Below are 72,089 nucleotides of genomic sequence, written 5' to 3'. Positions count from 1 at the left end.
AGGACCACAGGAAGCCACAGAGGGCTTTTAAGAGGGGCAGAATTGTGGTATGATCAAGTGTATTTTGGAGCGATAACTGTGACTAAAGTATGAAGGGTTGATTGGATGAGGGAAACTTTGGAAGCAAACAGACTAGTTGGGAGACTCAACTGGTAGCACAGGTAAAGAGTGTAATTGAATTCTTTGTCACTCAAAGGGTTAAATGCTTGAGGGAATGGATAACTTATTCTTCACGATATGCTTATTTCACATTGCATGCCTGTATCAGAACATCTCATGTACCCTATAAATATATACACCTATTATGTACCCACAAAAATTTAAGAAATTTTTTTTAAAAAAAGAGGGGTAGTGGCCTCAACTACACCATTTTTTGGCAGAGACAAGGAGAAACAGACAGGTGAGGTGTTGTGACTTGCTAAATTACTGTAGTGAGCTAGAGATGGGAACTTTCAGTAGACCCAGATTTCTATGCTAGTGCACCAATACCAAGATCCAAAACTATGACTAAGCTTAGTGAAGGTCAGGGAAGGTGAATTTGTTTCAGAAAGCAATGAGGAGAGTAGATCAATTCATAGACTCCATCACTTCATCTCATTATAATGAAAGTAGTCTCATTATTTGAGCAGTGCCAGTCCTTTCTTGAAGCTATGTCATAATTAGGTGTCCCATAACCAGGTAAAAACGGTATCCAGTATTTGAGAAACAGGCCAGGTTGTGACAAAAGTTTTATGAATAAGTTGATGTGGACCAATGAGGATAAGAAAGCTTTGAGTATGGGAAAATTCAGGCAACTAGACATGGAAGGCAAGATGAATTAATAACACAATGAGAAAAATGTTCAGAGATGAAAATGACTAATATGTGTTTAGGGGATAATAGCTGGAGCAGAATATTCATGCTGGGATAAATGGAGAATGTGTTATCTCCAATATTTTCGGCAATTACTAAAGTAAAAGAATATTAAGTACTCTGCTTTCAGAAAATTTGCAGATTTCTCCATTTCTGAATGATCTGACTATAAAATTTTTTAAAACATTATTTTTGCTTTATTTTTCCCATTTAACATTACCTCATGAAAATCATATTAAAACAACACCCTTTATATCACCAGAAATTTATTTGACCTGTTCTCTCAAATTTTGATTAAGACTCTATGTATGTGTGAAAATTATTAGATTATTTTCTTGTGAGAATATGGCATATTGAAACATTATTGCCTGAATATTACCTAACAAAATCCAAGTCCTGCCAAACAAAGTACAAACTGGAAATTATGGGAAATCTCTTTAGTATAAATTAATGAAATCAGGAGAGTTAACATTTTGATAGAAACGCATATTCCAAACAAGGTAGGATAAAGTCAGCCTATTGAAACTTTACCATGTGCTTAGATTTCATTAAACAGCACCATCTCTAAAAATAAATTATATATTAGGAAATTACTTCATTGTTATTGCTATGATGTTCTATACAAAATCCAAGGAGACACCTGATTTTTGTGTTGGTACAGAAATGTATAGATGCTCTAATTATTGGTAATAACTCCAAAATTTGAAAGCTATTTACTAGACTATCTGAATCTCTTAAATTCCAGAGGCTTCAGACAGAACATATAAACTATGAGGAAAAGAAAAGATGAAATTTCATCAAGCATCTAGAGGTGCTTAATGAAGTTCCAGGGTAACCAAGATATGACCAGACTACTCAAAGCTATTGAATCCAGAGAATTTGGTAGAACAAGAATCTCTGAATCTTCTCTCAGATTTTTCATCTATGTTTCCCATTTTTGAAGCACTCTCTTTGGTTGCTCCTTTTTCTTTTCTTTTTTTTCTTCTTTTCTGCCTTACCAGGGCATGGTGACATTCCTTTAGTCACTATAGTTTGAAGTTCTGTTCAGCTAATATTGATTAAAGGCAAAAGAAAGATTTATTTTGTTTACATGGGGCCTAAGATTAATGTTTTCAGTCTTTATTGTGCTATATTTTAAATTTGATTTTCGGATACTTAATGTACTTCTACATTTTAGTGATCAGCTTTAAAAATTGGTTTGGAATTCAGATAGTGCTCTTAATTAACAAAATTAGAGCTATTTAGCTACTTTGAGAGTAGGCTATAGAGTCTGCTTACACATATTTACTTAGCATAAATTCTCTTCTTCATTAAATGAGAATAATGATATATAATATCTTGTGTACACTTTCTTGAGTGCTAAAAGTGCATTTAAAAAACCAGAAAGACATTTTTCCTAGCTAAAAGATGCAATTAGAAATAAGATGCATTAGTATCTTACTCAAATAAAACCAGGTTTTATGGAGGTTGGGCTAAGCATGGCAGTGCATCCAAAGAAAGCAAATCCAATTCCAAAACCCCAAAATGCCATAAACAATTAAATACAAGCATGTTGATCAAGAACAGGTCCGTGTCATAGAAAAAGTAACATTGGAGCAGAATCTTGAAGGATGAGTAGGTTTTCATAAGGCAAAATTGTATAATGGGTGGAATCACAAGGGAATTTCAGGCAGATGAAATAGCATGAGCAAATGCCAAGGGATATCTAAGTATACTACAGATTCAGAGAACAGCAATTAGTGTAGTAGAGCTGAAACAGAGTTTGCAATGATAAGGAAACAATGATAAGGGGCAAATTAAATGCCAGGAATCAAGGGCGGGCCAGGGTCAAGTGATCAGTCTTCAATGCCAGGCAAAGGAAGAAAGAGTTTATATTGTAGACAATAAAGAGGCCCTAAAAATGTTTAATCAAATGAATTATGTGCTAAGACATGTTTCAGAATGATTACTTTGGCATAAATGTAAGGAATGGATTTGTTATAGAAAACAGTGGAGATGTAGAGACCAATTAGAAGGCTGGTAGGAAAGGCTAGGAATCTGAACTAGGGAAGAAGGAGTAGAGATGGAAAATAAGCAACACGAAAGAATCTGAAGAAATAAAAACAAAACCCAGAGAATGACTTCATATTGAGTGAGGAAAGGAATCAAGCAACTATAACTCCTTGGTTACTAACCTGATTTACTTAATAGATAGCTGCATCTTTCATTGGCAAAACGAATGTAAATTTAAAAAGTATGAAGTCAGGTCTGCAGCAGTAATGAATTGAGTTTGGGATAATTTGTGCAACACCCTGCTGGATATGCAGGTCTGAAGCTATGCCTAAAGATAGAGCATTTAGGCTTCAAAGCAGAAGGGGCGTGAAACCACCCACAGAAAAAGTACAGAGAGAGGAGGAGGGGAAGGGAGGGGAGCGGATGGGAGGGGAGGGGAGAGGGGAGGGGAGGGGAGAGGGGAGGGGAGGGGAGGGGAGAGGGGAGGGGAGAGGGGAGGGGAGAGGGGAGGGGAGAGGGGAGGGGAGAGGGGAGGGGAGAGGGGAGGGGAGAGGGGAGGGGAGAGGGAAGGGGAGGGGAGGGGAGAGGGAAGGGGAGGGGAGGGGAGAGGGAAGGAGAGGGAAGGGGAGGGGAGGGGAGAGGGAAGGGGAGGGGAGGGGAGAGGGAAGGGGAGGGGAGGGGAGAGGGAAGGGGAGAGGGAAGGGGAGGGGAGGGGAGAGGGAAGGGGAGAGGGAAGGGGAGGGGAGGGGAGGGGAGAGGGGAGAGGAGAGGGAAGGGGAGGGGAGGGGAGGGGAGGGGAGGGGAGGGGAGAAGGGGAGGGGAGGGGAGGGGAGAAGGGGAGGGGAGGGGAGGGGAGAAGGGGAGGGGAGAGGAGCGAGAAGCAGGGCAGGGGGTAGGTAGGGGCGAGGGGAGAGGAGAGGAGAGGACTGAAAAACCCTAGAGGACATAAATATTTAGTGAGGGATTAGAAGATGAAGAATCAGAGGGAGAGAATGAAATGGAACTGTGAGAGTGCAGGACATTCTGAAAAGGTAAGTAGATCCCTAGCCAAGACAGGAGAGAAAATTCAACAAGAAAGGGATAGTAGATTCCCTTCATCATGCTTTGAGATGAAACAGATGTCTGATCATATCCCACATCCCTGAATTCTCAACTAGCTGTCTATTGCCACAGTATATTCACAAGCTACAAAGTACCAAGAAACCAAGAAAATCCATACTTTTTATTAACTAAGACCTTATCCAGTACCACATAATGATCCACCTATCCACTGAGCTGGGCTGAACCAGTAGAAGCTAAACAAACTCCTTTTGACCTTTGGCTCAGGAATGAGGTAGAAGCAAGTCAAGTGCCCTGTTCCTTGGCACCATCCCCCTAAAACCATACCCTTGTCATTTGACTACCAATAATAAGAGGAGGCATGAGAAAGTGAACCCACATGGAGCTTTCTCTCGGTGTCCACAGCTTACTGCCCGCTTTCCAGCAGGACTCACTCTGGCCAGGATTTTAGTGTAACAAAGCTTAACCCAAAGCTATCCACAAACTAAGCCAAATAGGTATCTCCATTATATTTGCTATATTCAGCTATATCCAGGTAGACTGCCCAACCTAGTTCACCAGAGAGGGATTATAAAACATCCACCAGATAAAAAGCAAGAAACACTTCAAGAAAACATAAAATGTATCACATTTGCTATCTCCTTACAGCATGCGTCAGTTTAAAGTCCCTTTTGTTTTCAAAGGCAATCTCTTGTTCCCAGAGAGAAAAAGTTCTAAAAATTACATTTATTATCTCTTATTCACACTAGAAACAAAAAAAATGTACTATTTTATGCACAGTGCATTTTCTTTCTCTTATTTTATTTTTATGTTTCTTTTTATCATGAAATATTGCAAACATACAGAAGGGTAGAGATAATAATAGAATGTTTAATCACTACCCAGCTTAAATAAATTTTAACTCTTTCATGTCTTTTGTACCTTTAAAAAACACAGAATTGCAGCCTCTTGGGTGTATCTCTCAAATCCCATTATTTTCCATTCCCCCATTTCAATACTAAGGATGATAAATACAATTCTAATTTGTTTTCATATATTGGCTACATATGTATTCATCTCTAAAATATGTACTAATGTTTTATATTTTTAATTTACATAAATGGTACTTTCCTATGCATATCATGCTGGAATTTTTATTTTTATTGTTATCTACTATTAAATATGTATGATTTCCTCTCTGATTTCTTATTCCTAAAGTTATTTAATAATTCATATTTTTAATCTCCAAGCACGTGGTTCTTAATCATATATATATATATATATACACACATATATATTCTATCTTTTAACTGAAATTCATTCAGAGAAAGCTGCCTGCATGATATTGGCTCTTTAAAAATTTGTTTAGATTTTTTGCAGGATCTGAAACATAATATATTTTTGTAAATTTTATATGCAAGCTTGAAAATCAAGCTCAGAAATTATATTATGCATTTCTTCTCTGAAGAAATGTATATATGTGTTAGATTAAGCTTGCTAATTGCCTTTTTTTTAGATTTCTAAATACTTACTAATTTTTTGCCTGCTCGATTTACTGGTTTCAGATAGATATGTGTGAAAATCTTTCACTGTAATACAATTTTACCAATTTCTACTTTAAATTTGTTAATACCATGTATATGTTCGAAGCTGTGTTTTTTCAGTGCATAAAAGTTTATACCAGTTATATCTTATTGGTGGCTTTTTCCTGTTATTATGTGATATCGCTTATTTCAGTTAATGCTTTGTGCTTTAAATTCTATCAAAAGAAGCCTTACCCATCCCTCCTCTCTCCTCATGTAAGTAGCCTCAGTCCTGAATTTTGTGTTTTAACTTGTTTAGTTATATTTGAATCCTAAAATATTATTTAATCCTTTATATTTTTAACGTTAGATAAGTGAACTTATATTGTATATATTCTTGTGTAACTTTCTTCTGTGACTCACTCAACATTAGTACTAGGAGATTCATTCATGTTGGTGTGCAACTCAGTTCATTCATTTTCATTGCTGAATATAGCCACTTGCATGAATATGCAACAATCTGTCTGTTCCACTATGGATAAACATTTGTATTGTTTCCAGATTAGGGGGATTAACAAATAGTGCTTGTAGGAATATTTTTATAAATCTCTCTCTCTCTTTCTCTCTCTCTCTCTACACACACGAGTTTCTCTCAGGGGTTGGCAAACTTTTCCTTTAAAGGGCCTAACAATAAACAATTTAGGTTTTTTAGAGCACATATGATCTCAGTCACATATTCTCTCTTTTTCTACAACCCTTTAAAAATTTAAAAATCATTCTTAGTGTGCAGGACCACAACCCTTTAAAAATTTAAAAATCATTCTTAGTGTGCAGGACCTTACCAAAACAGGCCATAGGACATACTTGCCCATGACCCAAGTACCAACCCCTGCAGAGAAAACAGCCAGGGATGAAACAGCTTTCAAACTTTTATATTTTTGCCAAATGAGGAATGTGAAATGGTATCTCATTGTGATTTTAATTTAATGAGGCTGAACATCATTTTGTATGTTTATTGGCCACTTGGGTTTCCTCTTCTGTGCAATGACTATTGAAGACATTTGCTCATTTTTCAAGTGGATTGCTTTTTCTTATGACCTGTGTATTAGTCCCTTCTGAGTGATATGTGTTGCACATAACTTCCAGTTTTTGTCTTGTTTGCTGAACAGAAACTTTTAATCTCGATGTAGTCCATCTACTTTTTCTCTATTATATCTACTTCTTTTCCCTTAGATTGTCACCTGAAAGTTTTTGTAATATTAGCCTGAAGTCTTTCATACACCCAGTATCTATTTTTATATACAAAGTGATATGGGAGTATAATGTCATATTTTTCTATTGCAAAGTTCATCCTTTCCCCCATTGAACTGGAATGCTGATTCTGTCACACATGAAGTTCTCACTAAGTTATGCTGCAATAACAAACAATCCCCAAATCATGGTGGCTTATGCAGCTTATTTCTTGCTCACACTACATACTGACAGCATGTCAGCACTGAGTTCCATCTACAGTTCTTTTTTCTTTATTTCAAGATTAAAACGGAAAGAGCAGTCCTTATTTGGCATATGACATTTTTTTTGGCAGAAGGAAAAGAATTGTCAAACCTCGCAATGAGATTTCTGTCATTATAGTTATATACTCACCATGATTAAAGTTTCTGTCAGGTGTGATGTCACCTCTGCTAGCATTTTATTGGCCAAAGCAAGGTAGGCGAAGCCCAACATCAATGGCAGGGTATGGGGGGAGTAGGGAGGAGTTCACTCCTCTTCCAGGGAGGCACAGCAAGTTATATGGCCACGAGTGGAAATATATAATCTTATAGCAACAGAAGGAATTTGAGGGAGGAATAATACTGTTTACTACAACATATGCATGACTTTTTTTCTGGGCACTCTATCTGGTTCCTATAGTCAGGTTATCTATCCCTGTGCAGATATCACAAATACCACAGTCTTAATTAGTATAGTTTCATAATAATTATTGACATCTGGTAAGGCAAGGCATTCCAACATGACCTCTTTCTTTAGCAATGTCTTGACTCTCCTTGGCCTTTGCCCTTACATATAATTTAGAAACTTTTGTAATCTTAAAATACTTTATCCTACTAATCATAGTATCTTTTTATATATTGTGGAGAATATAAATGTACTTTATGGATTTTTATATCCAACAAACTTGCCAAACTGTCTTATTAATTCTATTAATTCTGTAGATTAATTAATTCTGTAGTTTTTTTCAGTTTTTTAATGTAGGTAATCATATCAAGTGTAAGTAATGACAGTTTTATGTACCTCTTCTAATATCTCCATTTCCCAAAGTTAAACTGTGTTTTGGGTCTGTCTTTTATGCAGAATATAACTGAATTTTGCAACCCCAATCTGATACTCTTAGTTACCTCTCTTTTTTTGTTTCATTGTTTCTAGTTGACACATAATGATTGCACATATTTATGGGATACAGAGCAATATTTTGATAAGTGTATACAATGTATAATGATCAAATCAGAGTAACTAGCATATCCATTGCCTCAAACATTTATCATTTCTTTGTGTTGTAAACATTCAAAATCCTCGAATTTTTGAAAGTATACAATAAATTGTTGACTGTACTCAGTCTACAGTGCTGCAGAGAACCAGAAATCATCCCTCCTATCTAGCTATAATTTCGTATCTGTTATACCTTTCACCCACTTTTAAAAAATGTTTTCTTTTTACTATCCTTTATATTTCATCTGCCCCCTTTACTGACTTTTATTCTTAAAGTTTTCTATAAGCTTTTTTCTTACCTCAACTATCATGAAATATGTGGATTACATTTCTATTTTATGAATAGACTTTATTTTTGCATATATCTTTACCTAAAACTGTTTTCAGTAGTGTCTCACATTATTTGGTACACCTTTCCTCTTCCATAAACACACACACACACACACACACACAAACATACTAATCTTGGCTTCCTTTAAGTAATCACTAAACATATTGAAGAGCATGCACTCAATCCCCCATTGTTGCTATTGTTGTCTGCCATTTTAATCTTTCATTTAATTGCAAAATGCTATTTTCTTTTTTTTTTATTATTATTATACATTAAGTTTTAGGGTACATGTGCACAATGTGCAGGTTTGTTACATATGTCTACCTGTGCCATGCTGGTATGCTGCACCCATTAACTCGTCATTTAGCATTAGGTATATCTCCTAATGCTCTCCCTCCCCCCTCCCCCCACCCCACAACAGTCCCCAGAGTGTGATGTTCCCCTTCCTGCAAAATGCTATTTTCTATTCGGTCATGAATTAAATTTACTAAAATATCATCATTCATGGCTTGCAATTGTTTTTTGCATTCCACATCTTTACTTTCACCTTTTTTCTTGTTGGAAGACATCCTTTAGAGTGTCTTTCTACAAGAGTCTTTTTATGGTTATACATCTTATTCTTTCTGTTGTTAAAAATGTCTTTATCTTTGCATTTGGATGGTAGTTGGGCTGAATATATTATACCATGTACTTCTGGTATCTCTTCATACTGATGAGAAATCCAGCTGTTAAATTATTGTTCTTTTGTAGATCATTGACTTCTATGTATGTTAGTTTTAAATGATTTCCCTCTATCCTTAATATTCGGCAGTGGTCATCAGCAGTTTCATTAACTTGTATATATTTACAAATTTAGTTTTAATTATTTTGCTATTTACAGTTAACTTTTGAGTGAGGACCCATGCCTTTCTTCAATTCTGGAAGTCGTCTTCAAAACCTCCTTGAATGTTGTTTCTCTGCTATTCTCTCTCTTTCCTTATTTTGTAAATCCGATTAGACTCATAGTGGAATCTGTTAAACTATCTTCTATTTTTATTAACTTATCTTTCATCATTTTTATATTTTTATGTGCTGCATTCTAAGTAGATTTCTTGGCCACATATTTGATTGCATGCATTCCCTCTTTGTGTCCAGTTTAGAGTTTGTCTACTGAATTGTTCGATAATAATATTTTTTCATTTCTAAAATTTCTAATAGGGTCCCTTTTATCTCATTCTGTTTATATTTTATTCTCCCTATTTTTCATATATATTTTACAATTCTGTTTATGACTATTCATTTATGTCTTTGTGGATCCTAACTATACACTTAATTTAAATCTTTTCCCAATTTTTTAAAATTTTTATTTTAAATAAAACAAATGTATCCTCTAACTGTGGATATTTGGGCTACTATTCCTAGCTTTATTTATGCTATGTGTGACTTATAGATTCATTGTACTTAGGGTACTCATCTATTTCTATCTCTTTTCCCCTTTACCCTCCCCCCTTGCTTAATAATTTTGTACTTTTTTTTCACTTAGGAGCTTCTGTAGAAATGCCTGGTCTTATATAGGTGGCTTGAACCCCTATTCACATTATATAGGTGATATCAGAGAGCTAGTCTGTGCTAGTGTTGGGTTCCTTCACATCATAAATGGGATATAGATCCTTTAGTATATTCACAGTTACTTCAACTCCAAGTTGTTTCCTGGATTCCTAATATCCAAAGTCACACAGGTAAATACCAAGATAAATAAGAATATTCCATCAGCTGTACTGGAGTTTTGTTATGCAAGAATGACCAGAAAAGCTGTGATATCTCCCTAGAATGTAATAAAAGGAGCAGGAAAGAACTACTCAACAAATTGGAGTTGGAGGGACAGTGCTGCATTTTAAAGAGGAATGCTTCTGTTCCCCTCTAATGTTTTCTTCTATGTAGCAGGAGATCAATTTAAAGAAACATCCCTGAGCTCTCTCCATCCTCCTCATTCAGTCTACTCTTGGGGATAAGAGTTGTGACTTATGTGATTGATTGGTGAATTTGGAATAACGAACCAGACATGTATCACTCAGCCTCTGCCTCTCCTTTTTCACTTGGGATCCTGCACCCACTATGAAGTACATATTCTGGTCAACTCCTTTATGCGATAAGCTTTAAGCACGGCCAGATCCCCCATAAGGGGTAGTCTAAGGTTTTCCAATGCTTCCTGTGGCTGGGAGGATAAATTTTTCTAATGTTGGAGTATTATAAAAGAAAGGCTTCTTGCCCACACATACAAGCCACAATATCTAATATCAGCTTTACTAATTATAGAGATGATGTATTTATTTTTTTCTTATTTGTATCTATAAATATTTTAATAAATTCAAAATTCAGATGGGGAAAATTCAGGTCACCTCATAACTTCAACAGGGAGAAATAATAAAATTGTTTAAGGTTTATAATTTATACAGTTTGGCTTTTTCAATAGATAAGTTATATTTCAAAAAATACTCTACACCAAAGTTCTATGCCCAATCTTTCTTCCCTCTCTCCTCACATAATTTACTCTAATCACCTTTCTCTCCCTTCACTCTTCCTTTCTCTATCCCTGACCTCATCTTTCACCTTCTGGATCATTTAACTTTTTCCTTGTATTTCTTTGAGTTTTCCATAAGCCAATTTATCCTTTGTTTGGCTTCTTCAATTCTCCTCTCCATCCGTTTCTTAGATCCATACAGTAAAGGCCCAGTGGCTATAAAAGCACAGATTCCCATTTCGAAAACAGGTAAAGACCTAGGGAAAATATCTGCAGGTATATACATAACAAGAGGTTAATATCCAGAATATATATAACAAACACCTACACATCAACAAAAATAATTCAATTCAAAATTGGGCAGGCATTTCTCCAATGAAAATGAAGACATTGAACAGATATTTCTCCAAAGAAGATATACAAATAGACAAGGAGCATATGACAAAATGCCCAGCACCATTAGTCATTACAGAAATGCAAATCAAAACCATAATGAGATACTACTTCACATCCACGAGAACGGCTTTATTTAAAAAATCTAAAATAACAAGTGTTGGCGAGGATGTGGAGAAATTGTAACCCTTATCCATTGCTGGTTGGAATGCAAAATGGCACAGCCACTGTGGAAAACACTATGATGATTCCTCAAAAAGTTAAATATAGAATTACCATGTGATCCAGCAATGCCACTCCTAGGAACATATCCAAAATAATGAAAGCATGAACTCAAACAGATACTTGTACATCAACGTCCACAGCAGCACTACTCACAATAGCTAAAAGGCAGAAACAACCCATCTATCAACAAATGAATGGATAAACAACATGTGGTATATAAAAATAATAAAATATTACTCAGCCATAAAAAAGAATGATTCTAATACATGCTACAACATGGATAAAGTTTTAAAACATTATGCTAGGTGAAATAAGTCAGAAGACGCGGAAGAATAAATTCATTAATATGAAATTGCATAAATTCATTAATATAAAATATCTAAATTAGGCAAACTCATAAAGACAGAAAGTAGATTAGAGGTTACCTGAGACAGGGAGAAGAGAGAATGGGAGTTATTGCTTAATGGGTATAGAGTTTTTGTTTGGGATGATGAAAAAGTTCTGAAAATGGATAGTGGTGATGGTTTTACAACATTGTTAATGCGTTTGATGGCACTGAGTTGAATAGTTAATAATTGTTAAGATTAGAATTTTATATTATGTATATTATACCACAATAAAAAACTAAAAAATAAGTGAGGCAGACAGACTGTATATAATAATACTTTAATACTTTTATACATTTCAAACATATCACTATCACATAGTAGATGTACAAGCATAGGAAAACTACTTATTTCTTTGAAACTCATCTTTATCATCTGTCAAATTGGGATCACATTGCGCTGCCAGCCCCATACAGTTTGAAGCTCAGTTGCAGCCTAATGTTTCTAAGATGCCTAACAGTATATACATAGTAAGTGCTTGGAGTACTTAGCCCTTTATGTTTACAACAAGCATGTGATGTAAGTGTAGTTTTTCTATTACTAATAAAACTGCCATTTGCCAAAGATGGCTGTGAGAAACACATCTTCTGGGGAAGGGATTTTTGTTACAGAACTGCAACTATGGCCTAACTTGAATAATTGCTTTAGTAATCAAGTCTCGTCCAGAAAGGAGGAATTTCAAGTGGGTTGGATGTCTCACAGGCATCTTAAACTTAACATGTCCTAAGCAAATTCTTTAACATTTCTCCTGAACACAGTCCTTATGCAAATATTCCACATCACAGTAAATAATACCACCATCTGCCCAGTTGCTCAAGACAGAGACACGTCCCTCTTTCTCCTCCTCCCACCCCACACTCATTCCACTACCAAATGCAGTTTATTCCACTTCCAAAATATATCTTCAACTTGCTTCTTCATTCCCACTGACACTGTCACCACTTGGAATGCAGCAAAAGCCTCCAAATTGGTCTCCCTACTTCCTCTCTGGACTATCTCTTCTATTATACGTAGAGTAACCAGAGTGATCCTGAATATAAAATTACATTATGTAACTCTTTGTAAAACTCTACTTGCTTCTAATTCATTTTGAATAAAATCCAGACTTCTTTTTCATGTGGATTTGCAAGTCTCTGAGTGATCTAGCCTTTGTCTGCAGTCCAGCCTCATCCCAGGCTTCTATTCCATCACTTATTTGGCATCAGCCACACTTGTCTTCGTTCCTTGGATAGGCCAAGCCCTTTGCCCCTTTAAGGCCTCTGCACACACTGTGTCTCTGCCTGAAACACTGTCCACCCATTCTTCATCTGGTTTTAGCACACTTCTGCAGGATGACCTGCCATGACCCTGTATCTAAAGTAGGTGTTTCTATTACTCTTATAGCACCTGCACACTGATCTATATATGCACTTTCCTGCTGCTTTCTTACACCTTGTTTCTTGCTACTTTCTTACACCACAATGTAATCTCTACGAGAATAGGAATTATAACTGTTTTATTCACCACGATATCTGTAGCACTACCATAGTGCCTGGCACATGGTAGGCATTCAATAAATATTGGTTAAATGATTCAGTAAGTAAAGTAAGCAGCAACAACTTGATACATATTAATATCTATAGGTTTCTTGAATACGTACCACTGTGTGTATTGATTTCCCACACATAAAATATTGTACGAGTATGACAATATATTTTCATTGCAACAGTTAGAAGGCATTATTTGAATATTTTAATTTCCATACAGACCATGACCATTTTACATTCACATAAGGACAACTTATGAGGGCTTTGTGGGTGAGCCGTCAACCTAAATGTTCTTGCCTTTCTAGCATGTACAGCTTCTAAATAATCCAATAAGGATCAGAAGGAATCATCCTCAACGAGACCCTTAAAAACTTGAATGTCTGGTTATATCATATCATCTACTAAGTTGATTTTGAGTAAGACACAGCCAGTAATTTTTCTAAGCTAATCCTCCGTTTATGTCCAAATGCATGCACGCACACACACACACACACACACACACACACACACACACACACAGGTTTACATTTGTATCCACAGACTTACTTTTTAAAACATAGATTTTTTTTTTTACTCTTTATAATTGTATCTCTAGCATTAAAATTAAAGAAAGCACATTGCGGGCAGAGGTCATGCTCAGCAGTGGCATTCAGAGAGCTGGGAAGTAGGAGGCTGACATAGATGAGTTTTAGAGGGGATTTCTGAGGCACCAATTTTATGATATTTCTTAATGCTCCTCTGGCTAAGTGTCTGCTGCTGTCCAAATCAACATTTTCATTATCTGATGCTCTGTAAGTTATTTGCCCTAGTAAAATTGACAGCAGAAAGCTACCTAGACAAGTTAATTAGGTTTTTCATTAACGTTTTAGCTCTGGTATCGCTTTGCCTTCAATATGATGAAGAGTGTTTTGAAGTAACAAATTTAAGTACGGATCATACAAACTTAATTTGGGAGGCTACAGATATCCTTTAGCTAACTTTCATTGCATTGGACTAAAATCTGTCATGGAGAAGGAGCAGTTAAAGCAGAATATGTTCTTCAATTGAAAGTAGTTTAAAATGCACTATTGGGGCAATTCCGTTTTTGATTTGGTTTATATAATTTAATTAAAAGGCAACAAACCTTTAGTACTAATCCTTTGGTATTACCACTCTTGTGCTTGAAAGCTGCTCACATCAAATCACATCATCTTAATATAATTACCAGCTCACCATGAAAGAAAAATGTGACCTAAAGTAAGTTAAGGCAATAGAATGTTAGTCCAAGAAGAGCCTTGAGCCATCACTTACTCTAAGGATTTTCAGACTTTAACAGAGAAATTCTTTCCACAAATATTGTTTAAAAAGGAAGCCCTAAATGTAGATGATAATTGCAATGACAGTGACAACCACCACTTGAATAGTATTAACTATCTGCCAGACATTGTTCTAAGTCCTGAACACATATTAACTCATTTAATCATCACAAAACTCTACTATCAGCACCCTTATTTTGTAGATAAGGAAAACACACAAGAGCATTAATAGAATGCTTCTAATTGGTAAATCCAGGATTTGAAGGCCGGCAGGCTGGCAGGAACAGTCTGCTCCAGAGTCCATTAATTACCATTACCTTTCTAGGGTAAAGGAGAGCTATTCAACTTAGGAGGAAAACAAGGGAGCTCTTGTTTTATAGACCCTAAAGAGACTACCCCAAAGCACCGCCTCCCCTGTGATTCCTCACACAGGAAGTTACTGGATGGCTGTGATAAGGATATGACCACCACCAAACATTAAAGGTAGAAATATTAATACATAACTCACCTTCTAAGACTTCCAGAAGACTAGGAGCTTCACCAGCCAGAGGTTGGTAATGAAAGAGTAATCAGAGAAGTGGCAGTATTATGGAAGGAAAGTATTTATGTGCTAATTAGAGAGACTATACATTTCTAATGAGTCATCAGTCAATTGATTGGATTTGAATCCTAACTAGCACTCAAAAATGCCACCAAAGAGGGAATTTCTATTACAACATTTATTGATTGGATTTGAACCCTAACTAGCACTTAAAAGTGCCACCAAAGAGGGAATTTTTATTATAAAATGTATCAGGCCATGTCATAAGTACCACTTATCAACCTAACACCTGTGAGGTATCTGGGGTGCTACCTAAAGGGCAAGGGTAATACAGAAGTAGGAGGACCTTGGTTGAGAATCCCTGAGAGAAAGCAGATTAACATCAAGCAGACAACATGAACTAGTGGGTCCTTCTCACTATAGCCTCCTCATCCAAACTCTTTTTAACCTCCAAAGAAATAATAGGTTCCTTTACATATGATGATATCTTGGAGTCCAGAGAGGTAAAGCTGTTCAAGGTTTACATTTATGTTAAGCTTAAACCCAGGCACATTACTGCCAAATGTGGCTTTATTTTGTTGTTATGACTGCTGTTAACTTGAAAATACCTTCTGAAAGAAACTCTTTGAGAGTACATGGAAAAGTTCATACAATTGGTAGATATTATTTTACTTTAATAAGTTTTCTTTTCCATACCAGTGATTTCCATTTGTTTAAATCATGGTTTTGTCTATATCTACTGATGTAAATGACAATATTTACATTAGTCCTGGTACAGTTGAAATAACACTTTACTTACAATAGGGAGACTATTATCGGAAAACTATAGCAATTATCTTTCTTACCACTGATTAACTGATCTCAATTACATTGTTACTGTCTTTTTGGAAAATAAAGCAAAATAAATTTTTTAAGTATGTCAAATTAACAAAAGCACTTTCAGACAAAAATCATTCTAGTCGGACTGAAGGAGATATGTGCTCATTGCAAAAAAAAAAAATTAAAAAAAGAAAAATAGACAGTTCCTGATTTCTTCACTGTCTGAGAAGCAAGAAACTGATATCCCAGCTTTATCATTTCTCCCTTTAGAATACCAGGGTGAGACCAAAGTCTCAGTGTAATTTTGTTGGTTAGAAATATTGTATCTATGGTATCCATCTCAAAAATGCCAGTAAATTTCTTATAAGCATTTTTGTTTTAATGTACATTTCCATGCTTATTCATGAGCTTGAGCATGTTTTATTATGTTTTTGTAGCATTTGTATATCCCGATTTTGTGAAGCTACATATATTTTTAAATTTTTATTCTGAAATAATTTTTGATTTACAAATGTTTTGCAAAAATAGTACAGAGAGCTTCCATGCACCCCTCATATCTTTGCTCAGCATCAAAAATGCACACTCATCCCATTAGCTGTTGTCAACACAGGGTACGGAGACTCTAGTCACCATGGGACATCAGATTTATTCTGGCTGCAACAAGGTAGGACTATACTTGTTAGACAGACATGATCCTATGGAAATGGTTCTCCCTGTTGGTTTGCAGATAATTTGGCAACCTGTACGGTCATAGTAAAAGACATTCAACTGGAATTATAGTAGGAACTCAGGTAGAAGATGGTTGTAGGCCAGCTATAAGTAGCTTCTGATCTCAGCATTAGTCCCAAGTTTGGGAATCGCTTCTTGAAATTCGAATTATATTGCCTGGTCTTAAGTCAACTCTTTCCAAAATTATTACTCTTATGCTCTACCATAAGGTCTAAAATATCCCCAATTATTCTTTTTAAAACAGAAGGACATCTTATATTTTATAATGAGCCATTAATCTATGCCAGGCGATTCTTTCCATACATTATCTCGTTTAATCCCTAGTTAAGAATTGGATAGCCAGAATTTCATCCCAGGCCGTCCATCTCCACAGCCCATGCTAAACATTACTACATGACAGTGCCTCTTAGTAACTTCTCTCAAAATTAATTCATCTCTTCACAGATATTCTGATACAAAGTTCAGGACTCTTACCCCCAAACTGCATTGCTTCATCTAAAATATATATGTTTTCTTAGGTAGAATTTTTTTTTTTAATTTTACTTTAAGTTCTGGGGTACATGTGCAGAACGTACAGGTTTGTTACATAGGTATACATGTGCCATGGTGGTTTGCTGCACCTATCCACCCGTCATCTAGGTTTTAAGCCCCGCATGCATTAGGTATTTGTCCTAAGGCTCTCCCTGTGTCCATGTGTTCTCCTTGTTCAACTCCCACTTATGAGTGAGAACATGCGGTGTTTGGTTTTCTGTTCCTGTGTTAGTTTGCTGAGAATGATGGTTTCCAGCTTCATCCATGTCCCTGCAAAGGACATGAACTTATTCCTTTTTTATGGTTGCATAGTATTCCATGGTGTATATGTGCCACATTTTCATTATCCAGTCTATCATTGACGGACATTTGGGTTGGTTCCAAGTCTTTGCTATTGTAAATAGTGCTGCAATAAATATAGGTGTGCATGTGTCTTTACAGTAGAATGGTTTATAATCCTTTATATATATACCCACTAATGGGATTGCTGGGTCAAACGGTATTTCCTGCTCTAGATCCTTGAGGAATCGCCACACTGTCTTCCACCATGGTTGAACTAATTTACACTCCCACCAACAGTGTAAAAGCGTTCCTTAGGTAGAAATTTCATGGTGCAATTAATGTTTTGATATTTTTATAGTTTGAATGGGTGATTCTTTCATGTGGTTCAAAATAAATTGGAGAAGTTTGTCTCCAACCCCTACCCTAGTTCACTCGTTTCCTGTTGCTGCCCCTATCCATTGATGATTTATCACTGCGGTATTTCTTTACACAAATATAAGAAAAGAGGAATATATAGTTTCATTTCACCACTTTCTTACAAAAAAATAGATGGAATATTATAAACACTGTACTGACTCTTGCCTTTTTCACATAACAAGGTATGTTAGAGATCTTTCAGTATCAGTATATAGAATATATATATATTCCTCATTCTGTATATTATATAGAGTATATATATTCCTCATTCTTTTCTTCAGCTGCTGTGTACATGTGCCATAATTTATGTAACAATCCCTTTATGACAAGGATATGGATTGGTTTCATCTTTTTCTATTATTACAAATAAAGCTGCAATGGTTAATCTTGTACATACATTTATGAGAGAAATTTAGGCTATTTTTTGATGACCCTTCTATGTTTTGCAGTATAAATCAACCCTAGGAGGCATTTGAAAATAGGCAAAATATGCAAGCTCTGAAGATACCTTACCACCCCACACCTGCCACTACAACAGCAGTCGTTCCCTCTGATCCTTGTTCTCTGAAAAGATAGTCATCCAATAGTTTCACACACTCCAAAAAGCTGACAAAGTACTTGCTTAATGTTTGGAAATGGCAATACTTTTTTCCAAAGGAATGATTACTGAAAATGTAATCTCAGGCAACTTGATAAAAGGTGGGAAAAGTGATTTGGAGTAAGATGTGAGGCTTTCATGTTACTTTCCTAATTGTCCAGACAAGAGAACACTCCAACTAATTAGAGGCTATTTTTCCAATCCGTGATAATCCAAGATTTGTTTATGTTATAGGAACATAATAATTATTTTAGTGTTTGAAATCACTTCAACATAAATGTGTTCTGGGTTTTGTCCTTAAGAGACCACAAGCATTTACAACCCAAGCCCCAAGTGTTTACTCTATTGCAATTTCGTCAATAAGACTCTATTTCCTGAAACTGGTAGATTTGTGTGTATATGTGTGTGTGTGTACAAGTTTTCAGTTTGGGATAAGATCTGGGGACATGGGAGAGAACAAAAGAAGGGGAAACAATATAGTTTAAAGAGTTTCTTAACAAAATCTAGTCAACATCCTTCTCCTTCTTCAGGCTCTTTGGGTCCTATCAGGCATTTTCCTGAGCAGCTAGATATCACAAGCTGAGGTTAGTGATCCAAGAGGAAGAACACAGTAATGAAGACCACAGCTTTGGGAACCCATTGCCTGGATTTGAATTCCAGCTCCATCACTGACTATCTGACCTTAAACCAGGCCTTCTTGTGCCTTTATTTCCTGGTATTTAAAAAATAAATTTACTGTCTAATGGGGTTGTTATGTAGGTAAAATGGTACAATATATGGAAAGTACTTAGTGCAAATTATGAGCCCAATAAATGTCAACCATTATACTTATAACATTTTTAGTACACTGTGAAGTCCTTGAAGTTAACTTTACAGAATTTAACTATAAATTTATTTCTGTATTTCCATTTTCTAGCCAAGTAGTGGGCACATAATAAGTGATCAGTTAATGTTGACTAAATATATGAATGAATAAAGAAATGAGTGAACTAAAGAGCATCAAGTTCTCCCTCAGGTAAGTGAAAGTTTCGTTGGTATACCACTTGTCACCTTGATGAGCTAGGAAAAGGGAGATAAATATTAGGTAGAGCCATCTCAGAAAGCACTATTCTTTTTTTCCTATTTGGCCAAAAAGTATGAAACCTGATTCACAGACAATATATGAAATCTTGACTTCATGTAAGCTTATTTTTCAAAACAAGTTGTTGACTTATACATATATAGATATATACATGTATGCATATACATACACATATGCTTTTTTCCACCTTTGCAAAACTTTTTCTATAAATACATTTGCAAATTTATGGAGAAAAAATGCCTTTGTCAAATTGTGTGTCAAGTAACGATTTTCAGTTCCGAAAATACAGTCATTACAGGGATCATACTTAATTGTTACCCTGTCAACTTCTTCCCCACTTTTCCATGGAACCCTGATGATTTAGTTTAACAATTCTATTGTATTTGTGTCTTTTAACATAAGCCATTTCAAATTAATTTTAGTAGCGGGTGGATATACAGCTATATTCAATGATAACTAGATAGAGAGACATAAGATAGTTAGAGATAGATGATGGAATAGATAGTAGATAGATAGAGATAGATACATAGATACATACATACATACATAGATATAAATACATAGATAGATAGATAGATAATGATAGACAGATAGATAGATATGATAGACAAGTAAATAGGCAATTCTTACAGTGCCTAACATAGATGGTTGAATAATAAGTATGAAAGGTTAGCAACTGGTATTTGTACTTCATTTACCTTGTATGGAGCTAAATTTAAAAAGTTAAGTGTGTTCATTGTTCCCCAGAAATAGAGCATCAGAAACAGCCTTAGTCTCTTAAAATAAAATGCCTCCTTGACATTTCGACTTGGATAGTTCACAGACATCAAAAACTTAACATCCTTTATATAAATCTCTTGATTCTTCCCTATTATCCTAGTCTTCTTCATCTAAGTAAATGGCATCATATTCCTCCTCCAAACTAGAAACCTAAGAGTTATCATCAAATCCACCCTGTCTCCCACCTCTACATCCAATCAATTAAGAAGACCTGCTATTCTACCATCAAAATATATCTTGAGCCATCAGTTTCTCTCCATCTGCATTAACACTGCTCTCATGCAAGTCACTATCATTTCTGTGTCACAATGTCCCTACCTGTCTCCCTGTTTCCAGTCTTGTTTTTTCCCCAATCCATTCTACTCACAGAAACAAAAATGATCTTCCTAAAATGTAAATCAATTCATGTCACTCCCTTGATTTAATCTAGCAGTGGCTCCCCATCGCGTTTAGAGTAGAAGTCAAGCTCTTTACTAGGGCTTAGAATTCCTTGCAGTATGTGGCCCCTGCCAACTTTCCAATCTGATTTCCTGTCCTTCTCCCCTTGATCACTCTCTTCCAACCACTTTTGTGACACTTGCTCTAGTATTTAGCCACATATTTAGAAATAAACACGCTTGTACTGCTGTTCATTGATTATTGACTTTTAGGTATTATCTATCAACTTTCTCTTATAAAAGATGAGGGCTCAACTCTCTTCTTGTAAAGCACCAAGCATTTTCCCACCTGAGGTTCTTCATAGGTTTTACTTCCTCTGTCAGAAATGATCTTTCCACTACCACTACACACATCTTCACATAGCCAACTCCTCAATTTTTAGGTCTAAGTTTAAATGTCACTTCTTCAAAAAGACCTTTCCTAAAAACTTGGTCTAAAAGTATTCTTCCCTTATTCTTTTAGCTTAGCTCCTTGTTTGTCTCCTTCACTGCACTGAATACAATTTGCAATTCTTTTATTTATATTGTCATCTTACTTTTTTTTCTTTCTCCTTGACTTGAATGAAGAAGGGATCCTACAGTTCTCATTTTTTTTAATCACATCTCCACCATTTTAGTACTGTGAGTACCACACATTGCAGCCAAATAAATATTTTTCAATAATTAACTAAAAGCGATGCACAAAAATTTGAAAAGTTTGATTTTCACATCTATTGCAAATTAAAAACAAAAAATGCAGTTTAAAAATCTGTATACTTTCTGCGGTTATGAGACGGACACAGGTTATAAATATTTCATAACACTCATCCTATTTGTGATTTAGTCTATATTTCTCTGAGTGTATTTAATAATGTTCATATAAATAACAAAAAATATTTTTCTGAGTTTAAATACAATTGGACACAGTGGCTAAACAAATGTCAGGCATAAATGAGTAATTCAAATATCTTAAAGAAAATTTTTATTTTATATATAAGAGCAATTCTTCAAAACCTTATTAACAGTAAAGTTTTGGAAGTAGAAGCACACACTAAATAATAAATCAATAAATTCCCTAAGAAATAGGTTTGAATTTAGTTATAAACAACTATAATTTTTCCAAACAATGACACAGAAAATAGTTTTCCATGGAAGGAGCAGGCTTCCTTTATGCCAGAAAATAAGTTTATGATGGGTCCTTAATGTCAATAACAAAAATATAATAGCACCATCAACATGATCAAGAGGCATTTGTTAACATGACCAGTTGAACATTAAAATGTTCTATAAATGAAATTTCTGGCTAATGGTCCATTACTTACCACAGCAACTTCAAAAAGTGCTTGTTTTCTGAAGAAACAGCATGCACATTTGACATCTTATTGCTTTCCATTCATGAGTCAGATTGTGAAGGTTGGGCAACACCCGCATGCAGTACATTTAAGTAAGAATTTCCCACTGATTTCAAAGTCACCTTCACACAAAGAAAAGTTCCTTGCAGTATAGGGGAAAAAACATGCAAAGATGCAAAATATAGACCAATATTTATTTTCTATCCCTCTATCAGAGAAACAATAGAAATGTGGCATTCATTTTTTTCTGTATCTTTTTTGCTTTTTTAAAAACGGTGTTTTTAATTAAATTAGTATATTTGCATTGTTTAAAAATCCAATCATTCCGTAAGGCTTATAACAGGAAACAGGTCCCCTGCCCCTCTCCACCACATCCTAGATTTCTCTCCACAGAAAATGTTCATCTATTTGAGCTGTTTCTTTTTGTTTTTACCTCTGTGATTATAAATATTAATAACATGCTTATAGTGTTTTTCCTAAATTTCCCATTTTGTATATTTTCCATCATCTATCTTCCTGCTGTGGAAGATAAAAACTCATCACTTTTACACATTGTCTTATACACAACACACACACACACACACACACACACACACACACACACACACACACACACACACACACGTACACATTCCCCTTGACCCATCTGCACCATAGATTTATATAATCAATTTAGGTTAAATTAGTATTCAGTACTTAAACTGTTAGGACTATATAACTACTATTCACTGCCAAGGGATGCAGGGTGCCATGATTACCTCCTTTTTTCACAATTTTTTGTTTTACCTGGAATTCAACATGATTTTAGTTTTCCATTCCATTCACTTTATCATCAATATAACTCACTGATTTAGTGCTAAGTTCTCTGTAGGAGACATGAAAATCCTCTCGGCCATGTCAAATAGTCACACTGTTCCTTCCTTCCTTCCTTTCTTTATTCTGGTTGTCATTCTTTTGGGAGCTCTCTGCCCTCCTGCTCTGTTCTGAACTATAGCTATCTGGACTTGCTATGAGGTGCTCATCCCAAAGCTCCCCCCACAACATCAAGGGAATTCCCTTCTCTTTTCTGTTCTGTCGAATCCAGTGTTTCCTGGATCCCATATTCTTTTCTAACTTGGTTTCCCAACTAATTTTGATGGAGTACATCATCCAGAGTTTCCTAGAAAGGGATACATGAGAGGTAAATTCTTAAGACATCAAATATCTGAAAATATCCTCATTCTAATGCACATATTTAACAATCTGAGTGTAGACTTTTAGGTTGGAAATTAATGCAAATCAAAATGTTATTAAACTTTATTTTCCAACTACTTTGTAAACGTTTATGCCATGCTTTGGTTAACATCCAAGAGCTAGCTAGCTAGCTTGCTTGCTTGCTTTCTCTTTCCTCTTTTCTCCCTTCCCTTCCCTTCCCTCCCCTCCCCTTCCCTCTTCCTTTCATTCCCTTTCCCTTTCCCTTTCCTTTCTTTTCTTTTCTTTTTCTCACTCTGTAGCCCAGGCTGGAGTGCAGTGGCAACATCTCAGCTCACTGCAAGCTCCGCTTCCCAGTTTCAAGTGATTCTAGTGCCTCAAAGCCTCCTGAGTACCAGGATTACAGGTGAGCACCACCATGCCTGGCTAATTTTTGTCTTTTTAGTAAAGATGGGGTTTCGCCATGTTGGCCAGACCGGTCTTGAACTCCTGGCCTCAAGTGATCCACCCGCCTCGGCCTCCCAAAGTGCTGGGATTACAGGCATGAGCCGCCACACTCAGCCTATCTTTCTTGAACTCTCTTTTTCTATGTTGCTAGAATCCATTTCTTGTTTCTTGAATGCAGTTTAATAATTACTACCTCTCTAACGAAATCACAATCTTCCAAAGAGAGGAATCAGATGGCCTTCATGTTTTGTTACTCCTAACAACTAAGAATAATTATGGAGAAGTTTTTATGTACCAAGAACTCGTGTAAACACTTCTTCATATGCATTAATTTATTACATCCTTACAATAATCCTATGAGGTGCTTTTATTATATTCACTCTACATGTGAAGAAACTGAGAAAGAGGGAGTTTATGTAACATGTCCCTGGTCATGGAACTAGCTAAATGTTAAGAGTTGGGATTCAAATTTAAGGAGTTTAACTCAAAAGCCTATATCCTTACCTTTTTAATCATTATGATATACTGCTATTCAATAGCCCTTTTAAAACATTTTATGAAAATACTAAGGCTTGTTTTTTTTTTTTTTTCCTCTTCCATGTGTCACTCTACTTCTTAGTTACTTTTCTGTTTTGATTTCTGCTTTTCATGTTGGAGCTTTTCCTCAAATGTCATTCCTTGATTATTCATTTTTAATTTAAGATTGAGACAAAAAATGTTTATCAATAGCTTTATGTGTTTGAGCAGGGCCTATCAAATGATGTACTTCACTGTACACTGATTTAATAAGTACATAGCTGTTTTATTGGGATCTCTAAATTGTTACTCTCTGTAGACCTTTATTATCAGCCTGGAAAATTTCTCTAAAGAGGAATCTTTCTAATTTCTGCATGAGAACTTTAAACTGGACTGCTGGTTTTCCCGGAGTTAAATTACAGAAAGGTCTGGGGATCTCATTGTGTAGTATGTTGATTCCCTCTTAATCCTTCTGTTTTCAGTATAGGACCACTACCCTCAGCTTTGTCTGGTTTCTCCAAGTCCAGGTCCTGCTACTTAAACTTCTTTGGAGAATAAATCTCTAGTGTTCTGCCCAGAGGTATGTGTGGGTGTGGATGAACACGGTCTGGGAGATGATTTGGCAGCTGTCCTTCTTAAACAGACCTTCAACATGATCCTGTTAACATTTGCCTTACAGAGCTATAAGGTACCTCAGTTTCTACCTCTTTCCTAAACTCTAAAGTACCTATTAGCTTTTTTTTTCTTTTGACTTCTTAACTTTATGTCCCACCACAATCTTTGTCCTGCCCCCTCAAGCTTAGGTTTCACCTTTCTCCTTTCTGCCCCATGGCTTGCCATTTGTTTACCTGCTTTCCAACTTCCAAAATTGTGTTAGCATGTCGTCTGTTCTGCTGCTCTCTATTTCCCTGTGGATTTATGTCGTTTTATCCTATTAGTGGGTTTTAGAAGGGAGCAGAGATTAATGCATATTCACTCTACCATGTTTAACTAGAAGTTGGCATTGGCTTTCTTGATAGATCAAGGATAGACTGTAGACAAAATTATTTTATGCCTTGCTACCATTCTGAAATGAATTTGTCGATTATTGTGTGAGCTCAGCTGGTGCTAATAATAGCAAAGTTGTGAGTTAAAAATCTTTGTAAGGATCAATTATCTCTGCCGTGTTATTGGATCACAACTGTACCTTAGCCTTCACCCCAAAGCTCAAAAGCATTTTCTAAGGTCTGTAGCAGAACCAGGTAAAGAACTACCTATAGTCTTTTTTTCTTTTCATCCAGTGGGATGAAAAGTGTTAGGAAATAATAGGAAACTAATACTAGGAATAATAAGAAAATTTACTCACAAATACTCTTTATAAGAAATAGTTATCATACTAATTACTAAGCAGGTAGCATGTGCTTAAACAACAGCCTGAGATTCCTCTTGTCTTATCATCATTCTCAAGAGCTCAATTTCCCTGAATATGTGGAGTCCTAGGAACAGTCTGAAAATACATCCAATCCTCCAAGTACTTAACAGTTCCCCGCACCCCCCTTCCACTTTTTTTTTTTTGAGACGGAGTTTCTCTCTTGTTGCCCAGGATGGAGTATAATGGCGCGATCTCAGCTCACTGCAACCTCCGCCTTCCGGGTTCAAGCAATTCTCCTGCCTCAGCCTCCCCAGTAGCTGGAACTACAGGTGCACACCACCACACCTGGCTAATTTTTTGTATTTTTAGTAGAGACGGGGTTTCACCATGTTGACCAGGCTGGTCTTAAACTCCTGACCTCAGGTGATCTGTCTGCCTTGGCCTCCCAAAGTGCTGGAATTACAGGCGTGAGCCACCACACCCAGCCAGTTCCCTTTTTTTGAGTGTTTTTGGACCTGCGGCTAAGTTCTCAGCAGATGGCAGCAATACAGAAATAGAGGCAGTGTTAGTGTGCTTATGGGCAAGACTGCCTACTGCCTTATCGTCCTGCCATCTGAGTAAGAGAGTGATGTAAAAGCAATATAGGACTGAGTTGGAAGAAAACGGGGGCCCATTAAAGCTTTTGACTTAACACTGGAGATACAGTGCATCTGCTATACACACTGTTGTCAGTTGCTCTGCCCAGAAATAGAATCAACAGAGTCCTCTAGCTAGTGCTGATGTTACTGCAAGTGTTGACAGTATGCCCTTCAGCACTTCACACTTTCCTCAGAGCTTTTTGTCTACTTTGATTCACTGCTTCAGTAATTTTGACATAATTAAAAAGCAATAATATTTAACTCTTCTAAACTGAATGTACCTCAACAATACTTCCCTCAAATCACCTATTGTTTAATTAAAACACAATAAATGTCTCATCATATCTAATTAAAATGCTTTTTGAAAGCAGGTAATTTACATTGCAATTATTACTCTGTAACAGTTTGACAAGAATCTGTGTAAGCGTGAAGTCTTTACTAACAGAAGAAGTGGGATATACAAATCAGTTTTCAAATCATTTTTATAGATGTCTTTAGAATTTCACTTTGATTGCCCCTAGCTCTTCTAGAAACTCTTGCAAAAGTCATTTTGGAACTCCAAATCCCCACATTTCATAGTACTGCCTTGGTCCTCCTGTTAACATTGCCCGCCACTTTTATTTTCAAGACTCTGTCTGTCTTTGTCTTCTCGTGATTATCCACTCTTGTTGTTTTATTCCTACCAGTTGGATCACAGCTGCTCAATATGCCCACACTCTTACCACCGGATCGGTTTCTCCACACACCTCTTCCATTTAAATTTTCTTAACCTTGATTTTTCTTCTCTCATAGTTTAAGTTCAAGCCTATGCCATCTCACACTTAGATTATTGCATTAGACTCCTATCTTGCTTTCTGTCGTCAATCCCACCCTACATATCATCACAATTACCTTCTAAAGTATAAACTTTCTCATATCCTGTCTCTCCTCAGGAACCCTTAACAAGATCTTCACCATTTATGATATAAAATTGATATTTCTTATTATTCTATAGAATAATCCCAGTAAACAGCCTCAGTTTTATCTAATACTGATCTCCGCCATCAACCTCAGCCACCCAACACAAGCAGCTGTTACCCAAACATACCACTCACTCTCCTAACTTTGTGGTTTTACTCAGAATCTCTTTTACCCATAATGCCTCACTGTTTCTTTTTGCTCACACATTTCTTTTAAAGATTTTATTCAAGTCATTCTACTACAGAAAGATCTCCTGAAGTCAAAATTTATCTCCATCACCCTTTGTACACTCCCTTCGCATTTTGAAATATGTGAGTTAACAGAGAAAAACATAATAAGCCCTATATTTGATCAGGTGCTTGACTTTCTTTTTTAAAAAAATTTCGTAGGTTATTGGGGAACAGGTCGTGTTTGGTTACATGAGTAAGTTCTTTAGTGGTGATTTGTGAGATTTTGGTGCACTCATCATGTCTGAGCTCAGACTCTTCTTGGGCGGGTCTTGCTGCAGCTACTGTGGGGTATGGGGGTGAGATTACCAGGTCACCGGAGTTGTGTGCCTAGGAGGATTATGGCTACTTCTGCTGAGTCATGCAGGTTGTCAAAGAAGTGGGGGAAATCCGGCAGTCACAGGCCACACCCACACAATCCGAAGGGCTAGTCTCACTCCCATCATGTCCCCTGCAACAGCCCCAAGTCTGTTTCCAGGAGGAGGCTGAGAGGGGCTCGAAAACTTGCCCGAGGCTACCCACCTCCCAACTGCCAAAGAAAAGGGCTTTAGTTCTTCCCCAACCTGTGAAGTCTGCATGCCTGATTCCCGAGAGCATGTGTTAGGGAGAGTAGGGTCTCCCTTTCCCACTTCCGCAGTTGGGGCACTCACAGTATTTGGGGTGTCTCCTGGGTCCTACAGGAGCAGTCCGCTTCCTTCAGAGGGTCTGTGGGTCCTCTTGGGATTGCTGGTTTGTTCTTGCAGTCGATCTGGAGCTCTCATGCTGTCACCGGGTCCCTGCAGCCAGCTTTGCCCCACACTCCCTCCAGGTTGCTTATAAAAGGTTTTATTATTGTCCCTTCTAACAGACGGAGGGAAACTGGGCCTAAAATAATTTGTATAATTGCCCAAAGTCATACAGTGTTTAGAGCCAAGATTTAAATCTGGGTCTACCAGACTTGAGAAAATTCATAATCTTAACACCACTATATACACGAAAATATATGGTAAGTTCCTTCCTTTTTCCATTCACTTATTCATTTTCTTTCCTAGTGGATGAACAGAAGGTTGACCAAATACTTCACATTTTTGTGTATATAGATACACAAAATGTATATTGATGATAGATGACAGATAGATAGATGTTAGACAATAGATAGCTATAAATCATGATAGAGATATCTACTTAACATGTTCTTAGTGATGAGAGCTGTTAGAGGACAAGACTATTCAAGAGAATTATTTCTTATTGCTTAACTTAATATTAACTTCCCCAACAATAGCAGAAGCAAAATCAAGTTAAGCAAACATGGAAGCCAGCTTTCAAATAGACAATATTTGTCAATAAGGCAGACCACCAGGGAGCTAATAAGATAATATGCTTGGGAGCCTGTGGTAAGAAAAAAATACAACAAAGCTGAAAGTGGTATTTTCACCTATCAGGTCTGTTTGAGAGGGAAAATGTGGAATGAATAAATTTTAAAGCCACAGAAATCAAAAGGGCAACTTAGAATACCATTGTCCTTTTACCGATGTGACTAATGCTTAACTTTTCAACCAGCATCTGCTATTATCTTTAAATGTTTGAATGAGATACCTCAAAAGCAATTATTAGACTCAAAATGTATATGATGCATTAGGAGTCACTGTTGCTTTTTTTTTTTTTTTTTTTGAGACGGAGTCTCACTCTTTTGCCCAGGCCAGAGTGCAGTGGCACGATCTCGGCTCACTGCAAGCTCCGCCTCCCGGGTTCATGCCATTCTCCTGCCTCAGCCTCCCGAGTAGCTGGGACTACAGGCGCCTGCCACCGCGCCCGGCTAATTTTTTGTATTTTTAGTAGAGACGGGGTTTCACGGTGTTAACGAGGATGGTCTCGATCTCCTGACCTCATGATCCGCCCTCCTCGGCCTCCCAAAGTGCTGCGATTACAGGCGTGAGCCACCGCGCCCGGCCACTGTTGCTTTTTATTTGCCAAGAAAACATCAAATATATATATATACACACACACACACAATACACAGAAAATCCATGACATCACTCATTGCTGAAATTCTTTCATATAAAGGCCTCAGTTTGATCCTGGGAAGTTTATAACTACCTATTTTCATATGTCCTTTTTGCCTTTTAATTCTACATCAGTAGCTATTCCTTTACTGGTGATACATGATGGTAGTAGCACTGGCTGTTTCAGATTCACAGAGGAGAAAATAAAGAGATTCTATGACCTTGTGGACATAAAAAAGATCTAAAATACCTCTCTCTCATCCTTTACTGGTGACAAAACACTTAAAATCTTGTAAATTATTAATGTCGACTAAAATCAGGTATGTTCATTTTTATCACTTTTTCTAAGTGTGATTTGTGGAGAATCAACTCAAATGCTTTGTGAATAGACCATATCTTATACTTAAGAAATCAGATAGCCTAGAGCTGAGGCCATAGAGTCTGCAATTCACAAATCTCCCCCATATCAATTTTGTGCGCTAAAGTCTGAAAATCACTACATGAGACCCCCCCATGTGATGTAGAAAACTCATAGTTTCTCTCTACCCCCACTTTGGAAAGGAATGTGTTTAATAGTAAAGTTAAAACTTGCTGAGTGCTTCCTATTGCACTAATACTTCTTACGGCACTAATAATTCCTGGTGGCACTATTTTATGAGTTCAATATGTATTACTGTATTTAATTTTCAAAACCACCCTATTAAGTAAGAACTAATATTGCCTTCATTTTACAGAGAGGAATCTGGAGGGCATTTCAAGAGACATCACTACCACCGGAAAATTTTCCAGTGGCCTTTGATCCGAGCATGAGGAAGTGAGATTAGGCCAGAAGATGAGAACAAAGGGCAGATGTTTTTAGACGAAAGATACCAGAACCCTGGGGAAAGAAAAGTTGAACATCTACTACATACCATTCACTACACTGAGGCACTAGCCTCATCTTCTTTAATCATCACACTGACCTTTTGATGTCTCATTTTTATTTCTGTTTTACAGATGAGAAAACCAAAAGCCAGAAAATTAACCAACTGGCCCAAAGTCATACAGACAGATGGCAACAAAACTGGGATTTAAAGTTGTCTGTCTCATTTCAAATCATATAATTTTTTTATTATGCTATTTCGCTCTCGGGGGAAGTTCAAAGGTGTTGTGCACCAACTGTTGCTAATTCCTAGTCTCATTAGGAGCATTATAAATAAATACTGTAATTTTAGATAGTAACAAATTCTGTGAAGAAAATGAAACAGAATGCTGCCATAAAGAGCTATTGCAGGAGAGAGATGAAAGACATCAAATAAGGGCAACTTCACTGAGGAAGTAACATTTGAGCTAAAACAAGCAAAAGAATTCAGATAAATAAAGATCTAGGGGAACACAAAAGAAAATATTTTGAGGAAGGGCAGGCTCGCTCTGTTTGAGGACCAGCAAAAAGATCACTCTCTGGGGACTAAATGAATATGGAAGGGATTGATAAAGATGAAGACACATCTAACAGTGACCTGTAAACCAGGAGACAGTGATTAGATTTTATACTGTAATGAAAACCATTAGAAGACTTTAAGCAAAGAAATGTAATGATTTAATTCACACTAAAAAGTGAAAACTACTTTACATTTTGTGTGAGGAATAGGCTGTAAGAGGACAACAGTGAAAGCAAGTAAAGCAGTAAGAAGAAAATACAGATGAGAGGTTATTGAGGCCTAGAAGTAGGATAGATAGTTGTGGAATTGGTAAGACGTAGTTGTATTTGAAAAGCATTTTCAAAATAAAGCTGATAAGAGTTGCTCATGGATTAGATATAAGGAATAAGCTAGAAAGAGAAATCAAGATTTTTTAATAGAGTAAGAATATTAAATTGAGTAAATAAATTAACTTGAGAAAATTTAATTCCAATCAGTTTCATGGGGAAGATTGAGAAAGAGATGGCAATTTTGCAGGAGGTGGGAAAGGGAGTGAGGAGATGGAATTATATTTGGACATGTTAAGTTTCAGATGCTTATTCAACATTCTAATGAAGACGCCAAGCAGGCAGTTGCATATAGGAATTTGGAGTTCAGACTTTTTCAACACCCTTAAAAGTATGTTCACCTATTCTTCTCATGTACCTTCAAGCCAATGGACCAGATAAAAGGTTGCAAGAAATTGTTAGCTTAACACCCTTTTCGTTACCCCCGTACCATTAGAGAAATAGGGTGCCTCATATAGCACTATGAAAAGCTTTTACAAAACTGTAGTTCATGTCTCCACCCAGATAATGCCCATAATGTAAAAGCATGGCTTTCGACACCAATAATTTCCTATACCCGTATAGGCCAGTCCAGAGCCAGTAATTTTTTTAAAAAAGCCTAGTATATCTATCTATTGCCAACAGGTAGCCCCTTAATGTAACAGACTTTTAGATGTATATGTAACAGATATAGATGGCTTTCACCCTTTAGTATGCTATTGTGAAGAGAAAGCTAGTTTAGACATCAGAAGTGAATCTGAATCCTGTGTTCCTTCAATATATCTGACATTGGGTAGCTACTTTGGGTCTTATTTGACTAATCTATAAAACAGAGACATTAATCGTACCTATCTTATAGGATTACTATTAGTATTGAATCACATAATCCATGGAAACCCTTAACACGATGCTCAAATAAATGTTTATTCTTTTTTTATTCTTGGCATTATTATTTGGTCAAACCAGATAAAATTACAAATATTTGAATTTTTAAAGTAACGAAACAGCAATTATATGTAGTATAACAACAACAAAAGTATAAGTCTAGTTCATTTAGCAATACCAGAAACAAATTGGTGGTTCTAGTCTACTACTCAAACCACATAAAGATCAGACCTCTCCCCAAACTAGGGTTATGCTTTGGGGGTACTGGTAATAAAATAAGATACTATCCCTTTTACAGTTAAATCTATATTTCAGCCAAGAGGAATGAAACTCATTAATTTCCAAGTCACCAAAAGCCCTTTTCTGGGGAGAGTGGGCTAAAATATTGATTGAGAACAGGAGAGAAAAAGGAAAACAGCATACTGGAAGCCCAGAAATCCAACATTAGATAGGGTCAGTGCCTCCCAGTAATATAAATACCAGGTCAACTATCCAGTCACTTTCTTCTCTCCTTCTGAGAGACCTGACCACTTCCTTTCAAGGATCAGTATATGGTGCCTCCAAACTGAGGCATCTAAACAACAAACAAATAAAACTCTAGAACAGCTTTAGATTTACAGAACAATTGTAAATAGATTATAGATAATTCCTGTGTACCCCACACCTAGTTTCCCTTATTAGCATCTTACATTAGTATGGTACATTTGTTACAATTAAGGAAACAATGCTGACAAATTATTATTAACTAAAGTCCATATTTTATTTGGATTTTCTTGGTTTCTATCCCATGTCCTTTTTCTGTTTCAGAATCCCATCCATGCTAAGGTATTACATTTAGTCATCATAACTCTGTGGGCTCCTCTGGTTGTAATGGTTTCTCAAATTTTGCTTGTTTCGATGACCTAGACAGTTTTGAGAATTGCCAGTTGGATATTTTATAGAATGCTCCTTAATTGGAAGACATATGATAATTTTTAAATAATTAGTCTGGAATTATGGGAATGGGAAGAAGAACACAGAGGTAAAGTGCCTTTTTTATCACATCATATCAAGGGTACATGATATATACATCACTATCACTGTTGATGTTGACCTGGCCAAGGTAGCAATTGTCAGGTTTCTTTACTGTACAGCTATTCTTTTTCCCTCTTTCCATACTGTACTCTTTGGAAAGAAATGAGTATTTTCATGTCCCACTGAAGGAGCATAGAGTTATGCTCCTCCTCACTGAGGAAGTAGTATCGACATAAATTATTTCTAATTTTTCTGCACAAAAATTTGATTCTTCTTCTTCATTTATTTATCCAGTCATTTCCTTATGATAACATGGACTCACGAATATTTATTTTTTACTTTGGGTTATAATACATTGCTAATTTATTTATTTTATTACTCAAATTATTCCAGCTTTTGCCATTTAGCGCACTTTCAGTTCCTGTGTCCCTTTGACATACCATCCACTATTGTGGGGTTTGTTTCATTTTTTTGAGCACTTCCTTACTTTCTGGTATGACAAGATGCTTGAGGCTCACTTTCCTTTTTCCATGCTTCAGTCCTATGTATTTATCTAACTGATGTGAAAAGTTAGGTCCACACAAAATCTGCCTGCAAATGTTTATAGCACTGTAATTGCTAATTAACAAAAATTGAAAGCAGCCAAGATGTCCTTCAGTAGATCAAAGGATAAACACATTGTGGTATGTTGATAGAATGAACTATTATTCTGCAATAAAAGAAATAAAATATTAAGTCATGAAATGGCATGACTAAATCTTAAATGCATATTACTAAGTGAAAGAAGTCAGTCTGAAAAGGCTATATACTTTATGATCACAATGGCATGACATTCTAAAACAAGAAAAACTATAGTGATGGTAAAAAAAAAAAAAAATGTCAGGGGTTGCCAGTGGTTCAGGAAGAGAAAGAAAGAATGAAATAGATGAAGCACTGGTTTTGTTTTGATGATGATGAAGCTATTCTGTACGGAAATGTAATGGTGAATACATGACAGTATGCATTTATCAAAGCCCATAGACTTATATAAAACAAGGAGTAAAACATAAGGTATCTAAATTTTAAAACATTATCTAGGAGAAAAGAAATTCTGGCATGGAATGAAGAATGTGACAAGTCAATCTAACTGTATTATAAGTGCGTGAAACAATCTCACTAAAGGGAGTAAAGGACAAAGGTGTTGACCTAAAATCTTTGGAAGAAAATAGAGACTATAAGATTAAAAGCAAAAGAAAGTGTTCATAAGCAATAAGCTTTAGTTGATAGAGATTTTTCCCTCATGGAGGCATAGGTTAACTATATCAATACTACTATACACATGTACTAGAATTGAAAAATTAAGTAAATGGATGGCCGGTGGTTGGAATCATGTTTCTCACTGTTAGGGTGGGAGTTTACAATAAACAAGGGTAGGAGGCTTTATAGTAGGAGATATCAACACGAACATGTGTTTAGCTTAATATAGGTACAGATAGTTACAAATAGAAATACTTGTAAATATGTGTATACACAGGGATTAGCATATACACTTGCATTTCTTATTCAGTTGAGATGACCTAGAAGCAATAGCACCCCAGCAACAATAATTACACCTATTGCCCACATATATGTTTCTAATACTTACTTAAAAACAAACAGGAGTCCTTGAAGAAATGGCCGATGTTAGGCATTTTTGAACCTTACATACACAGAATCAGATTAATCACAATCCTTGCTTCATGTCTAATGAATTTTTGGCTCCTTGGTCCACAGATAATCCTCTTTTCACTAATTTTGACTGTGTTCCATAGGAATAGTGTGTCCTTTGGCAAAGAACAACCTCTCCTAATTTCAGTTTTTTAATCAGTAAAAAAGGAACACTAAAAACACTTGTAAGTTTTTGTACAAATTAAATACCATGTTGCATGTACAATATTTGAAAAAAGAACTTGGCATATAGTAAGCATGCAGAAATTTTAAGTCTTTCTTAAGTTTTCCAAGTTGGACATAAAGGGAAATTTGGAAGCATATAGAGATCTGAGTGAAGTTAATCAATTTTTAGAGGGCAAGTGTTTTCAGTGTCTTTGATCCTTCTGAACACTATGACACCCACATTAGCCTGGAGTGAGCGGCAGAACTAGGCTTTGAATGGTTGCAGTAATGAGGTGGACAATAAATTGGGCCTTGGGAAGCCTGACTAAAGAGAATTTAACTTCACTATGTTTTTCTTTTTCTCTTCAGCTATGTTGGAAGCTACTGAGGAAGCACAGAGAGATACGTGTTGTAGGAGATACACAGTAGTGAAAGGGCTATAAGAGACGTGGAGAAAAAAGCTTGATGGTAGGAGGTAATGAGAAGAGTAGAGTAAATAGCAGAGAGGGAACAGCTTAGTTACCTGTTCTAATTTAAAAGATATAGGTAAGTCTGAAATGGCCTAACAGAGGAGCTTTAGTAATCAGAAGAAAACCAGTTGATAATGGTTTGAAATGTTTACTTTTCATGGGATGGCTTTGGCAAAATGAAGAAACACATTTAATCTGAACTAAAGATTGTATAATAACCCTTTCTCAGAGATACTTTTTTGAAAAAAATTCCATGGTGGTCTCAATAGAATACTGTAATCATGATATATAAAGCACTTTTAATTTTGGTGTAGAATTTAAAAGACAAAGCATACAGTGTTTCTCCAATGTTTTCTTCTAGTATGTTCACATCTCAGGTCTTAGATTTTAAGTCTTTGGTTCATTTTGATTTGATTTTTGTATATGGTGAGAGATAGGGATCTAGTTTCATTCTTCTGCATATGGATATCCACTTTTCCCTACATCATTTACTGAAGAGACTGTCTCTTCCACTGTGTATGTTCTTGATGCCTTTGTGAAAAATCAGTTCATCGTAGATATATCAATTTATTTCTGGGTACTCTATACTGTTCCATTGGTCTAGCATCTATTTTTCTGCCAGCATCATGCAATTTTGCTTATAACTTTGTAGTATTATTTGAAGTCAGGTAATGTGATTCCTCCAGATGTGTTCTTTTTGCTCAGGATAGCTTTGGTTCCATGTAAATTTTAGTAATTTGTTTATATTTCTGTGAAGAATATCACTGATATTTTGATAGGGATTGGACTGGATCTGTATATTGCTTTGGGTAGTATGAACATGTTAACAATATTGATTTTTCCATTGGTCTAACCAAATGTTTCTGGAGTAGGACAACAAAAGCACAGGCAACCAAAGCAAAAATGAGCAAATGGGATCACATCGAGATAAAAACCTGCACAGCAAAGGAAACAATCAACGAAATGAAGAGACAACTCATAGGATGGGAGAAAATGTTGGTGAACTACTTATCTGACAAAAAATTAATAACTAGAATTTATAAGGAGCTCAAACAACTCAATAGCTAAAAAACCACACAAAATCCAGTTAAGAAATGAAGACCTAAATAGACATTTCTCAAAAGAAGAAATACCAATGATAAACAGATATATAAAAGAAAATGCTCAACATCACTAATCATCAAGAACTGCAAGTAAAAACCACTATGAGACATCATCTCATCCCAGTTTGCGTGGCTATTATCAGAAAGACAAAAATAACAAAAACAAATGCTGGAAAGGGTGTAGAGAAAAGAAAACACTCGTACAATGTTAGTGGGAATGCATATTAGTACAACCTCTGTGGAAAACAGTATGGAGATTTATCAGAGTACTAAAAATAGAACTGCCATATGATCCAGCGATCTTACTGCTGCTTGGTTTTAACATCTACTACTGTACCCAAAAGAAAGGAAATCAGTATAACGAAGAGACATCTGTGCTCCCTGTTTATTGCAGCACTATATACAATAACCAAGATTTCGAATCCATCTAAGTGTCCATCAACAGATTCATGGGTAAAAAAAAATGTGGTACATGTACACATGGAATATTATTCACAATGGAATATAATTCAGAAAGTATTCATATTAAAAATAATGAGATCTTGTCATTTGCAACAATGTGAATCAAACTGGACAACATTATGTAAAGTGAAATAAGCCAGGGTCAGAAAGACAAATACCACACGTTCTCACTTACATGAAGGATCTAAAAAAATTGAATTCATAAAAATAGGAGCATAGAATGATGGTTATCAGAGGCTGGAAAAGGTAGTGGATGGGGGAATAAAGTAGGGATGGTTAATGGGTACAAAAATACAGTTTGATAGAATAAATAGGATCTAATATTTGGTAGTACAATAAGGTAACCATAATTACCAATAATTTATTGTATATTTTAAAATAACTAAAAAAGTGAAATTGGAATGCTCCTAACATTAAGAAATATAAAATGCTTGAGATGATGGATACTTCAGTTACCCTGATTTGATCATTATACATTGTATACCTTTATCAAAACAACACACGTACACTAGAAATATGTATAACTTTTATGTAGCCATAATCATTAAAATAAAAATAATTTTAAAGACAAAACATGAAAAATAATTATAACTATAAAACTATGTTAATGGAAATGCAATATATAAAGATGTAATTTGTGACATCAATAACATAAAGTGGGAATGGAGAGATATTTAAAAAGTAGAGTTTTGTATGTTATTAAAGTTATCAGCTTTGAATAGATTGTTGTAACTATGAGATCTATATGTAAGCCCCATGGTAACCACACACAAAAAAATATACACAGAAGAAAATGAGAAAAGAATCAAAGCATGTCAAAACAAAAATATCACCAAAACACAAAGGAAGGCAGCAAGAGAAAAAAAAAAAGAGTGACAAAATTGTTACAAGACAGAGACAAAACAGTTAACCAAGTGGCAATAGTAACTCCTGCTCTATCGGTGATTACTGTAAATATAAATGAATAAGTTATCAATCAAAAGAAGTAGAGTGGCGAATTAAAGAAAAATACCAACAAGATGTAACTATATGCTGTCCACAACAGAATCACCTTAGATGTAAAGACAGACATAAGGTGAAAGTGAAAGGATGGGAAAATATATTCCATAAAAATGATAACCAAAAGAAATCAAGGGTGACCACATTTATATCAGACAAAATAGACTTTAAGTCAAAAATTATCACAAGAGATAAAGGACATTATATAATGATAAAGTGCCTACTCACCAGGAAAATATAACAAATATATATACATATACATATATATATATATATGCACCTAAAACAAGACCACCCAAGTATTTGAAGAAAACATTGGCAGAATTGAAGGAAGAAATGAACAGTGAAACAGTAATAGGAGACTTTAATACATCACTTTCAAAAATGGATAGAAAAGTGGATAGAAGATCAATAAGGAAACATAGGACTCGAACAACTCTATAGACCAATGGTACCTAGCAGACATATACAGAACTCTCTTTCCAGCAGGAGCAGAATATACATTCTTCTCAAGTGCACACAGAACATTCTCTAGGGAAGATCACACGTTAGTTACAAATGAAGTCTTAACAAATTTTAAAAGATTGAAATCCTACCAAGTATCTTTTCTGACCACAAGAGAATTAAACTAGAAATCAACAGCCATTGAAAAACTGGAAACTCACAAATATGTGGAAATTAAACAACATACTGTTGTATAACCAATGGGTCAAAGAAGAAATTACAAGAGAAATTAGAAAATATCTTGAGACACACAAAGCCAAAAACATAACATACTAAAACTTATGGGATATGGGGAAGAGGCAGAAAAACATGTTTTAATAGAAACCACCAGTGATCTTCCTCCCCATAGGAACACCAAATTGAACAACTATCTGCACAAGAAAGTGCCTTTAAAAGAACCAAAAATCAAGTGAGTAATTACAATACTTGGTTTTAACATCACATCAAGGAAAGAGACACTAAACAAGGGAGGAAAGACAGTTTGAATTGCCTGTACCACCCCTTCCCCATCCCCCAGCAGCTGCCAGGTGGTGCAGAGAGAAAATCTGTGTGCTTGAGGGAAGAAAAGCACAGTGATTGTGGAACTCTGCATTGGAACTCTGTATTGTCCTGTCATAGCAGAAAGCAACACGGGGCAGAATTCAACCGGCACCTACGGGGGAACATTTAAACTTGCCCTAGCCAGAGGGGAATTGTCCATTACAGCAGGCAGAACCTGAGGTCTGGCTAGTCCCACCACCACAGGCTAAAGTGCTTTGGGGTCCAAAAATAACTCAAAAGGTAGTCTAGGACGCAAAGAGTGCAGTTCCTAGGGAGGTCCTGGTGCTGTGCTGGGCTTGGAGCCAGCAGACTTGGTGTGTATGTGACATAGTGAGGTACCAGTGGGAGTGGCCAAGGGAGTGCTTGCATCACCTGTCCCCCAAACCCAGGCAGCCCAGCTCACAGCTCCAGGACAGACTCCTTCTTTATGCTTGAGGAGGGGAGAAACAAGAGTAAAGAAGACTTTGTTGGCCGGGCACCGCGGCTGACGCCTGTAATCCCAGCACTTTGGGAGGCTGAGGCGGGTGAATCACTTGAGGTCAAGAGTTCAAGACCAGTCTGGCCAACATGGTGAAAACTTGTCTCTACTAAAAATACAAAAGTTAGCTGGGCATGGTGGTGCACACCTGTAGTCCCAGCTACTCAGGAGGCAGAGGCAGGAGAATCACTTGAACCCGAGAGGTGGAGGTTGCAGTGAGCTGAGATCCAGCCACTGCACTCCAGTCTGGGCGGCAGAGTGAGAATCCGTCTCAACAACAACAAAAACAACAAAGAGGAATTTGTCTTGCAACTTGGATATGAACTCAGCCACAGTAGAACAGAGCACCATGCAGAGTCCTGATGCCCTAGCCCTCAGACAACATTTCTAGACACGGGAATCCACTGCCTTGAAGGAAAGGACCCAGTCCTGGCAGAATTCAACACGTGCTGACTAAAGAATGTTTGGACACTGAGTAAACATCAAGAAAACTGTCAAGATGACTGACTAGAAGCAGCTAGTGTATGCCACTCTCACAGAGAGAAGAAAAATTGGTGAATAAATACTACATCTTCAACTGAAACATCATGCAGGGATTCATCAAGGAAAAAACGTGGCCCATGGAGAACAGAGAGGAGCAACACAGGACAACCACCCACCCGGGAGTCACATGAAGCCAGGAGAGGCTTCCTCACCACAGGGAAACTGAGTGAGCGAGAGACCTTGGGGATCCACACTTTTTCTATGGAACTTTGCAACCTTGGGCTCAGGAGATCCCCTTGTGGGACTTTCAGACTGATGTGGAGAGCTACATGTAGTCTGAGAAGAGCCACCACTCAAGCACACACAGAGCCCCAGGAGCCTCGGATCCCTGGGCATCCCAGCATTAGTGGCTGCAGCTCTGGCAAAGAGAGTGGTTATGCTCCCTCACATGTCCCCAGGAAAGGAACCAAATCCAGGAGGCTGAGCATGGTACAGAACCCCAGCACAGTGCAGCCATCCCACAGAAAAGCTGCCAGACTGTTTTTTAAATCGGTCCCCATTTACATTTTTTCCTCACTGAGTGACGCCTCCTGACTCCAGCACAACTACCCTGCCCCAACCTGAACACTTCAGTCAGAGGCAGCACTGCATTTATCTGAGGAAATCCCAGAGTCAACCCACAACCCCTTCTCCATTGCAACTACAGTGGTACTGCCCTAACTGCCCACAGAACAGGGAAGGAGCAAAGGACCTACCCGCTATGCTGGCACCTCCAGGACATGGCAGCCACTATATGGAAAAGAGTCCAGTCTCTCTTCCCTGGGAGTTCCCAACCCCCACTCTTCACCAGGGAGGGCCCCTAGCTCAGGACTGCAGATCAGCCACCCCACCAATGGCTGAGCATATCCACTGGTAGTGTCTCTGAATTTCCCTGGGGAGGGGCTCCCAGAGGGAACCAACAGCCCTTCTGCCACTGCCACAGCAGTGGTTCTACCCCTGCTGCCCTGGTCTGGGGAAGAAACAAAGATCTTGAGGGCTTCACCTAGGCTTATAGCACACCACAGCCACCATACAGAAGTGAACCAGTCTCTCTTCACTGTGAATCTTTGAACCCCCACTCCCCAACTAGGGGAGTCCCCAGCTCAGGCCACCAGTACAGCTGTCCCGCCCACTGGCTGAACATTCCCAGTAGGAGTGGCTCCATGTTTCTCAAAGGTGGAGCTCCCAGAGGCAACCAAAAGCCCCTCTGCCACTGCCACTGCAATGGTACTACCCTTGCTGATCTCAGACTGGAGAATGAGCAAAAACCAGGAGTGCTCTATCCACACCTCCAACAAGCTGTAGTCATCCTAAGGAGAGCAGGCCAGTCCATCTCCCCAGTGTCCCACTCACCCTGCACCCCATTTGTCACCAGGCAGGGCCCCTCTGTCTTGGGCCCAGAGCACAGCTGCCCCATCCTGGGCTGATCACGCTGATTAATAGTAGCTCTGTATATCTCTAGGGTGGAACCCCAAGAAACAACTGAAAGACTCTCTGCCACAACCACTGCTAAGGTCTCGTCCTCTACTGCCTCCAAACTGGGAAGAAACATAAAGCCTGAGATTGCCCGGGAGTGCCAAGCCAAGATCTGCAACCAGCACTGGAGTGAAAGAGGAGCCAACATTTTCAGAGCACTCAGAGGTAGCATAGCTGCAATTGTGAGGAAATACAGAGGAGCCACATGACTGAGCAAGAGACCACCTACTGGACATTACCCGTAAGTGCCACCTACTGGATCATCAAAACTTCAACACCAAAAATATTTTTGCTAATATGCCCCACTGAAAAACCAAGGACAAGAATTCAACTACATATAAAGACCCTGCACAAAGCCTTGGTCCTGTGAAAACATCCAGAAAATAAGTCTACTGTCTACACTCAATTTACACTGCAGTTAAAGAAACAGAAATCCACAGATAAGAAAGAACCAGTGCAACAATGCTGGCAACTAAAAAGGCCAGAGTATCTTCTTTCACTGAAATGAATGCAGCAGTTGCCCAGCAAGGGTTCTTAACCAGGCTAAAATAAGTGAAATGATAAACATAAAATACAGAATATGAATAGGAATGATGATCATAGAGATTCAGGAGAACATCAAATCCAATCCAAGGAATCTAAGAACCACAATAAAATAATACCAGAGCTGATAGATGAAATCTCCAAAATAAAACAGAACTAAACTGATCTGATAGAGCTGAAAAACACACTATAAGAATTTCATAAAGCAACCACAAGTATTAATAGCAGACTAGACCAAACTGAGAAAAGAATATCAGAGCTCAAAGGCTGGTTCTCTGAAATAAAAGTCAGACAAAAACCAAGAAAAAAGAACAAACAAAACTTAAGTACATAGACCATTGACACTATAAAGCAACCACAGGAACAAGTCTGCATAATAACCAGCTAAGAACATAATGACAAGATCAAATCCACGCATATCAATATTAACGTCGAATGTAAATGGGCTAATTGCCCCAACTACAAGGCACAGAGTGACAAGCTGGATAAAGAAGCGAGACCCAGTGGTATGCCATTTTCATGATACCCACCCATCTCACATGCAATGGCATCTATAGGTTCAAAATAAATGGATGGAGAAAAATCTATCAAGCAAACAGAAAACAGAGAAAAGCAGGGGTTGCAATCCTAATTTCAGACAAAACATATTTTCAACCAACAAAGATCAGAAAAGACAAAGAAGGGCATTATATAGTGGTAAAGGGTTTGATTCAGCAAGAAGATCTAGCTATCCTAAATACATGTGCACCCAAGAAAGGAGTACCAAGGTTCGTTAAAGCAACTCCTTAGAGACCTATGAAGACACTTAGATTTTCACACAATAATAGTGGGAGACTTCAAAACCCCACTGACAATATTAGACGGATCATCAGGGCAGAAAACTAAACAAATATATTCAGGACCTGAACCTGAACTCAATACTTCACCAAATAGACATAATAGACATCTATAGAACTCTCTACACAAAAACACAGAATATGCATTCTTCTCATCTGCATGTGGTACATACTCTAAAATCAACCACATAATTGGACATAAAATAATCCTTAGAAAATGCAAAGAAAAAAAAACTGAAATCATACCAACCACGCTCTTAGACCACAGCATAACAATAATAGAAATTAATAGTAAGAAAATCACTCAGAACCATACAATTACATGGAAATAAAATAATCTGCTTCTGAATGACTTTTGAGTAAATAATGAAATTAAAGCAGAAATCAAGTAATTCTTTGAAAGTAAAGAGAATGAAGATACAACATTCCAGAATTTTATGGACAGAGTTTAGGCAGTGTTAAGAGGGAAATTTACAGTACTAAACCCATATGCAAAAATTCAGAAAGATCTCAAATTAATAACCCAACATCACAACTAGAAGAACTACAGAAGCAAGGACAAACTAACCCCAAATCTAGTAGAAGACAAAAAACAACCAAACTCAGAGCTAAACTGAAGGAGCTTGAGATAAGAAAAACCATGCAAAAGATAAACAAATCCAGGAGATTTCTGTTTGAAAAAAAATTAATAAGATAGACCACTAGCTAGACTAATAAAGAAAAAAAGAAAGATGATCCAAATAAACACACTCAGAAATGACAAAGAGGACATCACCAATGACCCCACAGAAATACGAAACACCATCAGAGACTACTATGAACACTGCTATGCACACAAACTAGAAAATATAGAAGAAATAGATGAATTGCTAAACACACACAACCTCCCATAACTGAAACAGAAAGAAATTGAATCCCTGAATGGAGCAATAATGAGCTGCAAAAATGAATCAATAATAAAATGCATATCAACCCAAAAAAGCCCTGGACCAAATACATTCACAGCTGAATTCTACCAAATGAATGAAGAAGAGCTAGTACATTTCCTACTGAAACTATTCCAAAAAACTGAGAAAGAGGGAATTCTTCCCAACTCATTCTATGAGGCCAGCATTATCCCAATACCAAAACCTGACAGAGACACAACAAAGAAAGAAAATTTCAGGCCAATATTCTTGATGAACATTGACGTAAAAATTCTCAGCAAAACACTAGCAAACCAAATCCAGAAGCAGATCAAAAAGCTACCCTGATCAAGTAGGCTTATCCCTGGGATGCAGGTTTGGTTCAAGATATGCAGATCAATAAATGTGATTCAGCATGTAAGGAGTCCTAAAGACAAAAGCCATATGATTATCTCAATAGATGCAGAAAAGACTTTTGATAAAATTCAACATTGCTTCATGCCAAAAATCCTCAATAAACTAGGCATTGAAGGAACATACCTCAAAATAATAAGAGCTGCCTATGACAAACCCACAGCCAAAATCATATTGAATGAGCAAAAGCTGGAAGTATTCCAATTGAAAAATCGTACAAGATAAGGATACCCTCTTTCATCACTCCTATTCAGCATACTGTGGAATGTCCTGGCCAGAGCAATTAGGAAACAAAAAGAAATAAAAAGCATCCAAACAGGAAGAGAAGAAGTCAAACTATCTCTGTTTGTAGATGACATGATTCTATAACTAGAAAACCCCATCATCTCTGCCCAAAAGCTCCTTGAACTGATAAACAACTTGAGTAAAATTTCAGGGAATAAAATTAATGTATAAAAAGTAGCGTTCCTATGTACCAGCAACATCCAAGATGAAACCAAAATCAGGAATGCAATCCCATTTATAATTGCCACAAAAAGAATAAAATACCTTGGAATACAGCTAACCAGGGAGGTGAGAGATCTCTACAGTGAGAATTACAAAACACTGCTCGAAGAAATCAGAAATGACACAACCAATGGAAGAACATTCTAGGTTCATGAATAGGAAGAATCAATATCGTTAAAATGGCCATAATGGCCAAAGCAACTTACAGAATTAATATTATTCCTGCCAAACCACCAATGACATTCTTCACAGACTTGAAAAAACTATTCTAAAATTCATATGAATAAACAACAACAAAAAAACAGCCCAAATGGCCAAGGCAATCCTAAGCAACAAGAACAGCACTGTAGGCATCACATCATCTGTCTTCAAACTATACTACAGGCTAGAGTAACCAAAACAGCATGGTACTGGTACAAAAATAGAATACATAGAATAATGGAACAGAATGGGGATTTGAGAAATAAAGTCGTACACCTACAACCATCTGATCTTTGACAAAGCTGACAAAAACAAGCAATGGGAAAAGGACGCCCTCTTTAATAAATGGTGCTGGGATACCTGGGATATGCAGAAGACTGAAATGGAACCCCTTCCTTACACCATATACAAAAAACAACTCAAGATGGATTAAGGACTTAAATATAAAACCCAAAACTATAAAAAACCTGGAAAATAACCTAGGCAATACCATTCAGGACATAGGCATGGGCAAAAGTTTTATGAAGAAGACACCAAAAGCAATTGCAACAAAAGCAAAAATTGACAAATGGGATCTAATTAAAGAGCGTCTGCACAAATAAACTATCAACAGAATAAACAAACAACCTACAGGATGGTAGAAAATATTTGCATGCTGCATCCAATAAAGGTCTAATATCCAAAATCTACAAGGAACTTAAATAAATTTACAAGAAATTCAAAAGAACCCCATTAAAATGTGGGTAAAGGACAGATAGTTTTCAAAAGAAGACATACATGTGGCCAAGAAACATATGAAAAAATGTTCAACATCACTAATTATTAGAGAAATGTAAATCAAAACTACAATGAGACACCATCTCACACCAGTCAGAATCAGTGTTATTAAAAGTCAAAAAATAACAGATACTGGCAAGGTTGCAGGGAAAAGGAATGTTTATACACTGTTGGTGAGAGTGTAAAATAGTTCAACCATTGTGGAAGGCAATATGGCGATTCCTCAAAGAGCTAACAGCAGAAATACGATTTGATCCAGCAATCCCATTATTGGGTATATACTCAAAGGAATATAATTCATTCTGTTATAAACACACATGCATGCGTATGTTCACTGCAGCACTATTCACCATAACAAAGACATGGAATTAACCTAAATGCCCATCAATGATAGACTGGATAAAGAAACGTGGTAAACATACACCATGGAATACTATGCAGCCATATAAGAAAATGAGATCACGTCCTTTTAAACATACACCATGGAATACTATGCAGCCATATAAGAAAATGAGATCACGTCCTTTGTAGCAACATTGATGGAGCTAGATGCCATTATTCTTAGCAAACTAACCCAGGAACAGAAAACCAAATACCACATGTTCTCACTTATAAATGGGAACACATGAACACAAAGAGGGGAACTACATACACTGGTGCCTCCTTCAGAGCCTAGTGTAGGAAGAGGGAGAGGAAAAGGAAAAATACCTATTGGGTACTTTGCTTAGTACCTGGGAGACAAAACAATCTGTACACCAAACTCCCATGACATAAATTTCCCTACACAACAAATCTGTACGTGTAGCCCTGAACCTAAAATAAAAGTTAAGAAAACTAGCTGTAGCCAGGCAGTAATCACCATCGACCCTGGGTAAGATCCAGTGCTGTGTTAGCTTCAGGTGTGACGCAGTGCATTCCCAACTGCAGTGGCTACAGGGAGAGACTCCTTCTGCATGCGGAAAGGAGAAGGAAAATGAATGGGACATTGTCTTGCAACTTGGTTATCAGTTCTTCTACAGTGAAATAGAGCACTGAATAGGCTCCTGGGGTCCCAGATTCTAGACCTTGGCTCCTGGATGGCATCTCTGGACCCTCCCTGGGACAGAAGAGAGTCCACTGCCCTGAAGAGAGAGACCCAGGCCTGGAAGCATTCAGCATGAGCTGACTGAAGATGTCTTGGGCCTTGAGTAAACATTGGCAGTAGCCAGGAAGTGATTTCTGTGGGCCTGGGGAAGTAATGGCCATGAGGATAGACTTGTTCTGCTTGAGGAAAGGAGAGGGAAGAGTGGGACAAACTTTGTATTGCAGCTTGGGTGCCAGCTCAGCCACAGTAGGATAGAGCACCAAGCGGGTTCCCATCTGTAGGCCCTGGATTCTGGGTGGCATTTCTGGACCAGCCCTGGGCTGGAATTGAGGAGGAACTCACTACCCTGAAGAAAAGGACACAAGCCTTGCTGGACTCACCACTTGCCAAATGAAGAGCCCTTGGGCCTTGACTGAACATTGGTAGTAGCCAGGCAGGCAGTGGTTGTCGCAGGCCTTAGGCAAGACCGAGTTCTTTGCTGGCTTCAGATCTGACCCAGTGCATCCTCAGTGTTGGTAGCCACGAGAGTGCGTGTGGCACCCCTCTGCACCTCCAGGAAGCTCAGCACGGTGATACTCCATTTGTTTGTGGAAAAGTGTGGAAAGAGAACAAGAGTATCTCCCTGTTAATTCAAGGAAAACTCTTGGGTTTTAGTGAAGACATTAAGGCATTACCTCTACAAGTCTGCAAGGGTTACAGCTTTAGTGACCTTGGGGAGCTCCCCAATACCCACACAGATGCAATACACATACAGATGCAGTGACCAAAGACTTAGATCACAACACTTAATTATTTTTGAATGCCTGAAAAGCCTTCCCAAGAAAGATGAGTACAACTAGCCCAAACTGTGAAGACTACAGTAAATTCCTAATTCTTCAGTGCTCAGACACAGACGAATATCCACAAACTTCAAGATCATCCAGGAATACAAGACCTCATCAAGTGAACTACATCAACCACTAGGGACCAAGGGTGGAGTGACAGTTATATGTAACCTTTCAGACAGATAATTCAAAATAGCTGTTTTGAGGAAACAAAGAAATTCAAGATAACACAGAGAAGGAATTCAAAATCTAATCAGAAAATTTAACAAAGAGATAAAATAACTTTAACAAATCAAACAGAAAGCAAATGAATCTAACAGTTATTGGTCTTAAAGAGGAGGTAGAGAAAGAGATGGGGTAGAAAGATTACTCACGGGATAATAACAGAGAAATTCCCCAACCTAGAGAAAGATATCAATATTTAAGTACAAGAAGGTTATGGAACACCAAGCAGATTTAAGCCAAAGAAGATTACCTCTAGACATTTAATAAGCAAACTCCCAAAGGTCACAGATAAAGAAAGGATTCTAAAAGCAGCAAGAGAAAAGAAACAAATAACATGCAATGGGTCCTTAATATCTCTGGCAGCAGACTTCTCAGTGGAAACCTTAGAGACCATGAGAGAGCAGCAAGACATATTTAAAGTTCTGAAGGAAAAAATGTTTGTTCTAGAACAGTTTGTCCAGTGAAAATACCCTTCAAACATGAAGAAGAATTAAAACCTTTAATGGACAAATAAAAACTGAGAGATTTCATTAACACCAACCCTATCCTATGAAAAATGCTAAAGGAAATTCTTCAATCAGAAAGAAAAGGACATTAGTGATCAATAAGATATCATCTGAAGGTACAAAACTCACTGGTAATAGTAAGTACAGAGAAAAACACAGAATAGTGTAACACTGGAATAGTTTGCACACTGTGGTATGTAAACTAGTGTTATCTTAAGTAGAAAGACTAAATGATGAACCAATCAAAACTAATAACTACAACAACTTTTCAAGACTTAGTACAATAAAACATAAATAGAAACAACAAAAAGTTAAAAAGAGGGTGGATGAAGTTAAGGTACAGTCTTTTTTAAATTTTTGCTTTGCTTGTTTGCTTGTTTGTTTTTGCAAACAGTGGTAAATTGTTATCAGCATAAAATAAAAGGTTATAAGATAGTATTTGCCAACCTCATGGTGACTTCAAACCAAAAAACATACAAAATTGAGTTCAGGCAAGACTGCCACCACAGACTAAATTGCTCTGGGTCATTAAATATACTTGAAAGGCAGTCTAGGCAACAAGGACTGAAAATCTTAGGTGAGCCCTTGTGCTGAACTTGACCCAGAGACAGTGTCCTGGGGGAGGGATTGTCTGCAGTGAATAAGGGAGTACCGGCATCATCCCTCCCCTAATCCCACACTGCAAAGCTCATGGCTCCGAAAGAGACCATTTTCCACTACTTGAGGAGAGGAGAGGAGAGGAGAGGAGAGGAGAGGAGAGGAGAGGAGAGGGAAGAGTTGGGGAAAACGTTTTCTGGCCTTTTGGATACCACCTCAGCCACAGCAGACTAGGGCACATGTCAGAGTCATGAAGCCCCCTTTCCAGGACCTACTTCACCTATGACATTTCTAGACACACCCTGGGCCAAAAGAGAACCTGCTGATTCAGTCCTGTCAGCATTCATTACCTGCTAATTGAAGAGCCCTTGGGCCCTGAAAGAAAAGCAGTGATACCCAGGTACTACATGTACTACATTGAGGGTCTTGGGTGAGACCCTCAGACTTGCCGGGTTCAGGTGAGACTCAGCACATTCCTAGTTGTGGTGTCTGTGGGGCGAGACTCCTTCCACTTGTAAAAAGTGGAGAAAAAAAACAAAGGGGACTTGTCCATCTTAGGTAACAGTTCAGCCACAGGAGGGTAAAATGCCAACCAGCCTCTTGGGGTCCATGATTCTACAACTTGAGCCTTGAATGGCATTTCTGGAGCTGCCCCATGCCAGAGGAGAGCCTACTGCCTTAAAGAGTGAGGCCCTGGCCAGGCAGCATTCACCACAAGCTCCCTTAAAAGCCCTTGGGCCTTAAAGGAACATCAGTGGTAGTCTGGCCCTCCTCATGAGGCTGTGGTGGCTATAGCCATTGGGTGAGGCTCATTTGCCTTTGGTAAGGAAAGAAAAGAGTGGAAAGGAAAACGTCTTGTTATTTGAGTGCCAGATCAGCAACAGTACAAAAGAACACCAGGTACACTTCTACCGTTTTTGACTCTAGACCCTGGCTTCCAGATAGCACCTCTGGACACACCTGGAACTGGGGTAACTTGCCGCCCTGAAGGAAACACACAGGCCTGGATGGATTTGCCACTGACTGACTGTAGAGTCACAGGGCCTTGAACAAACATAGGTCACAGCAAGGGAGAGGTTTCAGCAGGCCTTGGGTGAGACCCAGTACTGTGCAGGCATCAGGTTTGACCCAGCACAGTCCTAGTGCTGATGGCCACAGGGATGCTTGTGTCATACCATACCCAGCTCCACGTGGCTCATAACAGAAGGAAAGACATTTCATTTTTTTGGGAGAAAGTAAGGGAAGATAATGAGAGTCTTTGCCTGGCAAGCTAGAGAATTCTTTCAGATCTTGTCCAAGATCATCAAGGGAATACCTCTATGAGTAGGCAAGAACTACAGTGTTACTGGACTTCGGTGCCCCCTAAAGAAAATACAGCTTAGATCACGACACTCAGGTCTTTTTGACTATCTGGAAAGCCTTTCCAAGAATAATGGGTACAAAAAAGCCTAGACTGAGAAGACCACAATAAATACCTAACTTTTCAATGTCCAGACAATAAAGAACATTGACAAGCATCAACAGCATCCAGGAAAATATGACCTCACCAAAAGAACTAAATAAGGTACCGGGGACTAATTTTGGAGAAACAGAGATAAGTGACCTTTCAAGCACAGAATTCAAAATAGCCTTACTGAGAAAAAAAATTCGACATAACATAGACAAAGAATTCTGAATTCTTTCAGATAAATTTAACAAATAGATTAAAATAATTAGAAAGAATCAAGTGGAAATTCTGGAGCTAAAAAATTCAACTGACACAGTAAAGAAGGGATAGCATTAGGAGAAATACCTAACGTAAATGACGAGTTAATGGGTGCAGCAAACCAACACAGCACATGTATACATATGTAACAAACCTGCATGTTGTGCACATGTACCCTAGAACTTAAAGTATAATAAAAAAGAAAAAAAAAGAATGTATCAGAGTCTTTTAATGGCAGAATTGATCATGCAGAAGAAGAAATTAATGAGCTTGAATACAGGCTATTTTAAAATACAGTCAGAGAAGACAAGATAAAAAACAATTAATAATAATGAGGTACACCTATGGGATCTAGCAAATAGCCTAAAAAGGGCAAGTCTATGAGTTATTGGCCTTAAAGAGGAGGTAGAGAAAGAGATGTGGGTAGAAAGTTTACTCAAAGGGATAATAACAAAGAGCTTTCCAAACCTGGAGAAAGATATTAATATTCAAGTATGAGAAAGTTATTAATATAAAACACCAAGCATATTTAAGCCAGAGTAGACTACCTCAAGACATTTAATAAGAAAACTCCCGAAGGTCAAGAATAAAGAAAGGATTCTAAAAGCAGCAAGAGAAAAGAAACAACGTACAATAGAGCTTCAATATGTCTGGTAGAAGACTTTTCAGTGGAAACCTTATAGATCAGGAGAGAGTAGCATGACATATTTAATGTGCTGAATGAAAAAAACAAAACAAACAAAAACAAAACAAAACAAAAAAAACGTTTACCATAGAATAGTATATCTGGTGAAAATATACGTCAAACATGAAGGAGAAATAAAGCCTTTCCCAGACAAACCAAAGCTAAAGGATTTAATCAACTCCAGACCTGTCCTATAAGAAATGCTAAAGGGAGTAATTCAATGAGAAAGAAAAGGATGTTAATGAGCAATAAGAAATTATGCGATGAAACAAAACACACTGGTAATAGTAAGTACACAGAAAAACACAGAATAGTATAACACTATAACTGTGGTGTGTAAACTACTGTTATCTTAGTAGAAAGACTAAGTGGTGAACTAATCACAAAATAAAATTACAATAAGGTTTCTTTTTTTTTTTTTTTTTTTTTTTTTTTTTTTTTTTTTTAAGAGGAAGTCTCACTCTGTCACCCGGACTGGAGTGCAGTGTTGTGATCTCGGCTCACTGCAACCTCTGCCTCCTGAGTTCAAGTGATTCTCCTGCCTCAGCCTCCCAAGTAGCTGGGATTACAGGCAGGCACCACCATGCCTGGCTAATTTTTGTATTTTTTTGTAGAGATGGGGTTTCACCATGCTGGCCAGGCTGGTCTTGAACTCCTGACCTTAGGTGATCCGCCCACCTCAGCCTCCCAAAGTGCTGGGATTACAGGCATGAACCACCACACCTGGCCAAGTTTTCAATATATAAACATTACAATGAGATATAAATAGAAATAATAAGATCTTAAAAAGTAGGTGTATGAAGTTAAGGAATACAGTCTATTAGTTTTATTCTTGCTTGTTTGTTTACACAACCAATATTAAATTGTTATCATCTTAAACAAATGGGTTATAAGATAGTATTTGCAACTAAACCATATCAACAGAGAAAATTATCTCCATGAAAAGGAAGGCAAGAGAGAAAGAAAAAACAAAGAGAAGACCACAAAGTAAGAACACCTGGAGACTTTAACACCACACTTTCAGCATTGGATACATCTTTCAGATATAAAATCAACAGAGACATCAGACTTAATCTGCACTATAGACCAAACGGACCTAACACATATTTACAGAACACTTAATCCAATGGCTGCAGAATACACATTCTTTTCCTTAGCACATAGATCATTCTCAAAAATAGACCATATGTTAAGTCACAAAACAAGTCTTAAAATGTTCAAAAAACTGAGATAATATCAAGCATCTTCTCTGACAGCAATGGAATAAAACTACAGATCAATAACAAGAGGAATTTGGGAAACAATAGAAACACATGGAAATTAAACAATATGCTTCTGAATAACCAGTGGGTCATAAAAAATGAAGAAAGAAATTGAGAACTTTCTGGAAATAAATGATAATGAAAACAAAACATACCAAGCCCTATGGGATTCAGCAAAAGCAGTAGTAAGAGGGAAGTTTATAGCTGTAAGTGCCTACATCTAAAAAGATGAAACACTTTAAATAAACAATCTAATGATGCATCTTAAAGAACTAGAAAACCAAGAACAAACCAAACCCCAAATTAGGAGAAGAACAGAAATAATCAAGATCAGAACAGAAATAAACAAAATCGAGATGAAGAAAACAATATAAAAGATTAGTGTAACACAAAGTTGGTTTTTTGAAAAGTTAAACAAAATTGACAAATCTTTAACCAGACTAACAAAGAAAAAAATCCAAATGAAAAAAATCAGAGATGAAAAAGTTGACATTACAACTGATAATGCAGAAATTCAAAGGATCATTAGCGGGCTATTATGAGCAACTATATGCCAATAAATTGAAAAATCTTGAAGAAATGGACAAATTCCTAGTCATGTACAATCTACCAAGATTGAACCTGGAAGAAATCTAAAACCTGAACAGACCAATAACAAGTAATGAAAGCAAAGTCATAATAAAAAGTCTTCTAGTAAAAAAAATGCCCAGGATCCAATGGCTTCATTGCTGAATTCTACCAAACACTTAAAGAAGAACTAATACCAATCCTACTCAAATTATTACAAAAAATAGAGGAAAAAACATACTTCCAAACACATTGTATGAGGCCAGTATTACCCTACTGCAAAAACCAGATGAAGACACATCAAAAAAAGAAAACTACAAGTTAATATTGATGCAACAGTCCTCATCAAAATACTATCAAACAGAATTCAACAATACATTAAAAAGATCATTCCTCATGACCAAGTGGGATTTATCCCTGAGATGTAAAGATGCATCAACACACACAGACCAATCAATGTAATAAATCGTATCAACAGAATGAAGGGGAAAAAACCCGTATGATCATTTTATTGATGCTGAAAAAGCATTTGATAAAATTCAACATCATGATATAAACCCTCAAAAAACTGGGTACATAGAAGGAACATACCCCCAACATAATAAAAGTCATATACGACAGCTAGTATCATACTGAATGGGAAAAAAAGTGAAAACCTTTCTTCTAAGAACATGAAAAGGATGCCCACTTTCACCACTGTTTTTCAACATAGTACTGGAAGTCCTAGCTAGAGCAATCAGACAAGAGAACAAAATAAAGGGCACACAATTTGGAAAGGAAAAGATCAAATTATCCTTGTTTGCAGATGATATAATCTTACACTTGGAAAAACCTAAAGACTCCAACAACAACAACAAAAAACACTATTACAATCAATAAACAAATTCAGTAAAGTTGTAGGATACAAAACAAAAATCAGTAGCATTTCTGTATGCCAACAGTGAACAATCTGAAAAAGAAATCAGAAAAATAATCTCATTTTTGAAGGCCACAAATAGTATTGCAAACATAAATTAACTTAACCAAAGAAGTGAGTGATCTCTACAACAAAAACTATAAAACACTGATGAAAGAAATTGATGATGACACCAAAAAGTGGAAAGATATTCCGTGTTCATGGATTGAAATAATCAATATTGTTAAAATGTCTATACTAGCCAAAGCATTTTACAGATTCAGTGCAACCCCTATCAAAATACAAATGATATTCTTCACAGAAATAGAAAAAACAATCCTAAAATTTATATGGAACCACAAGACCCAGAATAGCCAAAGCTATTTTAAGCAAATAGAACAAAACTGGAGGAATCACATTACCTGATTTCCAGTTATACTAAGACCTATAGTAGCCAAAACAACATGGCAATGGCATAAAAACAAACATGTAGACCAATGGAATAGAAAATTCAGAAACAAATTTGCACACCTACAGTGAACTTATTTTCGACAAAGGTGCCAAGAACACTGTGGAAAAGATAACCACTTCAATATATGGTTCTGGGAAAACTGGATATCAATAGGCAGCAGAATGAAAGTTGACCCCTATCTCTCACCGTATACAAAAATCAAATCAAAATGGATTATACACTTAAATGTAAGTCCTCAAATTATGAATCTACTACAAGAAAACATCAGTGAAACTCATCAGGATATTGGTCTTGGCACAAATTTCTTGAGCAATACAAGCACAGGCAACCAAAGGAACAATGGACAAATAGGATCACATGAAGTTGAAAAGCTTCTGCAAAGAAAGGATACAATCAAAAAAGTGAAAAGACAACCCACAGGATGGGAGAAAATATTTGCAAACTACCCATCTGACAAGGGATTATTAACCAGAATATAAAAGGAGCTCAAACAACTCTATAAGATCAAATCTAATAATCAGATCCGAAAATGGGCAAAAGATTTGAAAAGACATTTCTCACAAGAAGACATGTAAATGGCAACATCATTGATCATCAGAGAAATGCAAATCAAAACTACAATGGCATATCATCTCACCCAAGTTGGAATGGCTTACATACAAAAGACAATAACAAATGCTGGTGAGACTGTGGAGAAAAGAAAACCCTCATACACTGTTGGTGGGAATGTATATCAGTACAACTACTATGAAGAATGGTTTGGATGATCCTCAAAAAACTAAAAATTGAACTACCCTACAATACAGCAATCCTACTGCTGGGTATACACCCAAAAGAAAGAAATCAGTATATTGAAGACATATCTGCACTTGCATGTTTGTTGCAGCACCGTTCACAATAACTAAGATTTGGAATCAATCTAAGCGTCCATCAACAGACGAATGAGTAAAAAAAATGTGGTACATATACACAATAAAGTACTAGTCAGCCATAAAAAAGAATGAGATATTGTAATTTGCAACAACATGGATGGGACTGGAGATCATTACGTTAAGGCACAGAAAGACAAACATCACATGTTCTCATTTATTTGTGATAAATCAAATAATCATGTGATAAATCATGTGATAAATCAAAACAATCATGGATATAGAGAGTAGAAGGATTATTACTAGAGGCTGGGATGGATAGCGGGGGACTAGGGGCAGGTCAGGATGGTTAAGAGGAACAAAAAATAGAAAGAATGAATAAGACATACTATTTGATTGCACAACAGGGTGACTGTAGTCAAGTATAACTTAATTGTACACTTAAAAATAACTAAAAGAGTGTAATTGTAATTGAATTGTTTGGAACAGAAATGATAAATGCTTGAGGGCATGGATACACCATATCTTCATGATGTGATTATTTCATTTTGCATGCCTGTATCAAAACGTATCATGTACCCCACAAATACACACTACTATATAACCACAAAAATTAAAAATGAAAATAAATAATATAAATAAGATGAAGAAATAAAAGTATACAAATAAAAATAGCAAACAGGTATATGAGAAGTTGCCCAACATCACTGATCATGAAAGAAATACAAATCAAAACTATAGTGAGATATCATCTCAGCCCAATTAAAATGGTTTTTATTCAAAAGACAGGCAATAACAAATGCTGGTGAGGCAATAAGAAAAGGGAATCCTTGTACACTGTTTGTGGGAATGCAAATTAGCACAGCCACTTGGAAAACATTATTGAGGTTTCACAATAAACTAAATATAGAACTGTCATATAATCTAGCAATCCCACTGCTAGATATGGACTCAAAAGAAAGGAAATCAGGCCAGGCGCGGCGGCTAACGCCTGTAATCCCAGCACTTTGGGAGGCCGAGGCAGGCGGATCATGAGGTCAGGAGATCGAGACCATCCTGGCTAACACAGTGAAACCCCGTCTCTACTAAAAATACAAAAAATTAGCTGGGTGTGGTGGCGGGCGCCTGTAGTCCCAGCTACTCGGGAGGCTGAAGCAAGAGAATGGCATGAACCCGGGAGGCGGAGCTTGCAGTGAGCCGAGATTGTGCCACTGCACTCTGCCCTGGGTGACAGAGCGAGACTCCGTCTCAAAAAAAAAAAAAAAAAAATAGAAAAGAAATCAGTATATTGAGGAGATATCTGCTCTCCCTTCTTTATCGCAGCACTACTCACAATAGCCAAAATTTGAAAGCAATGTAAATGTCCATCGACAGATGAATGAACAAAGAAAATGTGGAACATACACACAATGGAGTACTATTCAGCTAGTAAAAATGAAATGCTTCATAAAAATGAAATTCTGTCATTTACAACATGAATGGAACTGGAGGACATTATGTTAACTGAAATAAGCCAAGCACAGAGAGACAAACTTTGCATGTTCTCACTCATTTGTGGGGGCTTCAAATTAAAACAATTGAACTCATGGAGATACAGAGTAGAATGATCATTACGAGCTGTTGAGAAGGGTAGTGGGATAGGAAGAAGTGGAGATGGTCAATGGGCACAAAAATATTGTTACATACAATGAATAAGATGTAGTATTTGATTGCACAACAGGGTGATTATAGTCATCAATAATTTATTGTACATTTCAATATAACTAAAAGGGTATATTTAGAATGTTTGTAACAAAAAGATAAATGCTTAAGGTGATGGAAACCCCATTTACCCTGATGTAATTATTATGCATTGTATTCCTGTATCAATATATATTATGTACTCCATACATACAGTTATTATGTACCCATACAACTTAAAAATTAAAAAGAAAAAAATATGGGATGCAAGAAAGCAGTAATAAGCGGGAAAATATGCTTTAGATTTAGTGACATTTCATTTGCATACCTCTTCTTGGGAAAATATAGCGTATTTTTAAAGAGTGCCTGGATTAAAGATTCTCTTATTGACAAAAGACAGTGAGCAGTATATTACAGAGTGCAACAATTCCATAATATTCTCACCCTGGTGAATGTAATAAAGAAGAATTTTGTAAAGCTATCGCTATCTATGTTTCATCAGAGCTCCAAAGTGTCCACATAGCTCTAGATTTTATTCTGAAAAGCTCACTACATAGTAACAAGTGCCAAGAAAATTAAGGCCTCTTGTCTTAGGAATACACTTGCAGCATCCCTATGCTAAAAAATTGGTCTGAGCTTTGTTTACCACAATCAGTTACTATGCATTACATAAACTTGAAATTTGGGAAGAATTCTGCAGCAACTAAGCCAAGCATTTCTCCATAAAATTAGTTAATTAATATCTTTATGGAATTTCTAGTAAAAAACAAATTTGGAGGTTTTATAAGGCTTATACTGACAATAGTATTTTAGGAAAGGTAATAAAAAAGATGTTATTTTCTTTTCAGCATTATTAAACTTTTTTTACTCTTAAGTTTACATTACAGTTAAACCATGTTCAACAGATTAGAGTGCCATAATCAAAAAACAATGCACAGAATGGGCATAGGAATGAGGGATAGTGGAATGCCTGCTGTATGTTTGTCATTATGGCCCGTGCCTTACCTCATCCCTGAATTCCTGCAGTAGTTTCCAAGCTAGTGCCATTGCTCCAATTAATTTATCTTTTAAAATACCCTTCATCCAACACTGCATTTACCGTATCGCTTGGATGTTGACTATCACAACATCCAAGATTTCAACCAAATTATTCAACTTATTTTGCAAGGGTACTAGAATTTGGGCCCATCCTATATAACTAATCTTATGTTATCACTCCTTCAACTCACACTTATAACTTTTGCCAATGTTATCATGTTACCAGTCCCTCTAACATACTATGTTCCTATTCCTGCATACATTGGTTTATATTATACCGTCCTATTTGAAATACACCCAACTTCTATACTTATCTGAATAGAAATTTTCTATTTTAATTTGGTTCTTTATACTGCAATAAATGCAGCTAGTCTACGTAATATCAATAAGGTAGTGAGGAAATTTATTGTAAGGAAATATGTGTACTAAAACTAAAATTTTAACTTGGAAGCCACTAGTAACTGAGGAAGCTCTGAAAATTGGCTATCCTCTGTTTATCTCTTATGGGCCATGATGGTCTTTCCAGTTCTGATTTCCTACTTTAAATCTCACTCTGTGCATTTACTCTTTTTTTCTTTCTTCTCTCTACCAAATAGACTTTTCTGCTTGTTCAAATTTTCTGCCCCCTCACATTTCCTACTTCCTTTTAAGACAGGCTTGGAAATGGTTATCATAGCCTCTCTAACTATCCTATATGTCAAGATTTCCTCTGCTAACATTTCAATCTGTCAGTATTCTTAAGTGAAAATTTAGAAACGAGGAATCTGGTTGGCCCTGCTGATTTCTTTGTATCAGCCTACGATATGGGTCACTGAACAGTCCTTGGATTGATTGTTCATGGGTCAGATAGGCAACCACGTAGCTGGTATGGTGAAGGGCATAGGAAACATGTAGAACAAAATATGGTGGCAGGGATTATGGATGAGCTAGGTTCTGTTCAAAATATAAGGGCAAGAAGACAATGAGATAAAAATTTCCAATTCTCTCTCTTTTACTACCTAGCTCAAGTCCCTCTTTCTTCCTGAAGCTATCCAAATTACTAGACAAGAGTGGTTAATCTCCCTTCTGGGAATTTCAATATAATTGATAGTCAATATCATTTATTAAATTTTAGAATACTTACATATTGTTGTTAAGTTTTAATCAAAGTCTAGTCTCAATAAGTTTGAATATACATGAAGTGCAAGAATCATGACATAAGCTTTTGTTTTGTTTTGTAGTTGTAATTATCCACAATACCTAACACAATACTTGGTACTGAGCAAATAGCCAACACATTTATGGATATTAAAAGAGTGGAATTTAAAATGTGATTATATTTTCAGGCTAAGGAAAAGAACAGGCCTTGCATCTCAAAATAAATTATGTAAATCAAGATATTGGGCATATGGGGGTATAATTAAATAACTCTTTCATAGGTAGATTATTTGTTATTCATTTTTTCTCTCCTGGGAAATTATAGGACTCAGTTCAAAGAAACCTTAAAAATTCCATTTGAAGAGATTTCCCCTGGGACTAATTTACATCAGAATATGTGAAATGACTTGTATTTTCATTTAAACATCCTAATTCCAAAGTTAGTCACACAGTTATTTGAGTGGCATTTAAAAAGACCATACAGTTTTTATATTAGGAGGTTTCTGTCTACTATCTAGCTCAGTAAACTCAGTATAGAATTAGTATGTTACCTTATAAAAATAAGCATTATACTCTTAATGTTATCATTCATTCGTAGTGAAAAAATTATTTTAAATTTATTCACACCTGCAGTATGATCCAGATTCCTAAAGTGAAACCATATGGATTGTGTGTGTGTATCTGTGCTTAATTGCAATCTATGGATTAAAAATACCTGGAGTCTCAATGTAGGCAGTTTACTTTAAGCTATATAACTTTGGAAAAGTCAATCCACCTATTTCTTGATTTTTCTGATCAAGAAAATGAAGAGGTCAAAAACTGCTGAAATATTTTCCACTTATAGGAAAATTACTCAAAATTGCATATTTCCAGAACAAACCTCTCCTCTGAGCTTCAAGACCACATATTCAAATGTTCTCTCCTTCACTCCATATTACAGTTTATCATTGAACCAACTTGAACATCTCTCCAATACATCGACTTCTTTCCATCTCTATCACCTCCTTAATCTAAGCTTTCATTTTCTTTTGCTTTAAAAATTAATAACTTATTAATTGGTTTAATTTCCATCCATTTTCCACTCCCTTCCATCTGTTCTCCACAGTCAGAATGAAGTGTTTGACAGAAAATCTGCTGATGTTTACCTCTTGCTTAAAAATCTTTAGTGTTTTCCTTTAATGCTTAGGGTTAAGGCAAGATTCCTTAATATGCTCATCAAGACTTCTGATGGTTCTGTCCGTAAATACATCTACATTATTTGAATCATGTCTTACTTTTTCCTAACTACACTAGCCTTCTCTCAGACACTCATATTCACCATGTTTCCTCCCAGTACAGGTGGTACCACACACTAGTTTCTTCAAAGCTTTTGCCTAGTTAATGTCTCATCAACCATCATATCTCAGCTCAAATGCTGCTTTTGAATCATTCAGACAGAAGTCTCATAAAAAGATTCCAAAGTACTGTATACATCTTAGCATTCATTCCAGTTGTAACTTTACATTTATTTATGTGAACCTTTAGTTGATATCTGGTTACATCAGCTTACCAAACTATAATACCATGAGGGCAGGTGCCATGCTTGTTTATGCTCTCCATATCATCTTCCATGTACAGCATGATGTTGCATTGGCAGGTTTTAGATGGTTGAAAATATTTTGTTGAATGAATTGAAACATTGCTGTTCTAATGTGAGGTTATAGAACATGTCTTAAAGGGAGTTTCATTAATGCTTCTATGCTATATTTTTAATTCTAGCTAATTATATCAAGTAGTTTGATGCCTCTTATTTAAGTAGCAAACTCAGAGATTTAAGTATGAAGAACTTCAGAACTTCAAAACAAAGTAGATGTGATGGTTAATTTTGTATGACAGCTTGGCTGGATCATGGTACCCAGATATTTGGTCAAACATAATTCTAGATGTTTCTGTGAAGGTGTTTTTCATATGGCATTAACATTCAAATCAGTGGACTCTGAGTAAAGCAGATTACCTTCCATAATGTGGGTGGACCTGATCCAATCAATTGAGGGCCTTAATAAAATAGACCAGAGGCACAGCAAGATGGCAGAATAGAAAGCTCCACCAATCATCCTCTTTACAAAGACACCAAGTTAAGAACTGTCTATACAGAAAAAGCACCTTCATAAGAACCAAAAATCAGGTGAGTGCTCATAGTACCTGGTATTAACTTCATATCCTTGAAAGAGGCACTTAAGAGAGAGAAAAAAAACAGTCTTGAATCACTGATGCCAACCCTCCATCCCCAAGCAACCTTTCCACCCTCTCACCCCATGCCAGCCCCAGCAGTGTGGTATGGAGAGCATCTCTGGGCCTTGAGAGAGGAAGAGCACAGTAATCATGAGGCATTAAACTCAGTGCTGTTCTGTTGGAGCAAAAATGAAAACAGGAGCAAACTCAGCTGATGTCTGCTCACAGAGGGAGCATTTAAAACAGCCCCAGCCAGAGAGGAATCACTAATCCCAGCAGTCAGAACTTGAGTTGCCACAAGCCTTGCCACTGAGAGCTAAAGTGTTCTGGGTCTCTATGTAAACTTGAAAAGCAGCCTAGGCCAGAAGGACTGCAAATCTTAGGCGAGTTCTAGTCTTGACCTAGGCCCAAGACAGTGAAGGGGGGGAATCACGTGACCTACTGAGACACCAGCTGGGGCAGCTAAAAAGTGTTGCCATCTCCCCTCTCCTATCCTCAGGTGGCACAGCTCACAGCTCCAAAAGTGATCCCTTCTTTCTGCTTGAGGAGACAAGAGAGAAGAGCGGGGAGGACTTTGTCTTGCATCTTAGGTACCAGCTCAGCCACAGCAGGATAGGGCACTGGTCAGAATCATGAGGCCCGTGTTCCAGGCCCTAGCTCCTGGATAACATTTTTAGACACATCCTGGGCCAGAGGGAACCCGTTGCTTTGAAGGAAAACACCCAGTCCTGGCACCATTCATCACTTGCTAACTGAAGAGACATTGGACCCAAAATATTGAGCAGCGATACTCAGGTACCACATCAAGGACCTTGGGTGAGCCTCTGAGTCTTGTTGGCTTCAGGTGAGACTCAACACATTGCCAGTTGTAGTTTCTATAGGGCAAAACTCGTTCTGCCTGAGAAAAGCGGACAGAAAAGTAAGAGAGACTTTGTCTTGAACATTAGCTACCAGCACAGCCAGAGGGGAGTAGATCACCAATCAGGCTCTTGGGATCCCTTGACTTTTGGATGGCATTTCTGGACCTGTCCTAAGCTGGAGGGAAGCCCACTGCCCTGAAGGATAAGGTCTAGGTCAGGCAGCATTCACCCCAAGATAATTTAAGAGCCCTTGGGCCTTAAAGGAACATTGGCAGTAGTCTGGCAGTACTCCTCATGCTCTGTGATGGCAGTGTCTATGGGATGAGGCTCCTGTGCCTTTGCAAAGGGAAGGAAAGAGTAGGAAAGACTGCTTCTTGTGTTTGGTGTGTGAGCTCAGCCACAGTAAGATAGAACACCAAGTAGACTTCTAAGGTTTTGGACTCTAGATCCTGACTACTGGACAGCACATCTGGGCCCACCTGGGGACCGGGTAAGATGCCACCCTAAAGGGAAGAACACAAGCCTGGCTGACTTTGCCACTTTCTGACTGTAGAGCCTCAGGGCCTTGAGGGAAAATAGACAGTTGCCAGGAAGTGGTTATGGCAGGCCTTGGGTGAGATCCAGCACTGTACTAGCTTCAGGTATGACCCAGCATAGCCATAGTGGTGGTGGCCACAGGAGTGCTTATGTCACACCAGCCCAGCTTTAGGTGGCTCAGAACAGAGAGAGAGACTTTGCTTCTTTGGGAGAAAGTAAGGGAAGAGAACAAGTGTTTCTACCTGGTAATCTACAGAATTATCCCAGAACTTATCCAAGACCATCAAGGCAGTACCTTGATGAGTCTGAAGGACCACAGCATTACTTTGCTTGGTATGCCTCCTAAAGCAGACACAGCTTAGATCACAACACCCAAGTCCTTGGACAGATCTTCCAGACAGAAAATCAACAAAGAAACTTTAGACTGAATCTGCACTATAAACCAAATGGACCCAATAGACATTTACAAAACATTTCATCCAATGGTGGCAGAATACACATTACTGTCATCAACACGTGGATCATTCTCAAGGATAGACCACATATTAGGGCACAAAACAAGTCTTAAAACATTGAAATAATTTGAAGCTTCTTCTCTGACCACAATGGAATAGATACCTAGCTCTTCAATGTCCAGACACTGAAGAATATCTACTAGCATCAACACCATCCAGATAAATATGACCTCACCCAGTGAACTAAATAAGACAGCAGGGACCAATCCAGGAAAAAAAGACATATGTGACCTTTCAGACAGAGAATTCAAAATAGCTGTAGTTGACTCAATGAAATTCAAGAAAACACAGAGAAACAATTTAGAATTTCATCAAATAAATGTAACAAATATGTTGAAATAATTAAGAATCAAGCAGAAATTCTGGAGCTGAAAAATGCAATTGGCATACTGAAAAATGCATCAGAGCCTTTTAATAGCAGAATTGAACATCCAAAAGAAGGAATAAGTGAGCTTGAAGACAGGCTGCTTGAAAACACAAAGTCAGAGGAGATGAAAGAAAACATAATGGAAAACAAGCATGCCTACAGAATCTAGAAAATAGCCTCAAGATGGAAAATCTAAGGGTTGTTACCTTAATATAAAACCCAAAACCATAAAAACCCTTGAAGAAAACCTAGGCAATACCATTCAGGACATGGGCATGGGCAAATACTTCATGACTAAAACACCAAAAGCAATTGCAACAGAAGCAAAAATTGACAAATGGGAGCTAATTAAAGTAAAGAGTTTCTGCACAGCAAAAGAAACTATCATCAGAGTGAACAGGCAACCTATAGAATGGGGGAAAATTTTTGCAATCTACCAATCTGACAAAGGTTTAATATCCAGAATCTGCAAGGAACTTAAAACAAATTTACAAGAAAAAAACAACCCAATCAAAAAGTGGATGAAGGATATGAACAGACACTTCTCAAAAGAAGACAATTTATGCGGCCAACAAACATATGAATAAAAGCTCATCATCACTGGTCATAAGAGAAATGCAAATCAAAACCACAGTGAGACACCATCTTATGCCAGTTAGAATGTTGATCATTAAAAAGTCAGGAAACAACAGATGGTGGCGAGGCTGTGGAGAAATAGGAACCTTTTCACACTGTTGGTGGGAATATAAGTTAGTTCAACCATTGTGGAAGACAGTGTGGCAATTCCTCAAGGATCTAGAACCAGAAATATCCCAGCAATCCCATTACTGGGAATATACCCAAAGGATTATAAATCATTCTACTATAAAGACGCATGCATGCGTATGTTTATTTCAGCAATATTTACAATAGCAAAGACTTGGAACCAACCCAAATACGCATCAATGATAGACTGAATAAAGAAAACGTGGCACATATACACCATGGAATATTATGCAACCATAAAAAAGAATGAGTTCATGTCCTTTTCAGGGACATGGATGAAGCTGGAAACCATCATTCTTAACAAACTAACACAGGAACAGAAAACCAAACACCACATGTTCTCACCCATAAGTGGGAGCTGAACAATGAGAACACATGGACACAAGGAGGGAAACATCACACACTGGGGCCTGTTGGGAGGTGGGGGGCAATGGGAGGGAGAGCATAGCATTAGGACAAATACCTAATGCACGTGGGGCTTAAAATCTAGATGACGGGTTGATAGGTGCAGCAAACCACCATGGCACATGTATACATATGTAACAAATCTGTACATTCTGCACATGTATCCCAGAACTTAAAGTAAAACAAAATGAGTTACTGACTTTAAAGAGAAGGTAGAGGACTAAGAGGGAAGTTTATAGCTATAAGTGCCTACAGAAAAAAGAGGAAAAGCCTCAAATAAACAATCTAATCATGTGTCTTAAAGAACTAGAAAAACAAGAGCAAGCCAAACCCAAAATTAGTAGAAGTATAGAAATAATAAAGCTCAGAGCAGAAATAAGAAAAATTGAAATAAAATAATAGAAAAGATGAATACAACAAACGTTGGTTTTTTTGAAAAGCTAAACAAAACTGACAAATCTTTATCCAGACTAACAAAGAAAAAAACCAAATAAATAACTTTAGAGATAAAAGGAGACATTAAAACTGATACTGCAGAAATTCAAAGGATCATTAGTGGGCAACTATATGCTAATAAATAACTGAAAAATCTAGAAGAAATGGTCAAATTCCTAGATACATAGAATCTACCAAATTTCAAACTGGAAAAATTCAAAACCTGAACAGACTAATAACAAGTAAAGAGATTAAAGCTGTAATAAAAAGTCTCCCAGTAAAGAAAAGCCCAGGATCTGATGGCTTCACTTCTGGGTTTCTACCAAACATTTAAAGAAGAACTAATACCAATCCTACTCAAACTATACAAAAAACAGAAGAGGAAGGAATGCTTCCACACTGTTTCTACAAACAGGTATTACCCAGACACCAAAACCAGACACAGATACATTAAAAAAAAAAACTACAGGCAAATATCTCTGATGAATATTGATGCAAAAATCCTCAACAAAATTCTAGCAAACCAAATTCAACAATACATTAGAAAGATCATTCATCATGACCAAGTGGGATTCATCCCTGGGATGCAAGGATGTTTCTACATACACAAATCAATCAATGTGGTACATAATATCAACAGAGTGGATAAACCATATGGTCATTAAACATAAACCATATGATCATTTCAACTGAGAGTGACACAGCATTTGATAATATTCAACATCCCTCCATGATAAAAAAAATCTTTCAAGAAACTGAGAATAAAAGGAACATACTTCAAGATAATAAAAGCCAAATATGAAAGATCTACAGCTTGTATCATACTGAATGGGAAAAAACTAAAAGCCTTTCTTGTAAGATCTGAAACATGACAAGGATGCCCACTTTCATGACTGTTATTTAGCACAGTACTGGAGGTACTAGCTACAGCAATCTGACAAGAGAAATAAAATGTATCCAAACTGAAATGGAAGAAGTCAAATTATTCTTTCTCACAGATGATTTGATCATATATTTGGGAAAACCTAAAGACTCCACCAAAAAATGGTTAGAACTGATAAACAAAATCAGTAAAGCTGCAGGATGCACAATCAACATACAAAAATCAGTAGCATTTCTATATGCCAACAGTAAACAATCTGAAAAAGAAATGAAAACATAATCCCATTTACAACAGTCACAAAGAATATGAAATACCCAGGAATTAACTTAACCAAAGAAGTGAAAGACCTCTATAATGAAAGCTATAAAACACTGATGAAGGAAATTGAAGAGGACACCAAGATTGGAAAAATATTCCATGTTAATGGAGTAAAAGAATCAATATTGTTTAAATGTCCATATTGCCCACAACAATCTACAGATTAAATACAATCCTTAGCAAAATACCAAGGATATTCTTCACAGAAATAGAAATCACAATCCTAAAATTTATATGAAACCACAAAAGACCCAGAATAGCCAGAGATATACTAAATTTAAAAAAAAAACCGGAAAAATCACAGTACCAGACTTACAATTATACTACAGAGCTATAGTGACCAAAACAGCATTGTAATTGCATAAAAACAGACATATAGACCAATGAAGCAGAATAGAGAACCCAGAAACAAATCAACACACTTACAAACTCATTTTCCACAAAGAGGCCATGAACAAACACTGGGGAAAAGACAGTCTCTTCAACAAATGGCACTGGGAAAACTGTATATCAGTATGCAGAGGAATAAAACTAAACCTCAATATCTCACCATATACAAAAGTCAAATCGAAGTGGATTAAAGACTTAAATCTGAGACCCCAAACTATAAAACTAGCACAAGAAAACATTGGGGAAAATCTCCAGGACATTAGTCTGACCAGACTTTCTCAAGCAATACCCCACAAGTGCATGCATCCAAAGCACAAATGGACAAATGAGATCACAACAAGTTGAAAAGTTTCTGCACAGCAAAGGATACAATCAACAAAGTCAAGAGACAACCCACAGAATGGGAGAAAATATTTGCAAACTACCCATCTGACAAGGAATTAATAAGCAGAATATATAAGGAGCTCAAAGAACTCTATAGGACAAAATCTAATAATCTGAACCACAAATGGGCAAAAAATTTGAGTAGGCATTTTTCAAAGAAAACATACAAATGGGAAACAGGCATATGAAAATGTGCTCAATATTGTTGACTATCAGAGAAATGCAAATCAAAACTACAATGAGATATCATCTCACCCCAGTTAAAATGGCTTACATCCAAAAGACAGGCATTACCAAATGATGGCAAGGATGTTGAGAACAGGGAACTCTTGTTCACTGTTGGAAATGTAAAACAGTATAAACACTATGAAGTACAGTTTGGAGGTTTCTTAAAAAAAAAACTAAAAATAGAGCTACCAGAGGATCCAGCAATTCCACTGTTGAATATATACCAAAAAGAAAGGAAGTCAGAGACAGAGAGAGAGGATTGTTGCAGCACTGTTCACAATAGTTAAGATTTGGAATCAACCTAAGCATCCATCCAACATGTGAATGAATACAGAAAATGTGGTATTTCTTTTTTGTCTTTCGTTTTTGTTTTTGAGATGAAGTCTCACTCTGTCACCCAGGCTGGAGTGCAGTGGCACGATCTCGGCTCACTGCAACCTCTGCCTTCTGGGTTCAAGGGATTCTCCTGCCTCAGCCTCCCGAGTAGCTGGGATTACAGGCGCCCGCCACCATGCCTGGCTAATTTTTTGTATTTTTAGTAGAGATGGGGTTTCACCGTGTTAGGAAAATGTAGTATTTCTACACAATGGAGTATTATTCATCCACAAAAGAGAATGGGAGCCTGTAATTTGCAAAAACATAGATGGAACTGGAGATCATTATGCCAAGTGAAATAAGCCAGGCACAGAAAAACAAACATCACAAATTGCCACTTATTTGTGGCATCTAAAACTCAAAACAGGTAATCAAGATATATTTCGAGGCAGGACTAGCTTGCAGCTTCCACTCGGATGGACAGAGCAGCATGGGGATAGTCACGTTGTAAACTGTAGTTCCAAGAACTACCACAGGAACATAGGAGGAAAGCCAAGAGAATCCACAGACCCTTTGAAGGAACTGGATCACTGCTGTAGGCTCCCTGAGATGCAGAAAACCTGTGGGTTCATTTGCTTTCAGTGGGGAGGCTCATGGTCTGGGGCAAGTTCTCAGCCCTGATCACTGGCTGCCTGGAAATAGACTTGGTGCTGTTGGGTGGGGCATGGTGGGAGTGAGACTGGCCTTTAGGACTGTGAGCTGCATGGGAGTGGGGTACGGCCTGTGACTGCCAGGTCTCCCCCACTTTTCTCGCAGCTTGTATGACTCAGCAGAGGCAGCCATAATCCTCCTGGGAATATAACAGCATTGGAATGGGAATGACACCCCCATCACCCACAGCAGCTGCAGCAAGCCTTGCCCAAGAAGAGGCTGAGCTCAGACATGCCCGTCCCTGCCCCTACCTGGTGGTCTTTCTCTACCCTCCCTAGTAGGCAAAGACAAAGGACATACTCTCTTGGGAGCTCTATTGCCCTTCCCACCACCTGAGAAACCTGAATACTTAACCAGGTGTCCCTAGGGCAAGTTTGCCTCCTCCCTATAGGACCACAGCTCATGCACTCTTGAAAGTGCCTGCCTCCTGGCTGGAGGCCAAATCAACACAAAACCAGCCCACTAAACAAAAACACAAGCAAGGACCCTCACAGAGTCCACTTCACTCCCCTGCTACCTCCACTGTAGCAGGTCAGTGGAACCATAAAAACAGCCCATATAGCCAAAGGAAGACTAAACAAAAAGAACAAATCTGGAGGCATCACATTTTCTGACTTCAAACTATACTCTAAGGCCATAGTCACCAAAACAGCATGGGACTCATATAAAAATAGGCACATAGACCAATGGAACAGAATAAAGAACCCAGAAATAAACCCAAATACTTACAGCCAACTGATTGTCAACAAAGCATACAAAAACATAAAGTAGGGAAAGGACACTCTATTCAACAAACGGTGCTGGGATAATTGGCAAGCCACATGTAGAAGAATGAAACTGAATTCTCATCTTTCACCTTACACAAAAATTAACTCAAGCTGTATCAAAGTCTTAAGTCTAAGACCTGAGACCATAAACATTCTAGAAGATAACATCAGAAAACCCCTTCTAGATGTTGGCTTAGGCAAAGACTTCATAACCAAGAATCCAAAAGCAAATGCAATTAAAACAAAGATAAATAGATGGACTTAATTAAACTAAAATGCTTCTGCACAGCAAAAGAAATAATCAGCAGAGTTAACAGACAACTCAGAGTGAGAGAATCTTCACAATCTATACATCTGACAAAGGACTAATATCCAGAATCTACAAAAAAATAAACTCAAACATATATATATACACCATGGAATACTACTCAGCCATAAAAAGGAACAAAATAAAGGCATTTGTAGCACCCTGGATGGAATTGTATACCATTATTCTAAGTGAAGTAACTCAGGAATGGAAAATCAAACATTGTATGTTCTCACTCATATGTGGGAGCTAAGCTATGAGGACATAAAGACATAAGAATGATACATTGGACTTTGAGGACTTGGGAGAAAGGGTGGGGTATGGTGAGAGATAAACAACTACACATTGGGTACAGTGTACACTGCTCGGGTGCTAGGTGCACCAAAATCTCAGAAATCACTGCTAAAGAATTTATTCATGTAACCAAACACCACCTCTTCCCCAGAAACCTACTGAAATAAAAAATGAAAATTTTTAAAAAGATATATCTTGATAATAGTGATTGAAACAAACAAACAAACAAACAAAAAACTCAAAACAATTGAACTCATGGTCATAGAGAGTAGAAGGATGGTTACCAGAAGCTTGGAATAGTACTAGGGGGCTGGGGGAGAAGTGGAGGTGGTTAATGGGAACAAAAAAGTAAGAAAGAATGGGTAAGACCTACTGTTTGATAGCACAACAGGCGACTGTAGTCAATAATAACTTATTTAAAAATAACTAAAAGTGTAATTGGAGTGTTTGTAACACAAAGAATAAATACTGCAGAGAATGGGTACCCCATTCTCCATGGGGTGCTTTATTTCACATTGCATACCTGTATCAGAATATCTCATGTACTCCATAAATATATACATCTACTATGTACCCACAAAAATAAAAAATTAAGAACTAAAACTGAATATAACATATTTAAATGTTACATAATCTTGGTTGAAATGGTGTCATTAATTTTGCTTTTTAGTTTTGTTAATTTTAATATTTTAGAAGAAAAATAACTTTTCAAAAATATTTTTATTTAAATTTACATTTTATATAAAATATGTTAGATTTTGTAAACTTTTAGTACATTTTTATTTTTAATCCTTCAAACAAGAACTGCAAATACAACAGACTAAGTCAAAATCTTGATTATAAAAACAAACATCATTTGTTTACATAATGCTACACATTCTAATAATCATGAGATTTAAGGTCCAAATCAAAGAACACAAATGTTATTAATATATGGCATATACTCCCTACATAATAAAAGTAACCATGTTTTCTCACTCTTCTTGAGCTTGGGTGCAGTTCCCTCACTTCTCCTGATTCTTATGCCAGTTTCCCACTCAACTCTAATATGGAAATACAGAGACAGCAAGACCAGCAGGAAGTAAAGTTAAACTACATCCATTTGTAATATTATAAAGCAAAATGGTAACCCTATGACACTTTCCCCATGTGCTCCTGGGCTTCAAGTAACTCCGATATTCTTGAGTTCTTCATATTGGCATCTCTTAACTACTCTATCAGTCAGTGTCTATAGTCAATTCAAATACTCAGAACTTTTTTATAACTGCTACTTTTACTTGAAGGGTTGTGTTTGAGAAATAAATTGTAGATCTTTACATTTGTCTCCATTAAATTTCATTTTGATAGTTTCAGCCCATCATTCTGGATTCTCATGATCTTCTGAGACTCTGAATTTGAGCTATTTCTCCACATATTTGCTTATCATCTCATTAATATCCTCACCCAAATGACTGATAAAAACTACATTGGACAGCACCAAAAATAGAGTAATCTTAAAAGAAATCCCCCACAAATCAAAACCACAATGAGATAACACCTCACACATGTCAAGCTGGCTATTATCAAAAACAAAACAAAAGAAAAAAGCAAAGGACAGCAAATGATGGAAAGAATGTGAAGAAATCAGAACCCTGATATGTTGTTGCTGGAAATGCAAAATTGTGCAATGCCTATGGAAAACAGTGTTAAGATCTTCCCCCAAAAATTAAAAATACAATTACTATATGATCTGGCAACTCCATTTTGGGGTACTTATCCAAAAGAATTGAAATCAAGATCTTGCACTTCTCAAAAGAAGACATACATGCAGCCAATAAGCATATGAAATAAAGCTCAACATCACTGATCATTACAGAAATGCAAATCAAAACCACCATGAGATACCATCTAACACCAGTCAGAATGGCTATTACTAAAAAGTCAAACAAGAACACATGTTGGTGAGGTTGTGGAGAAAAAGGAATGCTTTTACACTGTTGGAAGAAGTGTAAATTACTTCAGCCATTGTGGAAGACTGTGTGGAGATTCCTCAAAGGCCTAGAGACAGAAATATTGTTTGACCCAGCAATCCCATTACTGGGTGTATACCCAAAGGAATATAAATCATTCTATTATAAAGTCACATGAACACATACGTTCATTGCAGCCCTATTCACAACAGCAATGTCATGGAATCAACCTAAATGCCCAACAATCATACATTGGATAAAGAAAATGTGGTACATATACACT

This window comes from Gorilla gorilla, chromosome X, assembly GCF_029281585.2.
Source record: "Gorilla gorilla gorilla isolate KB3781 chromosome X, NHGRI_mGorGor1-v2.1_pri, whole genome shotgun sequence".
Lineage (NCBI taxonomy): Eukaryota > Metazoa > Chordata > Mammalia > Primates > Hominidae > Gorilla > Gorilla gorilla.
The sequence above is the reverse complement of the archived record's forward strand: the minus strand, read 5'-3'. Positions refer to the sequence as shown.